Source organism: Leptidea sinapis, chromosome 4 (genome assembly GCF_905404315.1).
Source record: "Leptidea sinapis chromosome 4, ilLepSina1.1, whole genome shotgun sequence".
NCBI lineage: Eukaryota > Metazoa > Arthropoda > Insecta > Lepidoptera > Pieridae > Leptidea > Leptidea sinapis.
The window spans coordinates 4,740,644-4,801,591 of NC_066268.1; the positions used below are offsets into that span (position 1 = coordinate 4,740,644).

General features: G+C 36.2%; 2 protein-coding genes, 1 long non-coding RNA gene and 1 pseudogene across 6 annotated transcripts; 3 read left to right on the forward strand and 1 right to left on the reverse strand.

The window, feature by feature from the left end:
- The first annotated feature begins 7,470 nt into the window (after window positions 1-7,470).
- On the forward strand, window positions 7,471-8,493 carry LOC126980049 (major centromere autoantigen B-like; annotated as a pseudogene).
- A 1,321-nt stretch (window positions 8,494-9,814) lies between these two features.
- On the reverse strand, window positions 9,815-10,589 carry LOC126979832 (39S ribosomal protein L35, mitochondrial). Its single transcript, XM_050829395.1, has 2 exons — window positions 10,486-10,589; window positions 9,815-10,376 (listed from the first exon to the last, which is right to left on the reverse strand). Exons 1-2 carry the CDS (start codon window positions 10,505-10,507, stop codon window positions 9,865-9,867), a joined length of 534 nt encoding a protein of 177 aa, XP_050685352.1. The 5' UTR covers window positions 10,508-10,589; the 3' UTR covers window positions 9,815-9,864.
- A 900-nt stretch (window positions 10,590-11,489) lies between these two features.
- Window positions 11,490-15,174, forward strand: LOC126979862 (uncharacterized). Of its 3 annotated transcripts, none has more exons than XR_007732901.1 (3): window positions 11,490-11,522; window positions 12,846-13,031; window positions 13,930-15,174. It is a non-coding gene; the product is annotated as an uncharacterized LOC126979862 (long non-coding RNA). The 3 variants fall into 3 exon arrangements; XR_007732900.1 differs by lacking the exon at window positions 11,490-11,522 and adding an exon at window positions 11,684-12,414; XR_007732899.1 differs by lacking the exon at window positions 11,490-11,522 and adding an exon at window positions 12,490-12,659.
- A 740-nt stretch (window positions 15,175-15,914) lies between these two features.
- Window positions 15,915-47,966, forward strand: LOC126979711 (MICOS complex subunit Mic60-like). 2 transcript variants are annotated; one of them, XM_050829181.1, is made up of 18 exons: window positions 15,915-16,056; window positions 16,911-17,077; window positions 18,451-18,607; window positions 19,152-19,242; window positions 20,445-20,516; window positions 21,285-21,454; window positions 24,229-24,355; window positions 26,622-26,785; window positions 27,789-27,914; window positions 28,734-28,806; window positions 32,831-32,919; window positions 34,122-34,232; window positions 34,594-34,711; window positions 36,926-37,060; window positions 40,564-40,667; window positions 41,197-41,298; window positions 43,162-43,247; window positions 46,199-47,966. In XM_050829181.1, the coding sequence occupies exons 1-18, from the start codon at window positions 16,012-16,014 to the stop codon at window positions 46,374-46,376; spliced, it is 2,115 nt and encodes a 704-aa protein (XP_050685138.1). In that variant the 5' UTR covers window positions 15,915-16,011; the 3' UTR covers window positions 46,377-47,966. The 2 variants fall into 2 exon arrangements, with proteins under 2 accessions (XP_050685138.1, XP_050685139.1); XM_050829182.1 differs by lacking the exon at window positions 20,445-20,516.
- Window positions 47,967-60,948: the final 12,982 nt, after the last annotated feature.

Genomic DNA, 60,948 nt, shown 5'->3' on the forward strand with positions numbered 1-60,948 from the left:
GGATATAGAGGTTCAAGATTAAGTTTCAAGTTTGGATTAATGGTTATAGGGGATTCCAATATGTTTGCGACCGTTACGTTAACACGTTTGTTATCTTTGACTCTTACTCAGTTGGATAGAAGTAGGTTATGGGAAAGATGTTGATCCAGGATTAGGCCTTCTTTAAGGTCAGTGTTTTGAATTGAACACTCGATCACAGTCTCTGTACGAGGTGGAATTACATTGTATGGATCATAAAAATGAAGTGGTATTTTAAAATTACCTATTTTCAAAATGTCTGTGTCATAGTCGATGTTACAGCTAAATGATGTAAGGAGGTCGTTACCTATGATGCCGTCATATGGTAAATTTATATTCGATATGACATGAAACCTATGACAAATCGTTTTCTTTTCGCTCAGCTGTAATTTTAGACCAAAATGGCCAAGTGTTGGTGTAGTTTCTTCACCTGGATCAATTCCTTTAATATTAATCGATTCCCTTTTTAGATGTTGTTTATATAATATACTGGACTGTTTTATTAGTGATATAGCTGATCCTGAGTCAACTAAGAGCGTAAGGGGAACATGTGAAACTTGCGTGTTTAAAAGAACGTGTGGTAACAACCTTTTAGTTGTGTCTATATTTACTTCGTAAATACACTGGCCTGCAAAAGTAAGTATCACACTTTTCAAATTAATTTTTTTTCTTAACTATAGAAGGTAGAGATTTAAGATTAAAAACGTTTTGTTGCAAATTTTACAGGCTTTAATTCTTAGAAACTAAAATTATACATTAGTAACATTTTTAACTTAAAAATGATAAAACAATGAAAATAGACATTTTTAGTTTAGTGTAAAAAAATTCAACTAAAATGTATTGCATGTTATTTAATTTTTAATAACTGGTATTGCCTCCTCGAGCTCTGATTACAGTTTCGAGCCGGTTTGGCATACTGAACACTAGGTTTCGGAGCCGATGTTGGGGAATATTCTCCCATTCTTCTACCAGGGCCTGCTTTAGTGCCTTGAGGGTGGTGGTCTGCGATTTCTGACTAGCCTCCCAAGCTCATCCCAGACGTGTTCAATCGGGTTGAGATCAGGACTTCTTGATGGCCAAGCCATCACGCTGATACCGACCTCCTGAATATACTCTTGTACGATATGAGCCGTGTGTGGCCGGGCATTATCATGCATCAGCATCGATCCATCACCCATATTTGCTAAATACGGCCCTGCATACTCATTGAGAATCTCTTGAGCATATCTTTGCCCAGTGAGGGTGCCATTTTCTATGGCTACTAGCTCTATGCGACCTTCTGAAGATATGCCAGCCCATACATGTACACTGCCTCCACCGTATTGGACTCTTTCTGAGATGCACACTTGAAGGTATCGCTGACCAGGTCGCCTGTAAACAATTCGCCTTCCATCAGAAGTGTAAAGGGAGAATCAAGACTCATCTGCAAACAAAATTCTTGACCACTCTTCTTCATCCCACTGCATGTGTTCACGGGCGTATCGCAGTCTCGCTACTCGATGCTGTCTCTCGAGTTTTGGGCCACTCGCTGGTCTTCGGGGTTTCAAATTTGCTTCAGCATGTCTTCTTCTCACTGTACTGTCACTAATGTAGTCCCTCCGGGTCTGAAGTAGCTGTTGCTGGACTTCAACTGCATTTTGGTGGCGATTTCTTAACACAGTGGAAATAATATAACGATCTTCTCGGGCACTGGTACACCTGGGACTGCCATTACAAGGTCTCCTCAGATGGTGTCCAGTCTCTTCGTACCTTCGCTTTTGTACCATTCTTGCAGTGCGACGCATACTGATGCCTAGTTCCAGAAAAGCCATGATCCTAGCACATTCTTCAACTGAAAGAGGCATGATAAATAAATATTATGTGCTTTTTAGCATAAATTTTTAAAACAAGACCCATCGATTTTGAAAAAAATTTAAAACAGAAAGAAAAATGTGAATGGTAAAATTGTAATTCGGAAACGTCCACTTTGAAAAAGGAATGGTTTTGTTTTTGAAGTTTTTTTTCAGCCAATTCTTAAAAGAAGGTTACCGACTATAAAGTTTTTATGTACAAAATTAAATTCTATTTGGAGTCCTTTTTATTTCGAAAGTATATCTTGTGAACTTAAATCGTTATCCCAATTTTAAAAGTGTGATACTTACTTTTGAAGGCCAGTGTATTTTGATTGTGAGTGTTTTCTTGATTTGGGCTAGATATGAAATTGGAGACATCGTCGGTTTGGGGCTGGCTACCCTGTCGGTTGATGTTGGTTTTAGGGTGAATAGTACTGTCAATTTGGGGCTGGCTACCCTGTCGGTTAGTACATGATAAGATGGTAGTAACACTGTCAGTTTGGGGCTGGTTATCCTGTCGGTTAGTGTTGGATTTAAGGTGAGTAGTACTGTCAGTTTGGGGCTGGCTTCCCTGTCGGTTAGTACATGGTAAGATGGTAGTAACACTGTCAGTTTGGGGCTGGTTACCCTGTCGGTTAGTGTTGGATTTAAGGTGAATAGTACTGTCGGTTTGGGGCTGGCTACCCTGTCGGTTAGTACATGGTAGGAATTTGTGATTTTTGAGTGTTGTGTCGATTTTGGAAGATCTCCGGCCCGGATGGCACAAGCGCGGGCCAGGCCTTAGTTTAAATCCTGACCTTGACCGGGTTGAGCATCATCAACCTCGTCTTGGCCATAGGCTTCACTAGATGTGTTTTGAAGGAAATGGACACGTGTGGGTGGTCTGAGAGGCCCTTGTTTCTGAAATGTATTTTGTTGGTTACGGAAACGATTGTTTTAGTCGCGTTTCCGACACACTGATATATCGTGACCCGGTATTTTACAGTATCGGCAAATGATACTTGATGATGGGATTGTTGATCCCTGAAAATTAGAAGTTGAAGGCTGTGAATTGTTGTTTGGATTTGGTGACCTTTGTGGTTGCCGATTCTGATTCAAAGGTTTTGGTTTGTGCTCATTATTAGGATTTCTCTTGAAAATACTTTGTTGAATCCTCTCTTCAGATATCGCGAGGTTTATGGCCTCGTTAAGATTCTTAGGCGACCTGCATCTCACAATGTTCGAGACCCGTGGTTGAAGGCCCATAAGGAAATGGTGGAGGGCAAGATCCTCCATAGCGGCTGTACGACCAGGTAACTCTTTAGCTTTAGTGTTAGACAAGGAAATTTCAGTTAATAATTGTGAGAGGCAAGTTTCAACTCGAAGTGAATACTGGCTAACGTTTTCCTGTGGGTTTTGGCTACTTTCTTGTAAGTCCGTAAGAAGATGTGAATAATGTTTGCGTTCACAAAACTGGGTTTTAAGAAATTCTCTGAGTTGATCCCAGGATGTGAATTCCTTTATAGAGCAAGCAATTTCTGCCTTTCCATGCAACTGGCTAAGAATATATTTAAAAAGAACTGGTCTTTGTGAGTCGGAAGCTAGCTCATATGCGTTATTGGAATTAATTATAAATGAATTGACTGATTCTCGGCTGCCGTCGTAAGGTTTAATAAATTTAAATAGGGTATTTAGGTCTAATTCAGCCATGACTGTTGCTGCGAGAGTGGCTCTAGTGATTCTTGGCGAATGTATTGGTGATTTAGTTAGATCGGTGGAGGCCTCGTCCACTTCAGGGATGTTAATATTTAATTTGGTATCTTCAACCTTGGAGACTTTGGGCATATTACATCACGCGACACGTCGCAGGTGTAATGATGCATGACATAAAATATATAAAATCTTGTAAAATAATTGACAAACTAATTGATTATAATAATTTTAACAAATAGTCTGGAGGGACCCTAATGAACAGCTCTAGACAAAACAATGACAAAAGACTTACGATAAGGCGACTAATACGGCGAATGCCTCGAGCATTGATGCGATAAGACGTGATTCCCGAAATGCTGACTCTTCAGTCCTTCACGACGATTTGTGTTGCAAGTTGCACGATGAACGACACTTTACGCGAGCACAGGTTCACGATTTTGTGAATAGAGACTTTTTGATTTATTGGATTGTATATGATTTAAGATCACTGGAGATTTTGATTACACAATGAAAAACACTTTTCACGATCACAGGTTCACGGTTTTATGAATAGTGATTTTTGATTTATTGGGTTTAAGATCACTGGAGATTTTGATTACACGATGAATAACACTTTTCACGATCACAGGTTCACACTTTTATGAGTAATGATTTTTATTGGTTTATGAATAATGTAAGGTCACTGGGGATTTCCGTATCCCACCGCTGCCACCAAAAATGTTATGGGTCTTCGTCGCTTTTTAAAAAAAACATTTATTTAACATAGAGAAATATAATATATTATAAGGAATATGAAGACTTGATTATACAATAATAGTTTTAGAGACCCTTGGGCAGAACCGTAACTTATGAGAAGCGAGCACGAACTGGCTGCCCGCGCGCAGCTAGGGCTTATATAACTGATTCAATAATGCTGGTTGAGATGGAATAGCAATTAAGTCAGCATTAATACCTACATAACTGGGGTATAACAGAGCGTACTCGACTGAAGCGTCGCGGCGTCGATCACTATTCATTCAATTTTAATCAATGAGCGACAGAGTGGGTGCTAAATGCTCATTGACATCGGATAATCGAGTTTCGACGCGAGTTTACACAAGCGCGCGCTCGCTGGCCGGTTTGCTGCGATAACATTAGTTTTAGAGCGAGATAGAACACATAATATTATTCTCAATTTTTATTGAATGAAAAGTTTAACTATTGGTCAAAATGTAAGCTTTAGTATTGGTGTGTATTTTCTAAACTTGTTAATATTTTTTAAGTAACAATTGTAATTGGTTAATTAGTTTTAAGGGTTTTGTATATATATATATCATGTAACTGAAGTAAAATATATCATCTTCCACATATTCCTGACAGTTTTCATACTACTCAAGCAGTTGTTCTATTTAAATCTCCAAACGCTCAGTCTCTAAACTTTCAATTTAATATCTGAAGGACGGGGGCACTTCAAAGGAAACAAATTTGATGTTTTTCTTTAATTCCGAGCATTTTCATACTTTTCAACCTTTCCTGGACTTCCACAAGTAATTCAAGACTAAAATTAGCCAAATCAGTCTAATCGTTCTCGAGTTTCAACGAGACTAACGAACAGCAATTCATTTTTATATATATAGATTGTGTGTAGTGTCACTTTCACAAAATATTTAGTATTTTCAAATCGAACACTAATTTTATCGAGTATAATTTGGAGATTGTTAATAGATGTTACTGATCACAGACAGAACTTAAAAAAATATAATTAAATTTATTCCTTTATAGCATTTAATATTAACATGGTTCGTGTTTTTTTCAGTGTAACAGTTTATATTAACTGTTATAACTTTTAACACACTAAGCGATATCATCGCAGTTACAGTTCGCAGACACGTGTCTTTAAGCTCTAAAGTTATTATTATTAGGTATTTGATAAGTTTTTGTCTAAATAAAATATTTAGGATAACAACGCGTGTAAATGTCCTATTTAATATTTTTGTTGTCTTTGTTACATTTGGACTGTTCTTAAAATAGATATTTCTAATAGATGACAATCATAGCATTAGAGTACAAATAAAATATAGTAAAAATATATCTTTTAACTATGGCAAATAACTAAATCTCAAACAAAAATACGTATAACGTTATAAATATCTTTCTTCTTCGTCGTTACACTCTTGACAGAGCGGTCGTGGTCATCACGAAGTGGAATCTTTTGGGGCAGATGGGAGACTTCGCCACTTTTCCCTGCTGGCCGACAGTCTTGTGCACTCATTCAATGGACCGCCCACAGCGGACTTAATTTGGTCGGTTATAAATAACTATACCTACACATATATAAAATACGATTTTTTTTATAGTTCCTTTTTTATTATTTCCATATAAATCGAATAACTACTACAAGTTACTACCTAAAGCCGATGCACCGATGTTACTAAATAATAGACATAAGTACATTAGGCATTAAAAAAAATAAAAATATCATTCGTTTTCGTTCGAGAAAGTAAAATGGAAACAAAAACTTTTTTGCACACTGTACATAGGATGGATATTATCGACACACAGCTATATATAGTATATATAGTAAATATAATATAGATAGTATACTACACAGCAATACTATACTATAATTATTGAACCTCAATATTCAATAGCCCTACAGATATTATAGATGATTTCCGGCTTATAATAAACCATCCATCGATAGTTCGACAACAGCGGGCATCGTCCGAACGCACGTTTCGACGATGGCACGGTATTACATTGTAGCTTGGGCGCGCGGCCAGTTCCGCGAAATATATCGGGGAGATCAGACACTCAAGGCCGTTGGCAGATACAGCACCCTTAATCGTGTTTCAAAATTAAAATAGCCCATAGTGCAGAATTAGCTTATAGTCTTAGTTCTGCAGCATACATAAACATAGATACGGCGCGACTAGTTTAGAAATTACATTAGTTGTTTTCAGAGTATTATGTCCTATGGTATATTGCTATGAGGCAATACAGCCGATATTAACACAATCTTTGTGCTGCAGAAGAGCGCTAATCGCGCTATATTTATATATATACAGTCAAAACCGTTTATGGCGATATCGTTTAGAACCACATACCGGTTAAATTTACCAAAATCAAAGGTCCTGGCTGAATGTTATATGACCGCCTTATCTAAAACATTGGTTTTTACGACATTGTTTACTACGACATACCGCATTAAGCGACCACATTTGGTTAATGTTTTCGGAGAATTATATCTGTAGAACGACCGGCTCAGCTGTATTGTAAACAATTTGAATAGGTAACTGTATCCACATCTGGCACAGTATAATAGTCAATGGCTATTATCATAAAAGTAAACAAAGTTTAGGGTCTTTTGTAATTCTTAGAAACAAAGCACATGCATGCCGTAGCCTCAAGGCCCGCTTCGTCATATCTCTTAAGTCAGTTTCACTAGTTTGTTACTTATCTTTACACAAGACGCACCAAAACATTATTGTTGAGTTAACTGTGAAAATTGTAACATGTCGCAAAAAAGAAAACAAATCAGTATCGAAGAAAAATCGCATATTATTTCAAAGCTAGAGAAAGGAATTCCAAACAAAGACCTGGCAAAAGAATATGGTGTATCTCACTCGACAATTTCAACCATTTGGAAAGAAAGGGAGAAAATTAAAATCCTTTACGACAAGAATTTTTTGAAAATGAAACGAGCCAGAACAACGCGGCATACAAAGATTGAGGAAGCTTTGTTAAAGTGGTTTAAATTTCAAAGGACAAATAATGTGCCAATAAATGGACCAATTCTTCAACAAAAAACAAACGATTTTGCTCAACGTTTTGGTGAAGATTTTGTTTGCTCGTCTAGTTGGATTCAACGTTTCCAGGCTCGACATGGCATTGTCGGCGGGAAAATGAGTGGTGAAGCTGCCAGTGTGGATAAAGATGCTGTAGACGAATGAATTACGCAAAAGTAGCCTACATTATGCGAAGGCTACAGTCCAGAAGACATTTATAACGCAGACGAAACCGGACTTTTTTACAATATGACACCAGACAGGACTTTAAAATTCAAAGGAGAGAATTGTTCGGGAGGAAAAATGTCCAAGACGAGACTAACGATCATGGTTGCAGCAAATATGACAGGATCCTGTAAAAGGAAGCTTTTAGTTATTGGGAAATCTAAGAAACCAAGATGCTTTAAAAACATACGCTCACTGCCGGTAACGTATGAAAACAATGTGAAGTCATGGATGACATCGGAACTTTTTGAAAAATGGTTACGAAACTGGGACGCTGAATTAAAAGCAAACAATAAGAAAGTTCTTCTTTTAGTTGATAATTGTCCTGCTCATCCGGCTGTTACTAATCTGAAGTGTATTAAACTCGTGTTCTTACCACCAAATGTTACATCTGTACTGCAACCTATGGACCTAGGTTGTAATAAGATGTTTAAAATCTCATTATAGAAGACTGCAAGTGTTTAAAGTTAATACAAAGCATTGACAGTAATAATCAGAACAGCTTTACGGTTCTTGATGCCTTCTTGATGATATCCGAAGCATGGGAAAAAGTTTCACAAAAAACTATAGCTAACTGCTTTGGGCATGCAGGTTTTAAAGATCTTACAAGTCTTATAACAAGAACCTCAGGTGATGTGATTGACGACGATGAAGAGGACAATATTTCTTTGGCTCAATTAGCCCAAAATTTACGACCTGCTTTATCTACTACTGAAACAGACGAGTTCATTGATGTAGATCAATCTATTGCAATTTGTGCACCAGCTACGGAGGATGATATTGTACGTGAAGTTCAAGAGGAAACTGAAAATGAACAGGAAGACTCGGAAGAACCATTTACAGTGCCAACTTTGATTGACGGTCTCAATGCTGTTAGTGTATTACGAAAGATTGTTCTTTTTAATGAAGAGTTCCACATGCAGGGAAATTGTGACGATACGCTTATGCATACAAAATGATAGAAAAATGATATTGTTCTTTTATATTATACGTTTGTATTGAAGTAAACAAAATGCAGTTTAATTTCCTACATGAATATACATATTATCTTTCCTTTTAATACCTGTCACCGGTTGTTACAACTATCGGTTTTTACGACTCAATATGAGTAGTCCCTTCGATGTCGTTATAACAGATTTTGACTGTATATATATATATTATATATATATATATATAATATACAATTATATATTTATATATATAATATACAATTATATATTTATATATATAATATACAATTATATATTTATATATATAATATACAAGGTTATCCTTGTTCCTAAAGAATCATTATGAGCAAAATTTAAAGAAATGAACATTTGCCGTTTAACTGTTGCATCTCAATATATTCTTGATAATTCGCCTATGCACGTAGGCACATAAGCGAATTTTCTAGAAATTGTGATAATACTTAAACTGTGAAATTAAAGTTACCTACTATAACATCATTAATGGATTTCTTTATGATACCACAGATTGGAAACGGGGCAACCGCCGTTAGGCTATTTAAATTATCATAATTTTAACCAAAAAGATGCCTGCTGAGTTTCTTGCGCCCGTTCTTCTCAGGTCTGAGGCATAAATTTTCGAATAAGTTATAAGTTTCATATCCTATTTGAATATGCAGTCTGTTACCTAAGTTTTATGCTATGTATATGGCTTATGGTAATACTTCCTGGGAGTTCAAAATATTTGGTTATAGAATAATGGAACCAAATTAAACTTTAACACTAGTGCTATATAATATTCATTTAGGTTCTAATTGAGGTAAGCATTGCCTAATTGCCAACATGCATTCTTAAAAGGATGACAGTATTGAAGATGCTTTTTAGTGTTCCATAGCCAAATGCCGAAAAACGGAACAGTCTGTATGTCACAGCCACTTTTCGAAACTATAAGAACTGTATGTTGAAACTTCGTAAGTAGATGTATTCTGTGAACCGCATTAAGATTTTTACACAAAAATAGAAAAAAAACAATAAATTTTGGGGGTTCCCCATACTTAGAACTGATACTCAGAATTTTTTTTTTCATCAAACCCATACCATCTAACTAACATAATAACCTAACTAACATAGACTAACAATCTAGTCAAGATCGCCAGAATAGGTTGGATGAGGGCACAGCCGGACTGATTGTCATGGCAATCTTTCTTGGAACCTTTGTCTAGCAGTGGACATCTCGGCTGAAATGTTGATGCCTATGCCAAAGTTAAAACATTGCAAACAAACACAATATACAAAAAGATATCTAGATTGGATTAAAAATAAAGTAAACTACTATATCTAAAAATTTATTGAACCTATATTACTTATACATCTTAAAATAATTTAATGATTTCCAGGTCTCTTTCGAGTTAAGTGAAATTCTTCTCTTGTATGATATGGAGCATATGGATCTTCAACATAGTACTTTGGTTTCTTCCAAAACCTAGTGACCATTTTATCTAACAAAGTCGATTGTGTCGCATTACAGAACACATGCTGTCTCAAACGTCTTCTTTGTGGTTGAGATTTCTTCCACATCCTTTTATGTCTACCAACTTTAGTTCGGATCCAAGCACCCCATTCTAACCTCATGAATCTCTTCAAAACAGCCTTAACAGACTTTCTTTTACCTTTTCTTAGACTAAATTTTGTAACTGTTCTTATAGGTGTAGGTTCAATTTTGTTATAGATATCCAAAATTTGTCTATTGTTTATGATGGAGGAGTTTACTACAGTTACTTTTTTAATCATTATGTTGTCATACTTTGACGTCACTACTGACGAGAAACATTTTACATCATTCATACAGTTTGGAATAACACTGGAAACTGCTAGGGGTCTAAAGTGGCGAAATGCTGAAAATGAAAACTATAACCTTCACACCAATATACTTATATAATAAATTTAATATATTAATGAGTAGATAGTAATAATTAATTATAAATTAATTTAATGTTACAATACCTGAAAAAGCACAACGAATCATTGTGCCTAAAATTTATTAATTTAAAACTCAAATGTAAAATATGGTAAACACTAAACATTGAAATTGAACAATCAATTTTAGGCTTTTACAACTGTCAATTTGCAGTTGGCAGCACATTGACAGGTTACACTTTTTTTAAAGCAGAAATCTTTTTTTTTTGTTATGTTCGTCCATCTGGACAGGCAAAGGGGTCAAAAGCCCATACAGCCAAGTCTTCATTTTTATTTTTTCTATTCTTCACGTTACACAGCTTGTTCAAAGTCAAGCTAAGTCTTTATATCATCTTCATCTTTAAACATAAATATGTAGTACAATTTCACATAAAAGTAGTATTTCGTGTTCTTCATGTTTCATTTTCTTCATATACATATAGGTTCGCATGAAAGGCCGAAGCCAAGTCTTTTATTGATAATATTCTTGTTCCAATGAAGATCAAGCTTAGCCCCTTATTTTTAATAATAAACTTTTATGATATAATACTAAAATATAAATCTCATATACGTTATAAGAAATATATTATACATGAATTATAAGTAATAATGATGAATATTAGTAGAATATAATAACAAGATAATATGAAACTAATTTAAGGTATAACTACAAATATAATATTTACATTTATGCATTATAAACACAAGTCCAATAATAATTTATGGACGAATATGTTTTAAGTCTGTGTAAGGGATTGTATCAAAAGCCAAGCCGTATTTTCAAATTTCGCCTACCGTTGAAACTATAAATTTGTAAAGCGGCACGAAGCAGTCATAAGTTTTCAATAACTGTTGAAGTGAGCGCGGGATGTCTTCAGCATTCTTATAAATATCCAAGATGCAGTCTATCAATGTAAATCTTTGAAGATTATATTGGGGACAGTCAAAGAAAATGTGATCAAGAGTTTGGATGGATAAATTACAGAATTGACAAGTTGGAGAATCTAAAACACCGATCCTAAATAAATGAGCACCACTACGAGAATGTCGACGTAACCGACAAATTGTGGTGTAAAATTTTCTGTGTAAGTATTTTTTCTTTTTAACAAACCAGGGAGGAGAGATTTCGTTTTTAATGTCGGCTAACCATTTGCCCTTTGTTTGAACAACTTGTTGCCAATAATTTTGAAAGTCTTATTATATGACTGTTCTCCAATATATTCTAGGGCAGCATATATGGCAGCAAATTCTGCTGTGTATATACTAGCCAAGGTATTTAACCTATGACCAAACCCACTCCGCAGTTGTATGTCATAAACTGCCATAGAGACAGCAGTATTACTTTTAGATCCATCAGTATAAAGTTGGTTATAATTTTGCCACTCTGACAGCATACTATATACCTCTTCCTTATATTTTAATGATTCATTAATAATTATTTTAATAGGTGTATATTTTGAATTATAAGAATTTAAATAACATGGCCAAAGAATACTAGAAAATAGATTATGATCACAAGAAAAATGTAACAAATCAGAGATGCCTTCTACTTGATAGTAGGAATTATTGTCAGTTCGGTTAATATAGTCCTTTATCTTTAATAGGAGTGGATGATTATTAATAGAAGTTAATTTGAGAAAGAATTTTGTTTGTAGATATTTGAATCTAAGAGCTAGTGGGGGAATATTACATTCTACTTGTAATGATATAATAGGAGTAGACCTAAAAGCGCCTGTTATGATCCTTAAGCATTTATTCGGTATTTTTTCTAATTTATTCACTAATGTAATTTCTCCACCATAACAAAAGAAGGCATACTCAAAATGGCTACGGACTAATGACTTATATAGTGTTAGCAAGATGCGTGGGTCTGCACCCCAATATGTACCAGCTAATGATTTCAGAATATTGCAGGCCTTTAATGCTCGATTTTCTATTATTTCGACATATTTGTGCCATCTAAAATTACTTAAAAAGGTAACTCCTAAAAACTTTATTGAATTATCTATTGAAATTTGCTGAGTACCATAATATATTTTTGCATCTCTTATTCTTATAGAATGCTTTGAAAATATTACTACTTTGCTTTTGTCAATACTGACCTCAAGACTAAGATATTGAAAATAAAGCTCCAATTCTTTGAGTGCTACATTAAGATCTAACACAACATTTGATAAATTAAGTCCTGAACTATACGCTACTAGATCATCAGTAAATTGGAGGTTAGAAACTCTATTACCCAAGACAATATTTATTTGATTTATGTAGATTATAAAGAGCAATGGACTCAAAATTCCGCCCTGCGATACGCTTCTATATGAATATCGAGGACTTATTAATTGGTTATTGACTCTAACATAAAGTTTACGACCATGCAAGAAATTGAATATCCAACGAACTATTTTCAGGGACATTTAAGGATAGAAGAATGGATGATAATTGTTCTAAATCAACATTATTAAATGCTCCTACAACATCCAAAAAAACACCAGCCAATATCTTATTGTCAATCTGGGCACTATGGATGTCAAGACATAAATGCCGTAGACTCTCACAAGCATAACGACCGCATCGAAATCCAAATTGATTATCAGGTAAGAGGTTGTTACTTTCAATATAAAATATTAATCTCTGTTTTATTAATTGTTCAAAAATTTTACCAACACACGAGCTTAGTGTTATAAGACGATATGAATCAGCTGAACTAGAATCTTTCCCATGCTTTAAAATTGGAATAAGACAGCTTGTTTTCCATTCTTCTGGAATAGTGGAGTTGTTCCATAGGAGATTAAATATTTTTAGAAACTTATTTAAGTTAGAAGAGTTTAGGAGTTTAAACATTTTATAGGAGAGCCAATCCAAACCACATGCAGAGTCCTTTCTTGATGATAGACCAGCTTTTAATTCATCAATAGTAAAAGGGGCAATCATAAAAGAGTTGGTGCTATTTAAAGGATGATTATTGTGAATATTTGTCAAATTTGGTACTGTATCTGGAGTATATTTGTGTAAAAAGTTGGATATCCAATTATTGCTAGAGAAACAATTATTATTAGAATATAAGTTCTTAAATTTCCTCATTTTTGTCCAAATCTGTTTCATTGGCGTTAACCTATTTATGGTGGAGCAAAAATCTGTCCAGGATTTACGACATTCAAGTCTTAATATACATTTTTTCTTTGCTTGAGCTTGCCTTAAATGAATGTAGTTTTGGATATTGCAATTTGATTTGACTAACAGATAAGCCTGCTTGCAATCTTCTACCACTTTAGTACATTGCTCATTCCACCAGGGAAGTTGTCGCTTTCTTTTAGGTAGATGAGTAATATTGTTACAGTGATAGTTGGTTTTAGGTACTGAATTTTCTACCGCTCTAAGAACTATGGAACAGAAGTTATTGTAAGACTTCTGTAGATTACAATTATTTATTTCAAATTGTTTTAACAAGTCATTTACTAAGTTCTCATATTGGTCCCAATTTACTATTTTCAGATTATTGTGTGGAGGAATGTTGGATGGAATTGAAGAAGATTCAGTTTCCGACACTACCATGGAAAATTTTGTGATTGTAGGTAAGTGATAGCTGCCCAAAGACTGATGAACTTGCCATTCACAGCACAGGAATAATGAAGATGATACTATTGTTAGATCTAGTCCATTTGGCGGGATGGCAGATGGCGGGCTTTGATGTAATATTACAACACACATAAGAAATTAAACATAATAAGAAATTCGAAAGGTCTTTATTTAACAAACATTAACCATAAATGTGACAGTAATTTTATAACAGCAGATTAATGCATGACGTGACATAAGACTATTTAGCCAAATGTCTTTTTTGATGAAGGCTGCATTGGTACCTGATAGGATTGAGAACAGCTAATGTCCACGTGGGAATTAAATTTTGAATATATTTTTATTCATTACTAGCTGACCCGACAGACGTCGTGCTGTACATATTAAATCTTCTTCTTATCAAAACCTTTACTGGACTTCCACAAAAAATTCAAGACTAAAATTAGCCAAATCGATCCAGCCATTCTCGAGTTTTAGCAAGACTAACGAACAGCAATTCATTTTTATATATATATAGACTTTACTGTACTATATTATCTACTATACAATTTGTAAATGAAACATTCTTTCACAGATCTAATGGCTCCACAGCGCACAAAGATCAAGCATCTTCAAGCAGAAATATAGCGCTTGCGAAAAAAAGGACAATCTTTCAAAGCAAGGTTAAAAAAGGTGCTGAAGATTTGTCCAGCAGCAATGTGTTTCAACATTTTGCTATGAAATTTAAGAAACCAGCTCAATTATTTTTAAGTATGCAGTTGCAAGCATCAAAAAACCCAAAAATGATAGAAATAACAATGATTATATAAAAGCAAAAGAATACAATAATAAAAAATGGTTATGTTGTCCAAATCAAGAATTAGAAAATTGCTTCCATGACATTCAAAATATAATACCTGGGATCTTAAAAACAGATATACCCAAAAAAAAATTTAAAAAAGCATATTATATAAATAGCAGATGTGATGGTAGATTATCCTTAATTGCACCACACATAAAGAAAAGTTGAAACAATATTTTAATAACACAACTATAAATGTTATTTTGTATAGCTGGTGCAGATCGATCAATCGAATTTTGTCTGGAAAATAAACATATGTGGGTGAAGACGAAACAAAAACAGCTGCCCAACAATATTACGATAAACATAAATATTATAAAAATAAAAAATAATATTAATAAGCAAACATTGCTTTTTATTTCTTTCTCCCAATTACCTCAATTACTAATACCAACACTACTCAATCCTATCCTTTACGTTCTATGTTGTGGCAAAATTAAATATATAACTCTACGCGCAATTTCAACACGGTAAAAAATTGCAATACCTACATTAAAAAGTAGAGTTAGTTATTAAATTGCGTCACAACCTTAAAAATTATATTTATAATTTCGAGCTTATATATAGTTATTTTCGGGGCCAATTTCCTGATGGCGCTAGTCTTCAAATAGACAGCTCATAATGCGTAGAGAGGCTCATCAAACTTTGCCCCCCCAAAAAAAATAATTTCTATTTTTGAATTTTCAATATCGCATATCGTTATTTCGTAGTTTGTTCTTAATTGTTCGCTATAAATAATTGTTTGTTCTTTTGTTGTTTATTTAAAAACAATTAGTTAAAAATGGGGGGAAACGCCTACTATTTGGTTCTGGCACTCGCCGGCCGCTGCCGCGGCACGCTACGCTCGGCTCGTGCGTTGTTTTAACTGTTCTAACATAACCTAACCTAACCAATTTTAATGAATTGCAAATTTAAAAAAAAAAACGAGAACAAACAAATGTTTATAGAGAACAATCAAGAACAAATGGCGAACTAACGATGTAATAAAAAAAAATTGGGGGCTAACTTTCTTGAGCTGCGTAGAGAGGGCTCTCTTTTCCCTATATATTATTATACTCTTTGGAGTAATGACAACTGACAAGAAATGAAGTAAATAGTAATGTCAAGCAGATCAAACAAAATTACAATATTTTTAGTTTAAACTTTTAGTTCCAAAAATGTACAGGCTTACTAAACAAATAACCAGTCCCAACTTAATATTGGTGAGAATTTATTAACACGCAATGAATGACTTTATATTGTACTACTATAATGAGTTAATACGGTTAATTGCCCTAAATTTAGAATTTGTGCCCAAAAAATTAACGTTTTTACTGAACATCAATCAATATTTACGTAACTGTTCGTTTATTTATAAGGTGAAATTGTCATGTGCACTTGAAAATATTTGTATCAGTTAATTCTGTACTGTATTAATTACATAATAGGATGCTAGTATTACTGTCATAATCACAAAACATCATAACCTAAAACATTTAGGTGTAGGTAGGTATCAGCTGACTTACCGATTTTTATAAATACTTAATATTTTTAATAATCGACCGGATGGTGACTTGGTTAATAGGTCATAGCCTCCAGCTGACAGCACTAATGAAACATCTACGAAATATTTTAAATTCCAGAATATTTTCTTATGACTAATTGGTGAACATTTTTTTTAATTTTGCTTGGTTTTGGAGTTTCCTCTATTATTATTTATTTATTTATTCATGTATAGGAAACAAACAGTATTATGATACTTAAATATTAACAAATCTTAAAACTTACACTTTCACCAGTTAAGTTTCCAATAATTTATACGACACTTTTAGTTAAAAGGCAAGCAACGGTAAGATAAAAACCACAAAACAAAAGTAATACAAATTAACAACTAATTACAAGCTATATAAGTTACACAATACTATACACACATATTATACAATACTATAATAAATAAGTTACAAATGAGTTAAGTAAATTCAGAAAAAAAAATATAAGAATGGGGTTACAAAAAATCAGTAATTGTTTAAATTTATTTTATTTATTTAAAATTATCTTTGTTATGTTTTCATTTAAGGTCCGGAAAAAAATTAGTGATGGATCATGTTCCCTCATAGTTCTGAGATCTCCAAGACGAAGATATGCATCAGATCAGGGCAGGGATCAACCAGCAAAGCCTCGTAAGCTCCTCTGGGGAGCAATTGGAGCAACAATTGTAACTGGCTCTGCAGTTGTTTATCTAAAGTATGTTGACATAATCTCAACAATTTGTTATGTTTTTAATGTTGTTATGTTTTTGATGAGGGAAATTTGGACCATATGTTCTTCAGTTGTTGTAATGCAATCTTCTCTGTATGGTTATATACCTGCTGAAGTCCCCTTCCAACCTCCATTAAATGTCTCCTATCCATAGTTAACACTCCTTCTGTAATTAGTTTTTGTAAATATATTAAAATAAATAAGATTAAGTTGTAAATATCATTAAGTACTTATATAATAATAATAATATTGACACACTTTTTACACAAATTATCTTGCCCCAAGTTAAGCATATATAGCCTGTGATATGGTGTTACAAGACAATGATATATTTAATACAATATACTTAAACATACATAAATTCATATAAAGTTACATAAATACATTTAAACATCCATGATTTGGAAACAAACATCCATGATTTGGAAACAAACATCCATATTCATTATATAAATGCTTGCACCTACCGGGATTCGAACCCGGGAACTCTAGTTTAGTAGGTAGGATCTCTAACCACTCGGCTATACAGGTCGTCATTATATCACTTAATAATTTAATTTATTCTATCTGTATATGTCCTTTATAGTCTAACAGCATGTATATTATTTGTATCAGATATTATAAGAAAATTAAAACTTTATGTAATCTTAACACCGATAATTTCTGTTAAACTTAGGAGACACATCTACTTCTTCCACAGAAGCCACAGTAGGAAGAGTAGAATAGAACCCTCACTTCTGGGATTAATACACATATAAAATTTGAAAACAAAATTTTATGAACAATGCGGGACTTGAACCCTCAACATCTCGAGTTCTGTGCGAGTGCTCTTCCAACTGAGCAAACCGTTCGAGTGATGTATTGTCATAAAATTTTGTATGCTTTGTTCAACTCTCAGGTTGTGGCTTCATCTACTTTACAGTTGATACCCTGCTCAACCCCAATATTTGCATATTAGGAAGTTGACTTGAAACTTGTTAACTCACTGTATGTCAACACATCTGTTACTATACTCAAAAAATATATATAGCCTTGAGATGTAAGTCATTCTAAGACCCTGTTTAGCTATCCAAACACATGAATGTTTCGGTTCTGAGAAACACCATAAGCCTCACATATGCACACATACTCTGGCAGCCAAGATATTTTACAAGATATCTGGTAACTATCCGGACTAATTCTTAAACTTTTACTTGTGCTCAGAAATTCAGGTGTAAATGGTGCAATTTTAGACAACAGCTCATATACTTGAATTGTAGTGCTCCCTAAGATACTTTACAAGTGTGTGTTGTTCATGATAGGTGAAGTGGGCTCTGTTAGTGATAATTGTATGTGAAAGAACTGTGCATGTTTTTCAGGAACAATCCGGAAGCACGTAATTGGTTGGAATCTAATGTTCCCTGGGCGAACAATTTAGTGGCTCTGGTGTACCAGGAAAACACAACATACTTGAAGTTCACACTCGATCAGATGAACAAAATTTCGACCTTTACCAGAAATTTCTTGTTTGGAAAGGTATTTATTGTTTAACTATTTTAAGCACATATGATACAGGCAGAAATCTACAGCCTACATGCTCATTCTTATAGAATAATTAATTTATTAATGTCAAATACTTAGATAATTGATACGTCTAGAATAAAGTCTAGATAGAGCTGTGAACACTTCAAAAAAAATAGTAGTGAACAGTTAACCTCTATTTAGAGCAACGCACTAACATGTAGAATGAGAGTGTAAACATAGAGAAAAACATGAAAACTTCGAAAAAAATTGAGGTTGACTGTCAACCTCTATTTTGAGCAATATACACACACTTACAAAAAGTGACATACAAAACGCGAGTGTAAGACGTAATTTGTCACACACACTAAAGTAATAAATCAGGCCTGTTTTCATTGTTTGTCTAGTAGCAAGAGGTTCTATCTAGACATATAAATTATCTAAAATATTTAAATAATGCGGAAATGTAAATAGTATTTTAACCTCTAAACGACTACATAATAAGGTATATAATATCTAAATCTGGAGCACATTAAAACCTTTCCTATCTACTTTAAAGGAAGGAGTATCACCTATAGAGTTCCAGCAAAGATCAGAGCAGGATATCAATAAGGATTTAGCACTAGCCAAAGAGGATAAATCATATGAATGTAAGTATTGTTTAATAATTTTAGTATATTTAACATATACTTCATAAATTTGTAAATATTCATTATATAAAATACTTTCTTAGCTCTAATATATGTGTTTGTTGATAACTATTAATCTAAGTAAGTAAGTATATCTTTATTTGGAACAAACACTACAAATACACGTGAACATTTACAAAATATAATAACAAGTAATATGAAAAAACTTATCTTAAAAATTACTATAATATACCTAATCTAAGTAAAACTAAAGTAAGGCTTATTCTATATCAACATAATAAGGTGGTATTTGCAGTGTTATGTCCCAAAAAGGTTTGCTACTCAGCATATTAGTTGGGTATCACCCAACACTGATTTTCAGTAGCTACCTTCAATAAGCCGGCCCTCGCGATAACAGCCACAAGTGTTTCCATTATTAAATACAATAATTATGTAATAAATAAAAAATAAATAAATGATAGTACTCAAAACATAAGGGTAAAAAATAATATTATAGTAGACGGCTAGATCGTAACAGTTATTAATTAGATATATCTACTATATTCTGTTAATATTATTAAATATTTCTTCTCATCATTCCTATTCTGTCCTATTTGATGTCCTATGTTCTTCTTTGTGTCACTTTTCAAATTTAAAATATTATTCTTTATCTTAAGGCCAACCTTATAACAATGAGTTCTTATATATGGATAAGAACTCCTTGTTACATTAATACTCTGATCTCTACTATTTACCACTGGAATGGCGGCTGTAAAAGTGCTTTTGTGCCTGTTTGATATTCGCCATTGTGGCGGGTTACTAAAACTAGTGATGACAATCTCAGCAAACATTGATAGATCGTGGGAAACTATTTACAAAAAAAAAAGTGTGTACTTTATTACGTTGATTCTTGAAGTATACATACCACGGAAAACGAACGAAATTAATTCGAAATGCAAAAATACTACAGAGTATTGTACGTTCATTCGCAGCCATTTGTATTATACGTCAAAATTAGTTCTCTGACCGCTCGCGAGTGGCGTTTCAAATAGGCCTAAAAAAATTTGCTGTCAAATATATGGAACAGCCTGTCCAGTGGTATTTATACAGGTCAGTGCATTAATATAATAATGTAAGATTCCATAACATTACCTATCGCTTTTCTTTCGTTCATTAGTAAGACAGTAGAATTGTAAATGTACTAACAATAATTTTACTAACAGTGCCGCCCACGAAATTCGAACCGTTGTATGTTGAAGAGGTTAAGATAGAAACGCCGGAAGTCGAAGTTCCAGGTAAGAAATATATTTGTATAACTGAGGCGCCAAGTAGTGCGGTTTTTAAGGATTTTTCTCAAGTGTTCCCAGGATGACGCTATGTATCGCTTGGGACGTTATAATTCTTATTATTAGAGTTTCAATACAGTTAATTACTTAAGTATCGTGTATTTTTCTCGTGAGAAAATCTATAAGTAAGCTTATTGAAAAGAATTGTTAAAAAACGTTTCTGTGGTAAAGGTTACTAAACTTAAATGACTTTCTTAATGATACCACAGATTGAGAATGGAGCGACCAAATAATAAGTCAAGCAATTGCTTATTATATAACTATATAATAAGTTTAATTGTACAATATAATATACTTTGTAAACATATTTTTTTGATGAATAAACAATAGCCCGCTGAGTTTGTTGCGCCCATTCTTCTCAGGTCTGAGGCATTCGTTTTCGGTTGTAGGTTTTGACTTTCAATAACTGATGTCACGTCCTATTTTGAATAGAAATATATGATGTTGAATATTAATAAATCAACCAATTTAATTGGATGCTCTGGCAACTCTTAAAAGTAGAGACTGATCGCTATGCGAGTTACATTAGCTGCGCCGCGCCGTCTGCGTTGTCAATATTTATAGTGTATGTACCAACCCTAGTGCTCCGGCCAGTGCAGACGTAGGTATAAAATTCAGAGAGACCGCTGAGCTACGCTACCGTTGGTCCTTGTATTGTGCTAATATTCCGTATTGTCATTTTCATTAGTCGAAGCTTACGATGTTGTAAATTTCCAGCTACCCTCATTCAGACAGAGAAATGCGAGCCAGTGCCCCCAGAGAAGATCGTCATCACGAAAGACATGGTGGAGATTGAACACGACATGCACGAGAATACCAAGATAGCTATTGACAACTACAAGAAGGCGACACACGCCTGCGCAGAGTACAACAGAGCGCTTTATAATGTGAGTTCAGTACATTTTATATTATGGCTCATTTACACTAGGTCGTTTTGACCGATCCGTTGCTAAACCGGATTCGGTCACCGATTAGGTATAAACAGTATCCTGGTTCGCCGTATTCGGCTGCAGACCGTTGGCGTGAAACACGGCTGCTTGTTGAATTCCTTGTCGTAACACATGACGATGAAGGCAGTCGTCGAACCCGGTTAGCCGCCCCACATATGAACTGGTTCATTTACATTAAGTCATTCTGACCGAAACCAATCCTGTAGAACCGTAAGCGATCGCTGAATTGGGTTAACCAACCTGATTCAAAAAACTCAATTAGGTTAATCGATCCGGTTCAACCGAAAGCGTTCGCCGTATACGTTGGCCGGACTAATGTAAATGAGCTATTACTTTGAATAGGTGAAATAGGCAGCCGCTTAGGCTTTGAATATACTAACGCTTAGAAGACCTGACAGCCCGGTAATTGATAATACGTGACCAATTTTGATTTGTCAATGTGTGCATTAGCTATTTTAAATCTATTTAACATACTGAGGAGCTATTTCCAAGCGTTACAGTAACAATAGATTTGCTTTTTTTTCTATATTGCTTGCAAACGCTCATTTTCATACGCTAGTATTTTGTATGTCTATGGGCAGGCTGCTTGACACCCCGCGCGAACGGAAACCTGGAGGTAGACCTGCAGATGGTTGTCAATTGCGACGCGCATACCGCTCTTATTTCGGTCATTTATTTGATCGGATAATAAAGAAAAAAAATGATCAAGTAAAAAAAAAGTTTATTATGTCTACAAAACACACTTAATTATGTCTAGACACTGTGTTAGAATAGTATTTACTCTGTGTGTGTTTTCTGTTACTTATAAAATAGAACCAGTAGGTCTACCCTAATTCAACGAAAAACGAAGTTTCGATTGAAGTTTCGGATGTTTCCCACTACGGTTCCATTCGTTTCCAAGTTTCGTCCCGAACGTCATTGCTTGACATTTCGAATTTATAAACCTACTCTAATTCATTTACATTCCGAACGAATATGAAGATGACAGCTGTTTGTTCGAAATTTTAACGTCAATTTGATTGCAAATTGGCTTGAAATGGTTTCAAGAATGCTATTAATCGGGGCTGCTCTACGTGAAGAACATAAGGAAACTTGGAAGAAACCGTCGTCGCTTATGCTATCAATTTAATATTATTGAAATTTCCGACTTAGAGTTTGTAGGAAATTACAAAATAAAATAAATTATAGCATGACATGGTTTACATAACTTATGTATCAAGGGTGGTAATAATATTCCCGAGTTCACCGAGGATGAATTCCAATGTGAATGAAGCAGGCGGGTTCCCTCTTAATCGACTGCGTCTTCAGCTCAAGCTCTACAGGCAAGTCGAAGGGCATGAATTACATTAGTACAACTGTAAGAAAAGATAAAGGTAGAACTTTATCTTACTTATTCCTTCCTAACAGTAGGTAGTGGTATTCCTATCTTTAAAATAAATTTCTTTTTTGTTATTAATAAAAGATCAAAATTTATTTTATATCTTATTTTATGTAACAAAGTACGTAAAAGAGTACCTACTCAGACATATAAAATAAAAAGTATAGCTTCATCATCATATGTGCAGCAGCATTAAAGATGTACCTATAAAAGGATGGTAATATGTAGAGAATTCTTGAGGGTGAAAGAGAGGACTGGGGCTTTCTCTTTCGAGTGGCCATGAAATTGAACGTCATTTTCAGTATTCATTTCTGTTATACGTGATTGGGTGTGTACAAAGTACACATGTCAGAAGTGAAACCTGCATTGTGTATGAACTTCTAAACTATATATGAAGTCCTGGTACATATTGCTAGGATGACATATGATTTCACGCGCTACCATATTTATGTTGTCGTAGTGTCTATGTAATACATCGTGCGCATGACGTCAGAATATATTAAGGTATACTCGCGTCATACATATGACAATCTCTTCTTTAACTATGATCGCTTGGTACCAGAACACTGTATAATTCTTCCTTTCTCATTTTCTTCCACGTAAATAAAATAAAAATCATTTAATTCAGACCATTATAAGTCCATATATTGTAAGTAGAGTAATACTTAAAACTATGTTAGTAAAATTAAAAATTAGCAAAATTATTAAAACATTTAAGTATTTAATTCATAAATCTGCGTTGTTTTGAGGCATCAGGTAGCTGGGTGTGTATATGAACCCAGTCTATTGTTAGTACTCGCACGAACCGTACGCATCAGTGAGGCTATCCGTTTGCGGATGATTGATGAAAAGTCATCCACGTGTGCATCCGTAAACATACCTGATGCGCTACAGTACCGCCGGAGCCCCAACAACATCCTGAAAGCATTGTATGCCCGCCGCGTATATCCACCCCACAGGGCACGGGTATATAAGGACTGGCAAAACGCCTTGAACAAGGTTACTTTAACCTGTGCGCTACAACGGTAGAACCTGCGGGCCAGCATGTTGCAGCGGACAGCCAACGCTCTCCGTTCCCTTTCAATATCTGCATCGTATTTAAGGTGCTCAGTTACAATATGGCCAAGGTATTTGAACTCAGTAACCCTCTTTAGTGGAACACCTCCGAGCGTTACTGGTGGCACATAAGTCGGTTTTTACTTTGCTGCCTTAAAGACGAGCAGTTCACTACTTTTTACTGTCTCGTTTTTTCGTTTCATCGACTTTCAAATCACAACGATGCTAAAGAAGTTTTCACTTTAAAAACTGTACACTTATTTGTTTTTTTTTTCAGATCGTCGAATCGTCTGTTGACGACTTGGATAAGAACTATTTTACGGCGATTCAAAGCTCTTTGAACGACCGAGAAGGTCTGTCTAAAAAGGCTAGAGAAGCGTCTACAAAGGCTAAATGCGCTATTGGTATGTTTTAAGATGGTCCTGACTTAGCACACTTCTAATTTTAACCATTACCTACATAGTATCAAATAAAGTCGCTGTCTGTATATCCGCTTATCATTGACGCACAATAAACAACTAGAGTCACAATTAGGTTAAAAAATAATTAATAATTGAGCAGAGTTTTCGTTCAGTTGTGTTTCGACCGCGCTTTGAATACACCGCCAAGCATTAACAAAGTGTTCAGACAAAAACTGTTCATAGAACAGCATATCCGAACTCAAAAAGGACTGTGTGTCGTATTTCAGGTAAAAGCCCCATTAAATTAACAAAATTTTGTAACTAACTTGACGTTTTGATGACAATGATTTTGCTAAATACTTACATTTCAATTGCTAAAACAAAATGTTGTTGTCTCGTGTTCCTGTGTCAGTACTCTTAATGAGCGTATACTAACTTTGAACATTACTACCACGAAATGAGGTGTTTATTTGTTTATCTACACCCATGCTTTAAATCCTCTATTAAAGATTCTAAAACAGGTTATTGCCAACATTAAAACACCCAATGTCCTAATAACCATTACATAATCCAAACGAGTGTTGTAATAAATTCAGTACAACATTATATCATCCGTTTTTATAATAACACTCCTTTGAATTATATTATTGGTTACTAGGACTGTCTTTTTTAATGTCAGCAATAAGCTAACTGTTTCAGAATCTATTATAGAGGATTCATATTATGGGTATAGATAAAGTCTTGTACGCAACTGTTGATAGTTAGATATTTAAACATTCATGTGATAATACGAGGGCTGCACTGAAAATTTCGGGAATCAGGGAAGTCATACAACATTACTATTTAAAAATGTATTTATTGCTTTTCGAAGTATTCTCCGCGAAATTTGACACATTTTTCCATACGATAGAAGCAAACATTGTAGCAACCATTCCATTCGGAAGTTAGGGTCTCCAAAATGGTCGTTTTGTAGTCGTCCACAGCTTCTTCAGGTGATGAAAATCATTGACCACGCAATTTATTCTTTATTTTAGGGAAAGTATAGAAATCATTAGGGCTTAGGTCGGGGCTGTACGGCGGATGATCTAATAATTCTATGTTTTCTTCCTCTAAAAACTCTTTTTTTCTGTGCGCGGTGTGAGAACTCGCATTGTCGTGATGGAGGAGGATGCGGCGGTTGCAGTTCTCTGTACGGAGTTCAGAAACGACCTGTGGCAAACAAATGCTAGCATACCATTCTGCATTAACCATTCTTTGTCCCTCAAGAGGAACAGTCGCAACATGGCCGGTTTTCGAGACCATTTTTTTGCAACACTCCGTGAACGAACAATTTTTGTTGGCTTTAACTCATTTTCGAACACCCAAACTCGTGACTGGTTTTTTGTTTCGGGTTCGTACGTGTATATCCAGGATTCGTCACCTGATACGATGTTGTAGCAGCATTTCAGGATCCTGCGTGGAATCTTTCGAGAGTTCTGACGCACCAAGTAACGCGAGCCGCTTTGTGCTCTTCATAGAGCAAATGCGGTATCCATCGGGAAAACAACTTTTTTACACCTAATTGTTCATGTAAGATTATTTGTATTTGACTCATGCCAATGTCTAAAGTTGCCTTAATTTCCCAGTATCTCACATATCGATCTTCCTCAATTAGCTTACGCACAGCATCAACGTTTCTTTGGTGGCTGCAGTTTTTGGACGACCTTGACGGGGATCATCACTGAGCTTGACACGTCCACGTTGAAATTCAGCAAACCAGCGATAAATTGTGGTTTTGGATGGAGCTTCATCACCAAATGCAGAAATCATCCGGTCAACACACTGTTTTTGTGTTAAACCACTTCGAAAGTCATAATAAATCATCGCTCTAGAATTTTCTCGAGTCAATTCCATTTTCTCAACGACTAAACAAGTTTGACAAGACCTTGTGAAGAGACCGAGAATCTTTTTTTAAATAAATAAATGGTATTCGATGTTTAAAACCAAGGAGTTTTAAATTAAAAAGATTTTAATATGACAGGAACAGTGGAAATATTCCATTCCCGATACTTTCAGTGTAGCCATTGTATTATCACCCCACATTCGTGTTTTAAATACCGCTTATTACGCAACAGTTGCATTAATAAGTATTATATTATATAATAGTTATTAGTATATTTACGCGAAGGCTTAAGAAGTTTTGCTGAAGGCAATTTTTGAGCGGGATTGTGTGTCTAATAGTTTATTGAGCGTTACACATTGTGTTGAAAAAAAGCCTTTCTTTCACCAGAGACCCTGGACCGCATGATAAAGGCCGGAGTGAAGGCCCCGCCGGAGAGCGTGGCGGCCACACAGCGCTACATCCAGCAGTTCCGCCGCGATCTCTCCGATGCTGAAACTGCCTACCGAGACTGTCTGGAGAAAGCCGTGCTCTCTGACAAGTACTGGAATAAGGTATACATTGTCATAGTTAGTTAGTTTGACTGGGCTGTTTGCGCACTTAGCCTCTGCATTTGGTCATAGTGATGCAAGCTGAAAGGGCACCTAGCAAGAATGGGTCTCAGTGAATCAAACCCGTGCAACGAACAAAAACCCAAGAACCCAAACACATCCTACTCGAATGCCATTGCCAGAATCAGGCTGGGGTGTCTTAAAGTACGTTTACTCAAAGCAGAGGACCTGCCTGGACCCTCTGCGGATCTTACGCCTCTTAAAAAGAATAGGTCTTGAGAATACAATTTAAATCCCGGTACACGTTTCCTAATCAGGCAGGGGGCACAATAGATCCCAGGATTTAAGTGCATCTAAATCCCCTTCTCATAATAATAATAGGCTATGGCCTATTATTATTATTATGAGAAGGGGAGCTATTAGCATTATGGTGCGCGTCAGTTAATCGTCTTACTCCAGCCAGCTCAGGCTGTCCCAGAAAGATAGCACCCTTATCTGACTGCTGCAGGCATCTGGGAGCGATGCTGGAGATAGGAGAATTTGTACCGGTTGTTCGGAAACGGTGGAAGGCTCCTTTGCAGAGGATGCCAGCTAGATTATGGGGACCACAGAGTTTAGTGAGCAGGTTGTTCAGCTGATGGTATATCATACGCGCTGCCCATTACAATGCAGTGCCACTCAGGATTAAAAATCAAAAATTACACAACAATTGCGCTCGTCACCTTGAGACATAAGATGTTAAGTCTCATTTGCCCAGTATTTTCACTAGCTACGGCGCCCTTCAGACCGAAACACAATAATGTTTACATATTACTGCTTCACGGTAGTAATAGACGCCGTTGTGGTACGCATAATCTAGCCGGTATCCTGTGCAAAGGAGCCTCATAAGTAAATGCCCTAAGTCGCCTCTTACGACACCCTTAGGCCTGGGACTTCTCTAATCATTTTATGCCCCGGGGAAGCACAGGAAAACTAATATTAACCAATTATAATTTAATATTTTAAGGTGGAAACTGCACGCAAAGCGTATAAGGACGAGTTACAGTTGCTTTTCCCGGGAGTCGACCTCACGGCCCGCAAATTGCATATAAATGGCGATACAGACTTGTTACTTATTTACACGCTGAAACAGGTATTTATTATTGCATATTTTATTATTATTTAAGTAAAAACTTCTTTAGCCGCGTGGGATATTATTGGTAGGGAAAATACTTATTGATTTGCGTCACCGACATGCTTATAGCAGTATATCTGTAGCTATACTGCTGACGTATTGTGCAACATTAGTACTGTGTGTAACTAATAAGTGAAATTGAATAGATTTAGTGAAAAGTGCAATGTGTATATACTGTACATTTTGTTTTAGCAATAAAAATGTAATTATTTAGTAAAATGATTAAAAACGTCAAGTTAGTTACACAATTTTGTAAATTTAAAGAGGCACTAAAAATGATTTCGAAACCTAAGTGGCAGTGGGCAGGGCACATAGTTAAACGGACAGATGGCCGTTGGGGCAGTAAAGTCCTCGAATGTCGACCACATACCGGAAGACGTAGTGTTGGTAGGCCCCCCACAAGATGGACCGGCGTTCTGGACAAGATCGCCGAAATACGTTGGATGACGGCAGCGCCGAACCGATCGTCGTGGAGATCTTTGGAGGGGAGGCCTTTGTCCAGCAGTGGACCTCTTCCGGCTGATGATGATGATGAATTGGCACTTACCCGAACTACGCCACTCCATCATTTTGAAGTTTGGATATGCTGTTATTTGGACAGTTTTTCGCCGAACACTTTGTCATTGCGTGGCGTTGTATTCAAAGCGTGGTCGAAACACAACTGAATAAAAACTAAGGTTTGATTTAAACAATTTTTGAGCGTGATTGTGAGTCTAATTGTTTATTGTACCTCAATTTAATAAATTATTTGCTCATTGCTGTTAAAAATTGTTGCAGATTCAATACCTACAGAATGAATTAGCTCAGCTGCAAACTGTAAGGGAGCTTAAAATCAACAGAGCTATTGAATGTAAGAAGTTTACTATATTTTTATCTATTTTATCACTGTTGTACCTCTATAGCATTTGAAGGTGGGAAATGTAGCACTGCTCGATTATACGATAATTTATATTTATATATTTAGTTATATATTACTTTTTTTTTAAATATTTGATATTATTTAAACACGACTCATATTGGATGTAGCACCTTACAAACTAATTTGTTATATATATTACAGCCATTGTAAAATACTCTTATTTGATTGGAAAGAGTGGCCGTTGAGTTTCATGTATGTTCTTCTCACGAGCTCTACTTTTTAGGAACATATGGTAGATTCAGTAATTTAAAAGAAATTGTTGTAGTGACGATTCAGAAGCGCTTAGTTTAAGCCTATTTGAATAAAGTTTATTTGACTTTGACTTTGTGATAAAACGCGAACTTAACTTTTTCATTGAGCTGTCTTAGCTCAAGCTCAAGATGATCTCAGCTGTCAAATGACTATAAAAACGAGATCAAAGATTATCCTAAGCTTACATTCAGCTAAGTTTTACGTAAGTAAAGTCTTAGTAAGCTCTATAGATAACTGCTTCAGGGGGCCTCCTAAAATCGATATTCGATATATCGTGGCATTAGTCGTGTCGAATCCTACTCTTAGTTACATCTTATTCAATGTCGAAACGATGATTGAACGAACGAAACATTTTTCGATATTATCGGTCTAGCCCTACTCTTAGTTGAAAATGTCAGAGGCGAATATTCGAATTCGACAAACAATCAAACGTCACTTTTACGATAATCTCAACGACACCTTCTAGGCTGTCGTTGCTATTATTGTTTCAAGTTGTATAGATATATTTTCAACAGGTTTTATTTACTACCAAGTGATTTAAGTCACTTTGTTGATCGTTTATTCGTAGAAAGTAATGCAAATGGCCGCCTGAGAAATAGGAAGTCATCGAGAAGGGTTGAGTTACTTTTTTTTTCATTTTATTATCCGCAAGTTTTGTAATAATTTTTCAATTTTAAATGGTCAGATTATATTCATTACATAATTTTTTCATATTTACATTTTGTGTAAATGATGCAAATTGGTGGTGCAGAGTCTGGCATGGTTCTAAGCGCCTAAGCTATGTTTTGACTTTTGACACTTAGCAGCGACATAGCACAGATTATACATAGTTTGCGCATAATTCATTCACTCTAACATCGTAAAAAAAATCAAAATATTAGTCTATGGTAACATATTTGTTAGAGTAGGATAGGTGCGATATATTCGTGTTATTATCGTATCGTTCCGAATATATTGATGTCGATTTTGCGAGTAGACCTACAAGCTTCTGTGATCGGCTCGATAGCTTGATGTTGCGTAGTGACGTCACTTCACTGTGTGTCGTCTACTGCAATTATGACGGGGAGTGTTCCGAAGAGCTGTTTAATCTTATGTCTGCTGATTTTAACCTTTTTTTGTACTGTGATAATATTTATAATGATGATGTACCAGTAGGAGGCTCCTTTGCACAGGATGCCGGCTAGATTATAAATAAATAAAACGGCGCCTATTTCTGCCGTGAAGCATACGAAACACAAAAATGCAATACATTACTATGTATAAGCATTATTGTTTTTCGTTTAGAAAGGCGCCGTAGCTAGTGAAATTACTGGGAAAATGAGACTTAACATTTTATTTATTTATTTATTTATTTATTTATTTATTTATTTATTTACCACACACAACAACTATCATTACAGGTATTACCTAATGCGACAGTTACAAACACAAGAATATGCCAAAAGAAGAAAAAAAAAACACAAGAATAACTTATATACAAACAACAAACAAATCAATCTAAAACTAATCATACAATAGCAAAAATTAATAAACCAAACATTACATTAGCAAAAATACATCACACCAGAAAATACAAAAAACTTGAACATACAACTATTTATCATAACCAAAACCCTTGCGAGTTCACTCCACGTACACCTAAAAATGTCCACTTTGTTGTGGAGTTTATTTATATGGCGAAGGGCTCTAGTTAAAGGCGACTTTGCCGACACATTTGTTCTCGCCATCGGAATGGATAGTAGTGGCGGATGGAGGCGCCTCCACACGTACCGGTCCGGCACACGGAGACTCAAGCAGCACAGAACTCCCGGATTGTGCTCCTTCCCGCGCAACAACTTCACCACATACGCTGCTAGAAAAAAATCCCTACGGACGCTCAGCTCAGTATATCCTACCATACCCAGCACGAACAGTGTCGGGTACATGAGTGGGTAAAATGGGTATACTCCATATAACTTGAAGTATAGGTGCCTGACGAATTTGTTTTGGACACGCTCTAACATCAACCTGTACTTATCCTCATAAGGGGCCCATATCGCCGAGTTATACTCCAAACGACTCCTTACTAGTGCATTATAAAGTACCTTGACGGTTGTAATATAAGTGAACTCTTTAGTGTCTCAAAACAAACCCTAAATTCCTATAGGCCTTTTTGCAGGTTTTAAGAATATGCTCTCTAAACATAAAGTCCGATGTAAACAAAACACCCAGATCCTGTATCTGCTTCACGCGCTGCACTGTATCCGTGCCTATCTTGTAGTTATACAATATAGGTTTACTGGCTCGGGTAAAACTTAAGACACAACACTTAGCAGGATTCAAGTCCAATTTGTTCTCCCTGCTACAGTCTATAAGTTTTGAGATGTCGTCTTGTAGGTGGTCGCAATCCGATTTTTCCTTTATTTGGAGCATTAACTTTACGTCATCTGCAAAAAGGAGACATTTGCTGTGCTTTAGGACCTCTGGCAGATCCTTTATCGTAATGATAAATTCGAGAGGTCCAAGGTTACTGCCTTGACTTACTCCAGATCTCGTAAAGTAGGGCTCCGATTCGTATCCATTAAAGACTACATACTGCTGTCTGTTTCTCATGTAAGAAGCCCAGAACTGTTATTTATTTTGGCGTGCAACCTACATCCGCAAATTTCCTCAGCAATACGTCATTGTCGACAGTGTCGAATGCTACCACATCTAGCTGTATTCTAGAGTCCATTGCTGGAACCAAATATGTCATCAGATTTAGTAGATTTGTGCCAGTGCTTCGGGCTGGACGAAACCCGTGTTGAGAGTCGCACAATTGCGCTGACACTTGCGCGTACAGTTTGCGATGTATAGCTGACTCGAACACTTTTGCCGGCGTTGATAGGACTGCCACCGGTCTATACACACTGACATCTGGTCCCGCTTTACCCTTCGGGACTGGAATAACTCTCGTGGTTTTCCATAATTCAGGGAATGTGCTACATTTCACGCATGTATTAAAAATGTATTGAAGAGGCTCAGCTAGTACCCTACTACAATTCTTAAACAAGAATGCTGGTATGCCATCCGGGTCTGCGGAACGCTTTGGTTTGAGGCGCACCAGAGCTTCACTAACTTCCGCCAGCTAGTCAGTAAGCTCTTCTAAGTGGACGCGCGCGCTGCTTGCGCCGTAGCATGCCGCCGGTCCTGCGTCCAAAGGTGGCTTTTTGCAACTGTAAACACTTTCAAAGAACCGAACGAATTGCAAAGCACTTTCTGCATTCGTGAGAAGTTTGCCAAATCAAAATTAATTGCTTATTCGATGACCCCCTTCTTGCTTTTATATATCCCCAAAAGGATTTCGGATCAGCGGAAAACTGACACTGAATCTCTTATGTCCGAAGTAGAAATGGACAAGACATCTAATAAATGAAACTTCCGAATGGATAACAAATGTTATTAAGTGGTTTCTAAAATAATATATATAACTGGACGCAGCTCTTATATTACAAAATCTGTTCGGCTCCACCTTACCAGTGGAACTGCTTCGCCTGGGCTCCAGCATACGGAATTATACTATCACCATGTACAAAATTTTAAGTGAATTCAAACAAAATTGCAGTATAGGCTAATGTCGTTTACTAACTGATAATTCATAAAAAAAATTATGTACCTCATTGGATTTACAGTCCACTTTAACTTTTATTGATAACGTCTTGATAGTACTTTTCTTTTCATATAGGCCACGATGAAAAAGCATTAATAGAAGCCAAGGTCGAAGATATGATCAGTAGAGAAAGACTGGAGAAAGAGAAGGAATTTCTGAAGAAGGTATATTTATATTCTATTTGTATACTAGTAGTTGTTAGAGGTCGCGCGAAGGTCTACTCTGTTTCTTTCTATCGAGAAAATTTATTGTAAAATGAAATGAATTTTTATTTGCAAGAATCATTGTACTTAAGATATTAACATAATATTATTAATAATTCAATATGTTTCGTCAATTCACATGCAAAATATGTTATAAAATTGTCTAAATACCAACACACTACTATTATACTGAAACATGTCGGTTTTCACAATTCTATCATTAATATTTATAAAATTAAAATTCAAAGATATTATAAACAACAACAAGCCTTAACTAATTTAATAATCCATTTAGTACCTATGTATAATGTAAACAAATTCATTGTCATAAAAGTACATAATTTACATAATATATTATTATCAATAAGACAGTTAGGATATCATCCCCACTATCTGGATGTGTGGCGGTCTTCCACAGTGCGGTTTTCAAGGAGCTTTCTTCCACGTACTACAACGCTGTGGAATGTTCCTTGTGCGGTGTTTCCGGGACGACACGAATGGGTACCCTCAAAAAGAGTAACGCTCTTGTGATTCCTCTGGTGTTGCAAGAGAATGTGGGCGGCGGTGATCACTTTACACCAGGTGACCCGTACGCTCGTTTGTCCTCCTATTCCATAAAAAAAATAGACTTATTCATAATACCTAATAATTCATTTTGTATTGAATAATTGTTTTTGATATTTTAATACTAAAATCGTCAACAATGATTTATACAAAAAGCCTGACTTGTCAATAGACCACATAATAAGAATCAGAAAAAAGTTAAAATTGTGTTTTTTAGGTAGGCCTTTACAGGCAGTGTATTTTTTTTTAAATTCAATCAATGTCCTTTTGGAAATGAGACAAACTGAATCCATTGATCATCCATTGTGTCAAGCAAGTGTAATGTGAGTGACAATATGACAAGTATTGACAGTGTGGAGTTTTATTTAAATTCATTTATTCAGAATTTATTGCATTTATGCTTTATATTAGCGTAAGTGTGTGTTTTTAGTGGTAATAAATTAGTACAATAATTCTTGAACTTAATTTGACAAAATCTAGTTTTTCGAAACGACGTTTCGAATATTTTACAGGATTAAAAATAGATTGCATTAAGATTGCAAACAAATATTACAATATTACTTATTACTTTACTTACCCTACTTTCTGTTTTTTTCTAGAGCTTAGAGATTCAAACTGAAGCAGACAAGAAATTAAAAGAGACACTGAGAAAACAGTTCGAACTGCAAGATGATGTTATGAAGAAAAGACTGGAAGCTAAGGAGAAGGAGGTAGGAACGAAGGCAATACTTATTAGTTGCCGAAGAAGAGGTCGATACTAATGCAGAGCAAATAGTCACTTAAGAGTCAATAAAAACTATTTCAGTACCGTTTAAAGCCCAATATTTCGGTGAACGAAGAGCTAACAAATAACCAATTGAAAATTTAATCATCAGGCTTAAATGCTGTATTTACCAGAGCCTCACGCTCTCGCCACTCAGCTGTTGGAGGGTTATTTTATTTTTTCTGCTTACCCTGCTTTTGGTCCTTCGAGCCGCCCTCAGATACGGTGGTTATTGCGGATCGTCAGAATAACTTCATAATTTTTCAAGTTCGTCTAATACAATTATTTAAAATGAATTTGTTTTTCAGGTGCTGAATATGTTCAGTCGGTCGGTCTCCGAGCAAGTTGAGAAAGAGCGAGTTAAATTTAAGAAGGAATTAGCAGCAATGTCCGGCAGGCTACTGGCTATCGAACAGACGCTGAAACGTAAGAATTTCTTTATCTTTTTATTGCCGCTGTCAGGCCTGTCTCACTCCCCGTGTAGGTATCGAAATCGTAAATACGCGCGGCGGCCTCTACAGAGAGGCTATCTAGTAAGGACTCACGAGCGAGCAGTGACGCACGTGCGAGCTTTCGTGTCACCTTAATCACCGATCCGACCGATCCTTTCGAAACGAGAAACATAAAATAAAAAACAAAAAATATTACATATCATTGCGATACAAAATTATTTTTTTAAGCTTCCTAATGACGCTCTGAAACAATCTAATTTAAAGTGTTATTATTATTATGAAATTACCATTCATGATGCTACCTGTTTATTTCCTATACTAGGTAGGTTGCACTATGCCGTGGTCTTCCAACGCATACATTACTATCTGCATTTAATGTAGGTTTGACAACGAATAAATATTGATTTAAAATTAAGATTACATACCTATTAATATTACAGAAAAAACTGAGCTATTTTTATAAGAAGACCTTATACTGAGACAGTTTTAGGTAAAGAAGTCAACCCTAATGTCGTAAGAAGAGGTAAAATTCACGTAATAGAAAGAGAGGCATGTTCTAGGTGAATAAAAATGTAGATTAGTAGCGCTGTGCGATCTGAATTACACCTTATTGTATGACAGCACTAGTCCCTATTTCCTTAATTGATTTTGCAGACTTTTATTATATATTATATATTCTTTGCCGCTGTGGAACACCGTGACAAAATTCATAGCCATGGATATTCAATTCAACTTCACTTGATCACATAATTTTGTCCCATAGTTTGCAGATTGCCGAGTTTAAGTCCAACAAACAAGCTGAGATTTATGAATGGTACAAGTACAAGATGTTTGGCTCAGCGGTAACAGCCATTGGGCTTACAGCTACACAGACAGTTAAATCCTTGATTAGACTCAGCAACACCTCAAATTAATTATCCTAATATCAATTTCTGGTTGAGCAGGCTATCTATCAACTGTAAATCTAAATTAACTTAGAGAATCTCTGTTTCAATTTCGTAACATATTATATGTACATATAATACATATATCATACAATATGTACATTTTTTTGATCATTTTGTAAAAGCATCAAACAATTTTAACTTAACAGTATTTCATTATTGTTATGACAGTGTTTATAAAAAGTGCTATTGTGCCCATGTAGTGTACTAACATTACATGTTGGGGGGTAATAAATAGTTAATATGTTAATTCATTTAAAAAAGTCTTTAGGAGCTAGGTAGGTATATTATTATAATCTTAATATTATACAAATCCAGTGTCCTGATGTTTGTTTCCAGTGAACACCTAAACTAATGAACAGATTTTAATAGGGATTACTTCATGGAGTGTAGTTTAGTCCAACTTCAATTTGGGTCCCATAATTGTTTTTATTTCCAATATTTGTTTTGTATCGACATATTTTTTATGAGGTAATTTATTGACGTACGGTTTGACAGTTCTGATGTGAAACAATTTCATTATAATAACAGGGAGCATATATTACGAAATAATTCTTGATGTTATGAAATATTATTGACAAATTCATAAAAAAATAGTACTTTTTAAAAAGTACAGAATGTCTGTCGGGTCATCCAGAAGGTTATAAATAGTCGCACTATAGCCCTCTTTTACACAAATATGGTATTAATATCGGCTGCGTTGCCCCATATTAATATTCCGTTATGTTGATGTAGGTATCGGACGGTTGGCATAGTCTGTAAACTGTGGAGACATGGGTCGGACCATAAATCTGTCCATAAATCTTGGTACTAATAAATATTTGTTTTAAAACTTTTCTCAGTTTCTCGGTTTACTTAACTCGGTTTTAGTGTACACAATCATCCGCGAAATTATATGATGCATTGGTACTCCAAAGCATATCTCACAAGGCGGATGTTAAATGTAGTGGGGATCCAATCAATCGGCTACAGTATAATCCGAAATGTAAAGCGTATCAAGGCAGTTTGCCCCCTCTCATGCCAGGATTCCGGCTAGATTATGTGGACCACAACGGCGCCTCTTTCTGCCGTGAAGCAGTAATGTGTAATTATTATTGATTCGGTCTGAAGGGCGCCGTAGTTAGTGGAATTACTGGGCAAATGAGACGGCGTATCAACTACCACCAGCTGAACGTCCTGCTCGTCCCGTCCATTTTTGTCTAAGTTCGTAAACATTATATTCGCAAGTAAACGATTTTTTCCAGAACGTGCGTCCGCCGAGGAAGAAGCCCGTCGCTCCCAGTCGGTGTGGGCCGCCAGCGAGGCGCTGCACGCGGCTACCCGCAGGCCCGCGGACCACGTGGCGCTGCGGAACGAGATAGCGGCGCTCGAGCGAGTCGGTGAGTTCACGACTGGATGCATTCGTAGCAAAGGGTACGATAGCGGGCGCGAACTATCTAATATATGGAGACATCGCTTACGTCCGCAATGTAGTGACTAAAGTTGCGTACAAATTAGCGAGCCCATGTTCGACCCGACTTCACCGTCATTTACCATATCATATCAAAAAAATCATATCAATATAGGCTTCGAAACGCAACGCATATGGTTCGAGTAAGAGAGACAGACTTATGCAACGACTGTACAGCGTCATTCTTACACCGCGGACCACAGACAAATTTCTTTTGTTCATTCTTCCATAAGCGATTCAAACGCCATTCGGTTATAGAGACATCATGGTACGAATCTTAGCGATTGATTTTAGGTATCTAAACTGAGCTGCATCGGAATTGAATCGCTAATAAAAAATTGTTGGTAAGCCTTCTGTTCATTCTTGTAAACCGAATTTGCAATTACTTTAAAGTTACAGGCACCTGAAGACTCCATATGCCTGCAATACCTCCTTCAAATTCACATATTTTTATTGAAAATAGGATGTGACATCACTTTTCACAAAGAATGAGTCAGACTTACTTTTTTTTCTTTATGCCTGCAATTAAACTTATTATTTAATAACCTGATGCGCGGTAAGCGGTAATAAGCGGTCGCCCCATTCCCAATCTGCGGTATCATTAAGAAAGTAATTTATGTTACAATAACCTTTACCAGACAAACGTTTTTAACAATTCTGTTGAATATCGTAACACATTTGTTTTGAACATTTTCGGGGGATTCATATCAATAATTATCCACTATTTCATATTCGTCGCGCGAGACAAAACTACATCCCTCCTTTAATGCGGTCTCAAAAGCCGATAGCGAGCGTATCGCTCCGCCTACATTGCAGGCGCCACGCTTGGGGACACTACGGTCTTCTTGGGTATCACGTTAGATAAAAAGTTTCAGTGGGGTCCACATATTACCCATCTAGCAAATAGACTCAGCTCTGCGGCATATGCAGTTAGAAAAATTAGAGAGTACACGAATGTTGCGACCGCTAGATTAGTGTACTTTAGTTATTTTCACGTACGGTATATTACTATGGGGTCCTGCTGCTGACATTGATATAGTGTTTGCTCTGCAAAAGAGAGCTGTTCGTGCTATATATCAGCTTGGTTATAGACAGTCTCTCAAAGAAAAATTTAAAGAAATAAATATTATGACTGTTCATTGTCAGTACATTTATGAAAATTTAATATATGTTCACAAAAATCGTCACCTTTTTGCTCTTAATAGTGATTTTCATTATTATAACACTAGAAATAAAGGATTGCTTGTAACTAATTCTAGTAGGCTTCATAAGATACATAATAGCTTTAAGGGTAAATGTATACACTTCTATAATAAAGTCCCAGCCACTGTTCAGGCATTATCTATAAATAAATTTAAATGTTTTATAAAAAAATGGCTCTGTCGTAAATCCTATTACTCCACTGCTGAATATCTAAATGATTGGACAGCCTGGGACTAAATTGTGATTATTTTATAGCGATAGAAATGACTGTACAATATTGTATATTTTTATTGAAAAGAGCGCAAAAAAAAGAATGCTGGGAGAGTTTCTTGCGCCGCTTCTTCTCTCTCAGAGCGCCATTTGTTTCCGAAGCGGTAGTAGTATCTAGTAGTATAAGAAATGACATCAAAAAGAATTCTAAAGGAATCAATTTTGAGAAAATAAATGCCTTTTATGCCTTTTTATGCCATGTTTGATTGTTTGCCGCGCGTAATTTGTACTCACGAATTAAGTTGTTGAGCCAAAGTTTATTTAAAAAAATATATTTAATTCAAAAATACATCGCAAGTCTATTATAACAATAATAGATCTACTAACTAATTACAATCAATATATACTTATTTTAAAGCTTACAAAAATTAATATTCCCCACTCTAATATTCTAGTTAAAGTGCTGAGGTGAAATTGCACCTAAAGCTAATTTGGCTGTCACTCTTAACTCACGCAAAGTCGAGTGCCTAGCGCGGCGGGCTCGAGCGGGATAGCGTATATAGTTCGCTAGAGTTCGTATATAGTTCGATGGATAGTTCTGAAATATTCGCTCTTAATATCAACACTACGGGCCTAGTCAACAAGCGACATAATGTGCGGAACAGGAGTATCAAACAAAATCAGTCTGTCTCTAGTCGTCGTTTTTATTAGTGAATTGACGATAAATACTAAAAAAAATGCGAAAAAGTTGTTTTTTCTAAAAAAAAAAATCGTTAATTGAAAAAAATGGCGTCATTATTAACATCATTCTGCAAACCATTGCAAGAATCTATATTGTACTAATAAATGTATGGCCGGTTTTTTCCTTCAGTTATACTGTAAAAACTACTTAACCGATCAGAATAATTCTTTTACCATTAGATGCAGCGTGTTTCGGAGAAGATTTTAGTACATAAAATGTTGGTGATAACTTATTTAGAACCTATTTTTTTTTACCTAGAAATGCCTATAAATTCGCAATACAACTAATTCAGTCCATGACATTTCATTACATATAGTGATAATTCATACAATGAGCGAGCGCGGGGTATTGCCGGGTCAGCATTTGTTACAATTCTGATGAAATGTATTAAATTTAATTACATTTTGTGATTTTTAAAATAATTTACAGGCATTTCTAGGTAAAAAAAATAGGTTCATCATTAGTAATCAAAAACATATATACTAAAATCTTCTCCGAAACACGCTGCATATAATGGTACAAGAATTATTCTGATCGGTTCCGTAGTTTTCACAGTATAACTAAAGGAAAAAACCGGTCATACATTTATAAGTATAATATAGATTCTTGGGATAGATTCTGACGTCACACTACGCTTCAACCTAATAGCATTGCGTTTCGATGTTTTATATTTCGCACGTATTTATTGCACTTTTGTATATTTAACATTTATTATTCAGCACAAATGTAATAAAAAAAAAACTATATATAGATAAAATCTAATATATAAAATTCTCATGTCGCGGTGTTTGTAGTTAAACTCCTTCGAAACGGCTTGACCGATTCTCATGAAATTTTGAGTGCATATTGGGTAGGTCTGAGAATCGGACAACATCTATTTTTCATTCCCCTAAATATTAAGGGTGGTCCATGCCGTATACTTTTTTTTAAATTCTTTTGCCATTTTTTTTTTTAATTTGATTATGAGCCAACATTAAAAAATACATACGACTTTAAATTTTCACCCATCTACGATCAACAGTTGCTTTTGTATCGCGATTTTAATATCGGCAATACAACGTTTGCTGAGTCAGCTAGTAAATAATAATAAAGATTAGAAAAAGTAATATTTCAACTAAATTTAAGTTTCATGGATATACATGCCCTATTATACTAACATAATTTAATATTATTATAACTCTTTACTCACAATTATTATGGATTTTTTTGTGAATTAAAGTTTTTTTATTATTATTAAAACTTTTTTTATAACATTTTATTTAAATTTTTATTTACAGGAAAGAACGACAAATTGGTCGAAACAGTATTGAAAGGAATACCCGAAGACGCTCGAGAGAAGGGCATTTCAACGGAAAAAGCATTGCGGGATAGATTTGACACGGTAAGTAATAACTGAGTCATAACAGGAACAGGAACCAGAAACAGACATAAACTTATAATGCCTACTACTCGGCTAAGTCGAGTTAGTAAGTCTTTTGTGGGGCGATGTATATGCTTTTACAACAAGATCCCAGAAAATGTTCAAAACAAATGTATTACGAAATTTAGAAACATTTGTGTGGTAAAGATTACTACAACATTAATGACTTTCTTAATGATACCACAGATTGGGAATGGAGCGACTGCCCTCAGGCTATTAAATACTAAGCATAATTGTACGATATTACTTTGTAACCATATTTTTTTTGGAAAAAATCCCGCTGAGTTTCTTCTCAGGTCTGAGGCAAACTATTTCGAAAGGGTGGTAGTTTTTGACTTTGAACAAGTGATGTCACATCCTGTTTTTAATAAAAATATTTGAATTTGAATATTACTTGTTTTTATTACACAAAAAAAATCTCGAAGATGGTCAGGATCACTTACCACTTGGCGATACAAGTCGTAAATTGATCACAATTATCAATTTCCAGGTTGAACAGAATGTAATGAAGGTCGCGCTCATCGGCCGCGAAGGCGCCAGTCTGCCAATGTACTTCCTGTCTTGGTTGCAGTCCAAACTACTGTTCCAAAAGGTATCAAAGATTTTTATTATTGATTTTTGAGATTCTGCATGTATATTTTTTTTTAAATTACCCAAAAGAGTCTACGAAGCGTTAACCGACACACAAAAAACAATATTAATATTTATAGTAAAGCAACTGTTCAGGCATTATTTATAAATAAATTTAAATGTTTTATTAAAAAATCCTACTACTGCACAGCTGAATATCTAAGTGATCGGACAGCCTGGGACTAGATTATGATTATATATATATTATATGGTAGATTATGATTATTTTATAGCGATAGTAATGACAGTAAAATTTTGTATATTTTATTAAAAAGGGCGCAATAAATAATAATGCCTTGAGAGTTTTTTGCGCCGCTTCTTCTCTCTCAGAGCGCCATTTGATTCCGAAGCTGTAATAGTGTCTAGTATATTAGAAATGACATCAAAATGAATTCTAAAGGAATCAATTTTGAGGAAATAAATGCCTTTTATGCCTTTTTAATATGTGAACATGATGTAAAATTACTAATATGGAGAAAGAGGTGGGCGATGACAGGATCGACCAGTCACCTCAAGTAGAGCCCGTTTATGAGCATGATGAATCACTCATCACTCTATTCGACATTTTAGAGAAGAGAATCATCAAGAAGTAACATTATAAGTGATCATTATAATCCTAGCACTGGGACACTAAAATAATATGAACAACATGTGTACTTATGAATATTAGATATGGGACGGTGTACCAGAATTTACTTAGGACCTATGGATTTTAGTGGACATAAATCGAGGATGCGACAAATTGCAATTTAAAGAAAATATTTGTTAGTCTGAATAGCATAGATTATAGAACATGTAAAGTACAATAATAAATGATTGATGATGATGTCTATATAAAGCCTCTTGCTTTCTAGACAACCTATGAAAGCAGGCCAGGTTTATTACTTTAGTGTGCGTGACAAGCTACGTCTTAAACTGGCGTTTTGTATGTCACTTTATGTGAGGATGCGTGAATTGCACAAAATAGAGGTTAACCTCAATTTGTTGCGAATTTATCACAGCTGTCACAGTCTATCTAGACGTTCAATGATTTAAGAGTACAAATTTTAAAAAGAGCGACAATCACGTACCATAAACAACTAGACACCCAATCGCCTATTAAAAGGTCGTCAAAAAATGTCCAAGCGGCGTTGTATATACGTATAATTAAACTTATCGTTATAACATTAAAACACTCATTCAAATTAACCCCTTATTTCGAGGCAGTAATGTTCAAAGTCTATTGTATACGCTCATTAGAAGCTCGATTGCAAACACAAAACAAGAACATTTTGTTTTAGCATTTGAAATGTAATTATTTAGCAAAATGATTAAAAACGTCTTAAAGGGGCACTTACCTGAAATACAACACTGCATCCTTTTTAAGTTTGGATATGCTGTTATATAGATAGTTTTTTTATTGAACACTTTGTAATTGCGTGGCGTTGTATTCGAAGTGCGGTCGTAACACAACTGAACGAAACCTCTGCTTAATAGAGCGTAGGTAGAGATTTTTGAGCGTGGTTTGAGTCTAGTTGCTTATTGTACGTCAATGAGCAATCAACAATTATTAATCTTGTCAGTGTAACGAAACATTCGCTGTAATAATAACATACTTATAGTGCATTATCACTCTATATGACAATCGTGTACTCCACACATATCATAACATTATTTAGTTACAAACTGTATTGCACGTCCCATTTTTTATGAAAGCCACCACCGCCCACATTCTATTGCAACAGCAGAGGAATCACAGAAGAATTTTCGGCCTTTTTGAAAAGGGTACGCACTTTTTTGAAGGTTGAGCTCATTCCAGAGCTTATAAATTATATTTTTTGTTCAGTTTGCTGCGATACCAGAAGATGAGTTGAACAACTTGCCGACAGATTTCACTAACCTGGACACTTTTGACATCATTCAGAGGGCAAGGTAATGTACATATTTATTCAGTTATTTATATAAAAGAATCTATGATTCTATGTGGTAGTAGGGCTTGTTCCTGTATAACTGATTTTTTATTATGCTAACACTTTTATACAAATTATCTAGCCCTAAAGTAGGCATAGCCTATGCTATGGATATAGACCACCGTCCTGTATAAGTAGCACTGTTCCATATGTTTGACAGCTAAGTATTTGTGACTATTTGAAGCGCCACTCGCGAAAGTCCAGAGAACTAATTTTGACGTACAATACAAGTGGCTGCCAGAGAAGCGTACAATTCTCTGAAGTATTTTTGCATTTTGAATTAATTTTCTTCGTTTTCCGTGTCATTTATACTTCAGAAATCAACCTAATAAAGTACACATTTTTTGTGTAAATAGTTTTCCTATCGATTTTTGTTAAGCTGAGGTTGTCATCAATAGTTTTAGTACCGCAGACTCTCGCTACATGCCAACAGCGCCAAAATGGCGAATATCAAACAGGCACAAAAGCACTTTGACAGTGGTACATAGTAGGGGTCAGTGGTATAGACTATAGGTACAACACAGCACTTTTCATTACAATATACATACTTAAACTTGATAAGTAACGCTAACAGTGCTCCTGGACTGGATGGAATATCAAACCGCCTTTTGAATATTAGCAAAAAATATATTACTCCCCCCCTGACGAGCATATGTAATCTAAGTTTATCTCAAGGCATTTTTCCTACTGCCTGGAAAATGGCTGCAATTGTTCCTATTCATAAGTCGGGTAACAAATTGAATCCTACGAACTATAGACCGATTTCTTTATTAGGATCATTCTCAAAAATTTTGGAAAAACTAGTACACAAGCGATTGACAAGTTTTCTTGACGCACATAAAATAATATCTGACAGACAATTCGGGTTTCGCACTAAAAAATCAACGGAAAACGCTGTAGACTTAGTAACAAAAATTATTTCTTCCAAACTAGATAAGCAGCAAGCATGTATCGGTGTATTTTTAGACCTCGCGAAGGCTTTTGATACAGTCTGTATTCCTATACTTTTACGAAAACTTGAGCTCCTAGGTATTCGAGGTAATTGCCTGAACTGGTTCAAAAGCTATTTAATGTGCCGAACTCAGTGCGTTATAGTGGATCATAAGAAAAGCAATCCAAGTACAATAGATTTTGGCGTCCCCCAAGGAAGTATATTAGGCCCCACGTTATTCCTTTTGTATATAAATGACATCAAAACTAAAGTATCCAGCTCTGACGTCATCTGTTATGCCGATGATACAGCTCTTTTATTTTACGGGAAAAACTGGGATACTGCACTACACACAGCGGAACAAGGAATGAGGAATATTGCAACTTGGCTACAAAATAATCTTCTCACTTTAAATCTCACTAAAACACAGTACATCTGTTTCCATAAAACGAAAACTTCATCCCCTTCCCACATTTTTGATATTAAAGTCCACACATGTCCTGTTGCTCTATCTGGCCCTTGATCTTGCAATAGTATAAGTAGAACTACTCATATAAAATACTTAGGAGTCGATGGACGAAAACTTAAACTTTAAGCAACATGTTAATACAACAGCGAAAAGAGTCCGCAAGCTGATCTATATTTTTAAGAACTTACGCGCTTCGGCATCTTTAAATCTGCTAAAAACCATTTATTTTGCAATCGGTCAATCTATATTATCTTATTGTATCACCGTATGGGGAGGGGCGGCTACTTCACACATGATACTCTTAGAAAGAGCACAGAGAGCTGTCCTTAAAGTGATTTTTAAAAAACCTATTAGATACCCAACCCATAAACTATATAAAGACTTAGAACTTCTTTCTGTCCGAGGTATATTTATCTTGCGTGTTATGACAAGCATGCATAAGGAGGTCTTGAATTTGCCTAATTATAAAAACCTACTAGATAGCCGTTCGTACAAGATTCCAACACCAATAATAAATACAACATTTGCAAGTAGATTTAGCCCATTCTTACATACATATATATACAACAAGGTAAATTTAAAATGTTCTATTAAAAATTGCTCGGTCCATCAGGTCAAATTTAAAATACAGAGATGGTTACACACACTCACTTATGCAGACATGGAAGCTATTCTTAAAGTGATAGCTTAGCATTCATATAATGTTAATACTTTGTAACATGATTAAGCAGATACTAACACTCACTCACACCCACCCTCAAACACACACACACATACACACACACCCAGAGACACACACGTGTACACACACACATATACAGAGTGCACTTTTTGACCTTTCGGTTCATATTGTTAACCTTAGGATGTAAAATGGTTGCCTACAGGACAGGCTACGCCTAGTGTAGGGACCAAATATAATGTAATATTATGTGATAAAGTGTCTGTATATAATAAATAAATAAATAAATAAATAAACAATCAAAGTACATATAATCCATGACTCGGAAACAAACATTTATATTAATCAAATACAGAGTAACGCTATGATGGCGTATTAATAAAACTATCTAACTAAATTATCTACTATCTATAATCTATCTACTAATATCTCCTAAAATTTAAAGTAAATATATGTAATCGTATAAATGATCGAAGTTTATCCTATCAAGTTCAGCCAACTAAATAGGCTGGGTTGGGTTAAGCGTGTATCGTTATCATCATCATTATCAGCCGGAAGACCTAAACACCTCCCCAAAAGATCTTCACGACGATCGGTCCATCGCTGCCCTCATCTAACGTATTCCGTCGATGTTGACCAGATCGTTGGTCCATCTTGTGGGGGGCCTACCAACACTACGTCTTCCGGTACGTGGTCGTCATTCGAGCACTTTACTGCCCATATTCTGTCCGGCGAACTATGTACTACTCCACATCATCTCTGATTCCATCTCGCAGGGAAACTCCTAGCGTGTATGTGATATAATATTTTATATTATATGATAATTTGTTTTAGATATCATGTAGATGACGGTGACTTGCAATCGGCGCTGCGGTACATAAACCTTCTACAGGGTGCTCCAAGGGCGGTCGCGCGAAGTTGGCTCGAGGCCACCAGGAAGCATTTAGAGATCAAACTGGCCGCTGAAGCCATCATGGCTCATGCATCTGTGTCTGGTCTATTGTATTTGTAGAAATCTTTTAATTTAAATTATTAGCGTTCTACTCGCTCTGGCTACAAACTTGTAAGAATATTCGACGTGTTAAAAATAGTTAAATATTCGACGTCTCCGTCATAGTATATATTAAACGGCATTATTAGTTAAATTAGTATTTAATTTAATAAAAAATTGCAACCTTAATTTTTTCGACACAAATTTAACATGCTGTAGAGAGGTGAATGACCGCGACCGAAGTGTTATTTATACGTGTACGTGTTTTGATTAAACGGACGTATTTTAGGAATCGATTAACCACAATGTTTCCGTAAATTTCTTAAGTTAATTTATTCTAGTTTTTCTTACAACCTTAAGATACTGTGGGATGATCGTTTTGGATTTTTACGCTTACCTGTTTTTACTGTTACTAATTTTCTGACATTATTTAAATTTGTAAACATTATAAAAAATACTTTATTAAATTGATGAACTTATTTGTACGCGTCACCGCATTAAATAAATATTTTCAATGTGCCAGTTGTATACATAGATTTGGCGGCCATGTTGTCGTATTTTTGTGGTCGCGAAGAAAATGAATATCGGTCATTTACCTGTCGCTGCGTCTCTTCTGCCCGCGTACTGATGTCATGTCTCTACGAACCCTGAAATATAAGCAATTTTGAGTTTTTTAAATGACCCTATGTTTGAATAAACTTTGACTTGACTTGAGGAAAAAATATAACTGAATTAAAATGTTTTTTTTTTAATGTGGTGGAATATGAGCTATCGGGCGCTTGTGTCACCTGGTAAGTGATCATCGATACTGGTGTGATAAATGAAACCTCCATTGTCCATAAAACTTGTCTGTTATTTAATATATTAAGATTCAATAGAAATGCTATCATATAACACATGCTTTGATCACACCAAATACATTAAACAAGTAAAGGACATTTTTTTTATTTATCCTCTTTATTCCCAATGTACAACCTTTTCTCAATTATCAAGTGTTGATGAGCATAATTATATACTTTAATCGATCGAGTATTTCATGAGATTATAATATGAACGAATATTTAAAATATTTTTATAAGTAACGAAATTTGTAGAATTTCAACAATAACTATTTCGTTGTTACCTGTTCTTGTAATTAAATAATGTCACAGCAAAACTGTCAAATTGTTCATCAAAATTTGGAATTTAAAAAATATTATGAGTCACGAATGAAAATAAAAACTATCCTATATTTCAAGTTGGATCAAACTGCACACAATGTGAAAAATTTGATTAAAATTCGTTGAGTAGTTAATTGCAGTTAAATTATACTGATTCTGCAATGGATAGGTTATTCGTACTTTCGTAAAAAATTGTTCAATCTATTATTAAACATAGTTTTAATGCATATGGTGTGCTCAAGCTCTTCGACGCTAGCATAATAATATATTGTATAACTAATTTCAATTTCAATTTGGCGTTTTTGCGACGGTAACTTGGGTATGGTCGTATTTAATAAAAATAGTAAAAGTATCCACAACACATTGTGTGTGTTATAGAAAATCGTAACAGTGTGGTAGTAGGCATTATGTAAATATGAACATTATTTAAAATTAAAGTTCGGCTACCAAATGAGTTTTATTTTCTACTTGCCACCCACTATTATGTAAAGCAGTCAGAGAAAATAAAAAGAGAATTCCAAATAAAATTTGAAAACAAAATTTTATGAACAGTGCCAGATTGCCAATTTCCGTGCCAGAGCGATTCATAAAATTTTGTTTTCAAATTTTATTTGTGTTATAATCCTAGAAGTAGGGGTTATCACTTTAAAAACAACAAATTGTTAAGAATTCCAATACAAATCACTGTATTATGTACAGATTTTATAATTATAACTTTTAACTTTTTTTATTGAAAAGAAGGACAAACGAGCGTACGGATCACCTGATGTTAAGTGATCACCGCCGCCCACATTCTCTTGCAACACCAAAGGAATCACAGGAGCGTTGCCGTTTTGAAGGTACCCATGTCGTATCATCTTCTGGGGGTTAAATTGGACAAGGTTCAATTTTCCCCATTCCGCGACCTTTACAAGAGTGGACTCGATAGAAGACACAAGTTTCTCCCGGCACTGGTCGACGATTTCCTTAGAGAGACCTGCATGGTCCGTGTATACGGCATCGCCCGTGCTGTCGTCTGCATAGCAATGAATGTTGGAAGTGTACAACATATAATTGATATGCAAAAGAAACAGTGTGGGAGATAGCACACAGCCTTGAGGCACTCCAGCGTTCACGGGCTTCGGGTTCGAGCAATAACCGTCGACAACGACCTGTATGCTGCGCCCAGTGAGGAAGCTGGAGGTCTACTTGCATAAGCTCTCGGGAAACCCAAATGATGGAAGTTTTGAGAGGAGCGCCTTGTGCCATACACGATCAAAGGCCTTAGCTATATCCAGGCTTACTGCCAGGCCTTCCCCTTTGCTTTCATTAGCCGCCGCCCATCTATGTGTTAGGTATACCAGAAGATCACCTGCCGAACAACCATGACGAAAGCCGTACTGCCGGTCGTTGATCAACTGGTGACCGTCTAGGTATACCAAGACTTACAAATATACTCTCTCGGAATTATTTAACACTGCAGAATAATCAATTTAATACAAAGCATTATATACCTCTCCTCTACTCGCCTCACCCTTCACACCGCTACACCAGCGCCACCTCTCAGACACCCGCTGCTCACCTCACTTGACTAATTACAATTATTAGAATCGAGTTGATTTCTACAGCGCCTTCCAGTTTATTTTTTATGAAAAAAAAAGTGACGCGGCGGCTTTGCCTGATGGTAAGTATGAGTAATTAAGATAGTAACGCGGTACTGCTAAGGATTATTGAAATCAATAGCAGTGTCATCTAGGAACGCCAATTTGAAGTAATGCTTAAGGCCCGGTATCGACCAAAGAGGAGAGGAGATGTATTTTGATAACTAATCAGATTTCGTTATTTCCACATCTCCTCTCCGCTCGGATTCGGTGGAAATGGACCGAGTGGAGGAGAGGAGATGTCTCATATTTCTATAGAATTTTGTGCCGCGTCGAGCGATCAAGCGGCGCGGCAGAGCGGAGATGCATGTAGGCCGCCCTTTCGTAGACATCACTTGACTGATTCCGAGCGTTCACAGCTCATATCTCCTCCGCTTTGGTGGGAATAACATGACAGCTTCGCGGCTCATGCGCCTGTCCTCTTCTCTCCTCTCCGCTTTGATGGATACCGTGCTATATTACACGCCACGGTTTATTTATTGTAATCGACAGAAAGGATAAATGAAATAGTTGATCGCAACGGATATTCCAATTATAGAAGATAGGGTTGTTTTAGTTGCAATTAGGTCAAATGTAGACTCTGGGTTCCGAGCCACAGATGTATCAATTTGTAGACGATCGACACAATTTAACTAGACTCTCCATAAATATTATAATACCCAACTTCTGTGTTACCTACTACCTAACTTTATTGAATTCAAATTAGGAACGCGTATGTAATGTTAGAATATTCGATTATTTCACGTCATTTAACACATTTTTTTTCGAGGTTAATATTAAATCTCAATCTGTAGAATGAGCTCCCTTTTGCGGTGTTTCCAGGACGATACCACACGGGTAATTTCGTAAATAGCGGGTACACCTTCCTTAAAGGCCGGCAACACTCCTGTGATTCCTCTGATGTCGCAAGAATTTGTGTGTGGCGGTGATCACTTAACACCATGTGATACGTAGGCTTATTTGTCCTCCTTTTCCATAAAAAAAAACATTGTTTTTTCTATAGTGCCCCATTCCATTATTGTGATTTATTATTAACCTCGACAAAAATGTGTATGACGTGAAATAAACATTCGAAGGTTATGAAATCGTTCCAAATTTGAATTTAAATAAGTGAAAACGACATTTGAGAGATCGTCATTTTTTTTATATTTTATTTTGTTTGCGAATATAATTTAAATTAAACTAAGGTACAGACTGTTAGCTTTCTAAAAGCCCATAATGTATAGCTGTGACCTTCGAATTCAATGCAGTAGCAACATAACAATAGAATGACCCAAATTAGCTCGATTCGGGTAGCTCGGTTTGAGGGACTTTGAGCAGGTATAAAAGGTTAAGGGGTGATTTTTGTGAGATAAGAGGACTACCACTTGACCTAGTCTCCTAGGACACGACTGCTTCCTCGCCGCTGGCTGATGGGTGCTCACCGGCGGGCTCAACCTCACTGAGCGGCGGAAGCATGCCATCCATGGACCTACCACCCTGCCGCAGATCGCTCGCGACACCAGGCGGGCACAATCGCACTGCAGCAGGATACCACCACATGACACCATGGACCAATCGGTCCCACCCAGAGCCCCGTCTGTAGTTGCAGGCGGCGATGACATCACTGAAAGGGGCTATTGTCCCGAACAGTTACCCAAGGCCCGTGAGGGCCTACGCCGAAGACCCAGGAGATAATGACATCATTTGCATACCAACTCGCAGTCAGAAAGGTCTTTTATCGAATACTTACGTCATCCCTCTGAACAAGAAAATAAATACCACACCAGAAGTAGCGTCTCAAGTGGTTGCACTAATTGAAGCTGGGCAGAACCTAAAGAGAAGAGAGAAAGAAGAAGTTAAATTTCAGCAGATATGCTGTTCGACGTGTGGCTTTACCAGGCGACCAGGAACAGACCGAAAACGTGCGACAACAGCGCGATGATCGTTTTCTTGTGACGACATTATTACGGAATCGCCGCGCCGGTTGAATGCAGATTAACTCGGACAGCAACTCCAGGAAATTAGAGAATTGGAAGTACTTTTATTTAATTTAAATTTTATTTGCAAACGAAATTAAATTCGAAGAAAAAAACAAAATAAACTCGAGTGTAGAATTACTTATTCCAAACTTACTGAATTTTAGACTTGTTACACTTTGGAACTGAGGTATCGATATGAATTTGTTATCAAAAACATTGCTTTATCCTAATATGAAAATAGCAAGTCAAAATAGTAGATTATTAGCCGAGGGTCAAAAGAATCCTACTTGGACTATAGCCGCCCTCGCTGCGCTCGGGCCTCTAAATGCCTCGGGAAATGATTCTTTTACGCGTGTACTGTACTTTTCATTTCGAATACGAGGAAAATAAAACTACAAATACAAATATAACAAATACAAATATTTTATTTTGTCTCAAAAGAAAAATGTATTATACAAAAAAGCCATGTACATACTACTACATACTCATAATACCTACTACACAACATTATACATCACAACCTTTAGATACAAACATTAAGAAGCCTATATACTTATGTTTGGTAAGTGCATCTAGACAAGTAGGTACGAAGTTTTTATTGCTAGGACTTCTTAAAGAACCTAGGCACATACAGACAGTAGGTTTTATGTAAAGCAGACATAAAAGCTGGTGCCTTCCCAGAAAATTGATATTTTGCTGGAGTGGTAGGTATGTAGTCTACATTATGACAACAATCTACTAGTACATGGCTGAGCTCTAACTCCTAACTAAGTTTCCCTGTGTTTAGGATATTAGTACTCCCCGTGTATCGATCTGTTATTCCATAGTTCAAGAATGTGCATGTCTGACTATTATAATGCACAAAATGAGTAGTAGTTTAATAATTTTGAAAAATAAATAAGTAATATAATAATATTACTTATTTATTTTTCCTATTACTATATTTAGTATATAATTAATTTAAAGGTATGAGTAGTAATGAGTAAATATGTAGGTCGGTATGTATACCACCAGATAATTATGTACATACTAGTGAGGGTCAGCTCTTTGGATATTTGGACAGTTGCAATAGTCAGATCGACCATGAAATTGCATACATGAATGTATTTTAATCTGATAGTCCTGATCAGGATTGTTTCTGGTTGAAATTGAGAAGGGGACATACTTCGTTTTATTTACATTTAAGGTCAAAATGTTGCGTTTTAGCCAATTAGATACTTTGGATAACCCTCTTTCTGCTATTTCCTTAACGTCTGTCCATGTACTTCCTGAAAATATTAATGCAGTGTCATCTGCATATGTTGAGATGACAGTGTTAGGTAATTGCATGTTACAGAGTTCGTTAATATATATAGTGAAGAGCGTTGGCCCGAGTATGCTTCCTTGCGGAACTCCACAGTCAACATAGACCTCGTCACTAAGATATTGGTCAATTTTAACCGCTTGTTTGCGGTTTGTAAGGTAGCTTTCAAAAAGTTTAAGCTGAAAACGCCTTATACCGAGTTGCTCTAGTTTATGTAAAAGGTTGGGAGCAGAGACAGTGTCGAATGCCTTCGTGAGATCTAGGAAAACGCCCAAACATTTTTTACCTGAATCCAGGTTATTAACTAAATTATATGTTATTTTTGTTACTGCGGTAAAAGTTGATTTTTTGGGCCGGAAACCAAACTGATTATTCGATAACAAGTTTTTACTCTCTAGGTATATCACCAATTTTTTGTTTATAATCTTTTCTATAATCTTGGATAGTGCAGGAAGTAAAGAAAATGGGCGATACTTCGAAGCACTATCTCTATCTCCACCTTTATAAATGGGACATATAATAGATTTTTTCAATGCAGTGGGGAAAACTCCTGTCAAGAAACAAGTATTGCAAATGTGTGTAATGGGTTTGCAAATAGCAAATTTAGTATTTTTATAAAAGTCGTTTGATATTCCGTCCCATCCTGGAGCGATTTGAGATTTGAGTGAATTAATTGTGCTGATAATTTCGCATTCATTTACAAGAAGGAGAGCAAACGATGATTCAGGAGTTTTAGTAGATTTTTCATTGTCTTTTTCCACCATTGGCTTTGCTGAGAGACTAGCAGATATATCTGCTGCAAGTGAGGATCCTACTGTGGCGAAGTATTTATTTACAATATTTACAGAATCGATTGGAGAAGATGATAAGCTTAATAGTTCCTTACATTCGTTAGTTTTACCACTACCAAAATTGCAAATTCGTTTTATATTATCCCACATATCTTTAGTTTTATGTACGGAATTATTTAGTAGTTGCCTATCGTATTTCCGTTTGGCTGCTTTGAGGATAGAGTTACACATGTTTCGGTAAAGTCTGTAAGTTTTTTGCAATTCATTATTATTAGGAGCTTTTCGACACTTTTTATGCAGATTGTCTCGCTTCCTGATTGATCTTATTAGCCCTGGGGTTATCCAGGGCTTTATTTTTCTTTTAGCGCTTGCAACTCTCTTTACGACAGTATGTTGTTTGATTACATTTGCTAAGTAGCTGAGAAACATATTCGTTGCTATATTAGCATCTGCAGAATCAGTAATGAAATTCCAGTCCGTGGTTAGTAGCTCTGCTAGTGCAGCTTCATAATTAATTCTTTTTACAGATTTATATTCAATATTATGTCGCATAATAGTCTCTGAGATGTTAAGTAGGACTGACGCATGATCCGTAATGTCTGTCTTAATCACAGCCACATTATTGTCACATCGAGTTTTAAGAAAAATGTGATCTAAGCAGCTGTTGTTTCTGGTTGAAAATGTATGTCCTGGTAGAATACCATGGCTAGCAACTAGGGATAAAAATTCGTCCGATTGTCCTTTGGTAGTGATATTATCAGGACTGATATTTATATTGATGTCCCCTACAATAATTATATTGTTATACATTTTATGCTGTATCAATAATGCATCCAGTGATGAAATGAAATTGCTTGTATCTCTGAAAGCTGGCGGCCTATAGATACAGATTATGCATGTATCACCAGATGTAAGAGTCAGACAGTTCGCCTCAATGAGATGGGGCTCGCTTACTGAAAAAGACAATTCACTTTTAACGTACGTCACTAGTCCGTCATTTTGATTTAGTAGTCGTGATGTCTTGAACGATTTATATCCAGAAAGCACTGGGTTTGTCCTATCACTACAAAGCCAGCACTCTGTAAGTATGATGATATCAATACTTAACTTCATTCTTGTTAACAAAACATTTAGTTCATCAATATTCCTATATATGCTTCTAATATTTTGTGTCATTAGAGTCAGTGAGTCGTTCTTGCCATGTGTGAAATACCGATTACACTCCTCTGCATTCTCAATAATAACGGCCTTGGATATTGACAAATGGTCAATGTCCAAGGCCAAGTCAACTACGTCTGAGGACATAATTATGTTATATCAGCTGGCATTAAGACCTCTGCCATTGTGATACAGAGGATGCTGAGGAGACCGTACTCGGTGCCATCTAAATGGCTGAACATCTTATCATTTGGGTATCTGACCTTGAGTTGTACATAGTATAGATATATATTTTTCATAATATTGTAAATACTTATATTAATACTAAAACGTGTAATATTAAAAAATGTAAAGACTACTATACTTATATTAATACTATAAATAAAACTATTATATATGACAGGTTGAGTAATTAGATGTCCTACGTATGTTTTGGATTTACAGGCTAGTCACAAGATATTCTCATTGCCAGTCTCCTTTAGAGAGTCCAGCTGTTGGGTGCTGCGTAAGAGGATAGCAGTTGACTCTTCAGTTTTCTTAATGAAAACTTTACCATTCTTGACCCAACAGAATTTATAGTTCTCTGTTTTTGCCAGCATTCGAGCCTGATAATACAATTGCTTAGCATTAGGTTGGTTAGGTTAGTTTAGGTTGTTTATCTAAACTATTTATTCATAATATATAATAATATTAGTAACACCTATTTAAGATTAATTTTCAAATTAGGGCAATTCGTGAAATGAATAGTTACATTTTTGTTTGGAATGTTTATGCTCTTTGATATATTATGACAAATTTGGCTGTTCTGGATATTTGTAAAAGTGGGAGATTCTGGTATTTCATCAGACGATGGATTCCATGGCGGATACTCCCTGGAAGTTGTCGGCTGAGGCGAATTAGGGCGTATTTTTATAGTTTCTGTTAATTTGGTTGAAGTTTTAGTTTTATTTTGTACTGAATCTTCAATGTAGCCTTCGGCGACTGTGCTGGAACTCCAGCCTCCATGTCTTTTTAACGTTGTCATGTTTGCCCCAGAATCGGCTAAAAGTGTTGCTGACGTTCGTCTATAACAATGTTCGGTATACTGCTCACAGTTTGGTAAATTAAAATATGTTGCTATCTGCTTCGGCATTCCTGAGATTTTATTTTTACCGATCACTTGTTTATAGCATTTTCCCTTTTGTTAGTTGAGAAAAAACCGTCCGTTTTTACATCACTAGGTCTCATTTTTTTGATATTTCTTTACAATTCGTGCAAACTCTTTTACTACAAACGAGCGCTCAATATTTGTTTTTGATTTAGTCAGTTTTACTAGTATTAATTCGCCTTGACTTTCAATGTCCTTAATTGTCAAAATTGTGAGTTCACTGCTTCTGCAAGCGCCGCTTATACCGAGTATCAATATCACCTGTGAAACACGTAATTTTTTGGTATTTGTGTAATAAATACGATCATTTTTAGAATAAATACATAAATACTTAGGGAAACTAACCTTCACTGCCAAATATATCTCGTCACGAGCATCATTTAAAAAATTTTCCACTTCATGAGACCTTAGATTTCCTACTCTTGAACCCCTGAGACTGTCTTCAAAAATGATGTTAAATTATGGAATTTTTTCAAATTTAGATTGTGATTTACACTAATTAGTGTACTCTTGAGCATTGAATATCGGCTCCATAGCGTAGAAGGCTGTAGTTTGCTACACAGTCCATTAAAATATGTAAGTATTTCTTACACTTACTTTCGGAAAACGATTTTATATTCTTCTCTACTCGCCACTTCATAAAATCATTGTATACGTTTATATATCTTTCTTTTGAGATTTCTGGCAAAAGATTTTCAATAACACAATTTGCCTCGTCTCTTAAGTGAATCTGGTGTTAACATTTCAGAATCGCTTGAACTCATTTTTAATATTAAAATCTTAGCATAAAAGATTATTACCTATTTTTTGAATTCTGTCACAGATACATTACAGATCAGTATCCCGCCAATTTATGTCGACTTTTTAAATTTTAAATATGGAACTCACCGCGAAATTGTTGCGGCTTATTCCGTTCAAAGAAGTTTGCGCTAAGTTCACACTGGCTGTTTAGAAAGACACATGGCATTTCTTTAAATTAGTTTTTTTTACATAAAACTCTTCATAGCTGAAAGCAGTTCTATTTTTAAAGTTTATTCCGGCCCTTGGGTGGGAAGTAATTTGTATAAGATTTTCCCTCTCTACTTCTTCTTCTTCTTTGAGCGGAATAAGCCGCAACATTTACGCGGTAAGTTCCATATTTGAAATTTAAAAAGTCGACATAAAATGTCGGGATACTGATCGGTGCTTAGATAAACAACAAGTTTTATTTTCCTTATATTCGAAATAAAAAGAAGAGAGTTTAACTTGGGTAAAAGTATCAATTCCTACTCGGACTATAGCCGACCTCGCTCCGCTCGGGCGTCTAAATACCTCGGAAATTGATTCATATCAATGACCCTCGGTTAACAATCTACTATTTTTATAATATGTAAATGTTTTCTTGTTTGTTATTTTTTTTATTGTTTGGAGGTTGTGATTATATTATGGTAATTGAAAACGTTTTATTTTTTGTCGTTAACAATAATATTAAGTGTTATTAGTTACTTAGTATTTTGGTTTAGACATATTATGTGGTTAGTAATAAGTAATTTTAGTAATTTCCAATGCATTTTTTATGCAATTAGTATTGATGGTTTATGTTTAATATTGTTGTAAATTTTATCTAGTGCCATTATTATAAGTAAGTTTTTTTTGTATTATATATATTACTGTGGGGTGTTAAAAAAATCCTGTACTATATCTCGAGGCGTATATTGGTATCAAATAGTGAGAACAAATAAATATTGATTTTCAGGAAATAATGACATTAAAAAAAGATTGTTAACGTACCCAATTATAAAAGTTAGGACACCTCTGCCTGCCTGGTGGCGGCAAAATTTATTTTGATTTTGACATTAGTTGATCGATGTTCTCAAGATTTTTGAAAACATTTAATATGAAATTTTCTTTTTATCGTGGCATTGAATGTAAGGGGTTTTGATTTTTTCGTTCAATCCGTGTCAATTATCGTACAGCGTTTTTTGACATAGTGTATACGACGAGTAACTTTTCTAATTGATTAATTACATATTTCAATTATTGGAATGTCGTTGACTGTACATAACATAATATATTATCATAAAACTCCGATTTGCTAAATGATCTAATGAGATCGGCGACCTTGAAGACCGTAGAATAATCGTACCGTAACCGTAAAAGTCTACGGGGCTGAAACCTGGTTTTCACCAGGTTTCAAGACCGCCGCCAAATTAATTATCATTTGATATCAATGCCTTGAGATGGGGTGTTGGAGACGACTCCTGAAGATCCCTTGGATGGCTTTCCGAACCAACAATTCTATCTTAAAAGTATTGAAGATAAAAGAAAGGCTATCGTCGACTGTGCTACTACGAATTCTGAAGATCTTTGGTCACATCTCCTGAAATGAAGGATCGATTGAGCGGTTGATAGTGCAGGGCCAGGTGGAGGGGAAACGAGCGAGATGACGCTCACCCACTCGAAGGACGGATATTATCAAAGCAGTGACCCAGACACCTGTGGTGGAATGCTCCCGCAATGCTCCAAACCGTCCAAAATGTTTTTTTCTGCAGTGCCGTTCAGGATTCTTGAAAAACCCAAAAATTCTGACCGGCACTACAATTGCGCTCGTCACCTTGTGACATAAGATGTTAAGTCTCATTTCCCCAGTAATTTCACTAGCTACTACCCTGGCCTTCAGACCGAAACACAGTAATGTTTACACATTACTGCTTAACAGCAGAAATAGGCGCCGTTGTGGTACCCAAAATCTAGCCGGATTCCTGTGGAAAGGAGCCTCCCACTGGTGAAGTGGAGAAATGGAGGAGTGGAGAGAAATTCGGCCTCACATGGAGTACTGTTCTCACCTCTGGGTAGGTGCTCCCCAGTACCAGCTTCTTCCATTTGATCGCATACAACGAAGAGCGGCTCGAATCATCGACGATCAAGTCATCTCCGATGGGCTTGATTCTTTGGCGTTGCGTAGAGATGTGGATTTTCTCTGCATCTTCTACCGCATTTATCACCGAGAGTGCTCAGAGGACCTGCTCGGGTTTATTCCACGGGCCAAGTTTCTTGTCTCGCACAGCCACTTAGTGGAATCTACGGTTTTCCCAAACCTATATGACTTAGGGACCTTCAAGAAAAGAAAGACCGGCAACGCATCTCTTGACACCTGTTGTTGAGGATGTCCGTGGGTGGTTGTCTCACCTCTCGCCATCCCGTGAGCCTCTTGCCCGTTTGCCCCTTCTTATATAAAAAAAAGACGTAACAAAAATGATCAAGTGAATTTTGTTTAGTGAAGAGAATATAAATAGTAAGGCATATTAAGTAATCTGAAAAGATAGGAAAGAAAAAAAACATAGACACAATACAGTAATAGAATACTTACTTCATACTAGAGCGTCCGAATCGACGCACACACACATAACTTTCACGGCCGCTAGGCAATCTTGGAAAGAGAGAACTATTGACTTCAACCAGCCGTCCATGCCGCCGTTGCACATGAGGAATGACACCCTGGCCCATACGGCAAAAGAGAAAGCCGAGCTCCTGTGCGCTCTTTTCGCCTCCAACTCGACACTTGACGACAACGGAAAAATACCGCCGACCACCCCGCGGTGTCAAAGCTCTATGCCTGAAGTACAGTTCAGACAGAAAACTGTTAGGCGAGCTCTGTTTTCGTTGGATGTCAGGAAGTCGAGCGGGCCGGATGGCATTTCTCCAATCGTGCTTAGAACGTGTGCCCCTGAGTTGACGCCGGTGCAAACGCGTTTTTCCGGCACTCTTATTCCAAAGGCGTAGTCCTTGACTCATGGAAGTCAGCCCTTGTCCATCCGATCCAAAAAAAAGGAGACAGTTCGGATCCGGCGAACTACAGGCCTATTGCTATCACCTCCCTGCTCTCTAAAATCATGGAGAGCATAATTAGCCGCCAGCTTTTAGTATACCTAGAGGGTCACCAGTTGATCAACGACCGACAGTACGGCTTTCGCTATGGACGGTCGGCAGGTGATCTTCTGGTATACCTAACACATAGATGGGCGGCGGCTATTGAAAGCAAGGGGGAAGGACTGGCAGTTAGCCTGGATATAGCGAAGGCCTTTGATCGTGTATGGCACAAGGCGCTCCTCTCCAAACTTCCATCATTTGGGCTTCCCGAGAGCTTGTGCAAGTGGACCTGACTTGTGCAGCTTCCTCACTGCGCGTAGCATACAGGTCGTTGTCGACGGATATTTCTCGAACCCGAAGCCCGTGAATGCTGGAGTGCCCCAAGGCTGTGTGCTATCTCCTACGCTGTTTCTTCTGCATATCAATGATATGTTGGACACCTCCAACATACATTGCTATGTGGACGACAGCACTGGTGATGCCGTATACACGGGCCATGCAGGTCTCTCTCGGGAAATCGTCGACCAGTGCCGGGAGAAACTTGTGTCTTCTATCGAGTCCTCTCTCGAGAAGATCGCAGAATGAGGTAAATTGAACCTTGTCCAATTTAACCCCCAGAAGACTCAAGTTTGCGCGTTTACCACTAAAAAAACCCCATTTGTCGTATCACCGCTCTTCGAGAACACTTCTCTTAAAGCCGCGCCTAGTATCGGAATACTGGGTCTCGAAATCTCGAGCGATTGCCAATTCCGTGGCCATCTGGAGGGCAAAGCCAAATTGGCTTCGAAGAAGCTGGGCGTAATCAATAGAGCACGGCAATACTTCAAGCCGGCCCACATTCTAGCGCTCTACAAAGCGCAGGTCCGGCCACACATGGAGTATTGCTGTCATCTCTGGTCTGGCGCACCCCAGTATCTGCTCGATCCATTTGACCGCGTGCAACGTAGAGCAGCTCGAATTGTCGGGAACTCAGTGCTCTGTGAACGGCTGGATCTCTTGGCGTTGCGTAGACACGTCGCATCATTGTGTGTCTTCTACCGCATTTATCACGGGGAGTGTTCCGAAGAGCTGTTTAACCTGATTCCTGCCGCCGAATTCCACCTTCGCACGACACGCCACAAGTTAGGATTTCATCCCCACGATCTGTATGTGTGGCGGTCCTCCACAGTGCGGTTTTCAAGGAGCTTTCTCGACATGGACAATACGACATGGGTACCTTCAAAAAAAGCGCGTACACCTTCCTTAAAGGCCGGCAACGCTCTTGTGATTCCTCTGTGTTCCTATTCCATAAAAAAAACATTGAGTGCCACGTCGTACGCCGTCGAGACTGGTCGCTGTCTGAGTTAAATAAGGTGGACCGCGCCGTCCACGTCGTCAATCTTGATGTATGTACCAACCCTAGCGGTCCACCCAGACGTAGGTATAAATTTCAAGGAGACCGCTGATTTACACTACTGTTCTTTTAGTTGTATTGTTTGTATTAATTTTAAAACTAATCCACATGGAGTATTCAACAGGCTGATGCGGAACAGCTGTTCTACTGTCCTTGCGAACCCGAGGTGAGTTTAAACCGAGATTAGTTTG

Bases quoted from the DNA above. Each gene is read 5' to 3' on its own strand.
- LOC126979832 (XM_050829395.1), bottom strand. From the start codon at position 10,507: ATGATTCGTTGTGCTTTTTCAG. The intron at 10,377-10,485 runs GTATTGTAACAT...TTTCATTTTCAG, and splicing joins GATTCGTTGTGCTTTTTCAG to CATTTCGCCACTTTAGACCC.
- LOC126979711 (XM_050829181.1), top strand. From the start codon at position 16,012: ATGTACAGGCTTACTAAACAAATAACCAGTCCCAACTTAATATTG. The intron at 27,915-28,733 runs GTATTTATTATT...AAATTGTTGCAG, and splicing joins TTATTTACACGCTGAAACAG to ATTCAATACCTACAGAATGA. The intron at 34,233-34,593 runs GTAGGAACGAAG...TTTGTTTTTCAG, and splicing joins TGGAAGCTAAGGAGAAGGAG to GTGCTGAATATGTTCAGTCG.